Raw genomic sequence first — 65,244 nt, 5'->3', positions numbered from 1 at the left:
TCCGGATTAATTTTTACCCCCTGTGGTTCCTTAGCGTGCACCCAATGCAAGGCACACGACCGTTCTTACATTCCGCCCCCCATCGGAATGCGGCCGTTTTTGTAACTGGGGTCGAACCAACGCCACAACCATTGAGCTATACCGCGGCGGGTAACAACAATAACAACAAATAGTGAGTCGAGCCCGATAGCTCTTGCAACTCTCAATCTTCGTTTGAACGGATGGTGCATAAAATAAAGAAAAATAAATAAATAAAACCTACGAAACGCCGAACTGCTACGTGAAAGACTGCAGATAAGCAGGAGAGTATGCCATCATCCGTTCACTTTAGTTGAGCTGTGTTTATAAACACGACAGTGTTAATTATTTACGGCACATTGTTTCGCCGAAAGAAAAAGGAATCTGGCGTAAGGTGTTCGAAAACCAGTTAAATTTGAAGCAATTACAGAACAGACATTTCCCATTTCTCACATTCAGCAGCTCAACGTTGCTTTCACCGGCCAACGTAGCGGCAGGACCAAAGTAGGTCGCATCTAATCGATGAGAGCTGTCACGCAAGACTGACCGCGTAACAATCCCTTAAACATTTGGGCATTGCGTCCTGCACTTTGGCATGAGTGGCTGATGGAATATAACTCGCAGTGGAATTCATCTATAGGCTACCGCTACGGCACGCCATAGCGGTATATCCGAGATAAAGAATGACACGTTCGCTTGAAGAGAAGCCGAATATAATTTAATGAATCAAGGACAACACCATCGGACTTGGGATGTATCAGTATGTTTCACTAAACAGGAGAATCTCCCGAGAATAAATTAAGAGATGGGTGGCAGACGTGGAGACAGCGGAACTGTGTATTACTGAAGAAACCCGAAGCGTGTGTTCGGCGTGGACGATGGCAGTATACAACGGCGCAAGGAGGAGAAAACGGGAATTTCCAGGAAACATCACAAAATTTCCCGCATCTCTATTCCAGTCCTCGAAAGCTTGGCGCTCTAAAAACACTGTCACACGTAAATATATGTTAATAGGCAGGACGTGGCGGGAAGGTCGGCCCCCGATCCTTCATTAAATGTAAGTTGTCGTGCAAATTACCTGTGGCTGATGCGCTCTCGAATGACATCTCGTGCCTTAGTGCACAACGTCTACAAACTCGCGCGTCATTCGTGCGATCCGACGGCACAGAGAGAAGGATAGTTACGGATCAAAGAGTAGGTGCATTACATTGCGCAACCGTATCTCAAAGCTTGTGCCAAATTCATTAAAATTGTTCGATTTTGCATCTTTGTTTTCAGTGAAATCTATCAAACTATTATTTAAGTACGATTACAGTGCTAAAACGTAACTGAGACAAAAGATATGACAGTTCTTGCGCGAAAATGATGCATACAGGCCGCAGGACTTACGTAGTAAAGAAGCAACAGAAATTGCGAAAGAAAGAAAATGAAAGAAAAAAAAACGAAAGAGAGAAAGAAAGGAACAAACAGCATACGGCGTGCGGCGACAATGTTATCGGCCTTGGATTTTATACGGAACAGCACGGCGACGGCAGAAATGCGCCTGGAGTGTCAATATAGTTGCTATCGAAATAAAAATGAAAGAAAGAAAGAAAGAAAGAAAGAAGGAAGGAAAGTATCACACGCTCACCTCCGTGAAGGCCGCCGAGAATCCCAGCTCCGCCGCGTAGTAGTAGTAGTCGTAGTTCACCGACTGCTGGGCTGTTGAGGTACTTTGATTTTGGTCTAGTTGGTCATCTGGGACACAAGTCACGCCGACACACCTACTAGCACTCCGCTCGCTGTGAACGCCGCACTCGGACATTCACTGTACCCTCTGCATGTCTGTCAGGTAACCTCATTGCGTCTGTCTGCTTAATTAGTTATTTCTCGCACTTTCCTTGCCCACTGCTTGAGGAATGATCTTCCGAAAGTTTACGCTGCCAGATCGCTTACTTTCCTTTCCCAAATTTTCCCCTCCAATTTTACGATGCAGAGACGCACCTGAAGTAACAAGAAAGACTAACGCTAGATAACGTTTACACTTGCCGAAATGTTGGAGCATTACTTCCTTGTTGCTCTATAAGAGTGCGTCTACGGTGTGCCTCATAATCAAATCGTGGTTTTCGCACATAAAGTCCCATACTTTTTTTATAAGAGCACGGTGTTTAGAATGTTGATTGAGTAACATTCCTTAAAAAAATTACAGCGTTCCAGTGAAAGATAAAAGAACACAGGCGCTGTGTTGTTTTGTTTATCAGTGGTCCCGTTGCTGCGCTGTTTTTCTCGGAACGTTCCTTGTTACCGTCTTTTATTGTTTCCAGAGAGGACAGCAAGATGATTATTATTTTTTTTTCTGAGGGCTCATCAATTTGGCTCAGCAATTTACCGATTGATTTTTGAAAACCCGTCAAAGCATGGGTAAATAGCAAGTAGTGGCCGTTCTGATTCCAGTAGACATATAACTTAAATACATGACTGAAGGCAGAACATGCAATGACAAAAAAAAATACGAGCAAATAAGAATGCACGCCATGTTTAACGTTCGCGCTCAACATGCAGGCAACCGTGCACTGGTACAGCGAATGGCCGGCAGGCGTTCTGAGAACGGAGACACGTGACTAACCACTTTCTGTAGCAAATGCTCGCAGGCGCATTCAACGAAGGACAAGCCTTATTAGTAACAAGGCGCCGTGCGTATGTCGGCGTGACCTGCGTACATACAAGTCGCGCACATTCCATAAATGGCGCCAGACTCATTCAAGGGGCCTATAAGCCTACTAGCAACAACAAGACTCGAGGATGTCGGCGTGACTTGCTTACATAAAGGTCAAGGCAGCATGCAGCGGGGACCTTAAGCGCACTCAATTGGCTCTTATTAACGAAGTCAAGACACCAGACGCGAGGTGTACCGTACATGCACAGAAGCTCGTTTGTGCGCACAGTTTCCTTTGCGCCAGAGAGAGGCAGAGTTCTCGCATAAGTTTATTGGGGTTAAGTATTCCCAGAAGCACCACAATGGTAAAGTCAAGGGTTGCAGAAAGAAGGGAAACTGTAATACCTTGTCAAAACAATCCGTTAACTATCACGCGACGGGACGGAGGCATTCTTCACATTAACACGAATATTTCCCTCAATTTATCACCGTAAGCACATTCGTGCATTCTAAAATAGCTCAAGGTATTCTGTGCGGGCTTGTTCAATACCTTTGTCATGAGATTAGGCGCGTATTTTTGTTTTCATTGGGAGTTGTATGGTTGATAAACCACTGAGGAATGCATCGCTCAAGAATTATCACGCATATTATTTAAATTAACAAGTCCCTTTCTAATTCGTCCGCCATTTTTCTGCAGAGGGCTACCGAATCCAACACCTACCATCTACCACCTAAGACGGGCGTAGAGAAAATAATGAACAAATGTGAAGGGGACATGTTAAAATTTGTTACTGGAAAGTGAACAGAACCACGATGCACATCATGATGCACTATCACGAAAGGACCGGCACAGGCATCGGTAACGAACAAGTTGGCTCTGGTAAAAAAAAAAAAGTTAATCACAAAGGCAAGCGAAATGACGATGTGCATGCAGCCAGTACCAACAGGATTGACGAGAGCAAGCATGAAAAAAAAAATACTCACTTCTTTTGACTAGTGGGACCAGTTTCTTAGGCCGCCTAAGGTTTCGATCGAGCACGTAACAAGCGCCATTAGCTAGGTAGACTCCGTACCATCTCTGGTTTTTCCACAGGGGTGCACAGACCTGAACGGAAGATGGCATGTTCTTGAGTGCAAGTCCTGTGCATTCGTTACCCGTCACACGAACGAGCGTAACAGACCAAACTCTCCATGCAATTGAAACATGCTTTGATTTAACCCTTTGACGGTTTTTGCCGTACATGTACGGCGGCGGTTTTCTGTCCCGCAAGGTCTTTGCCGTACGGGTACGGTTTCGACCCTCCGTTTGAAATTTCGCGCCATAATGACGATGCACGCTTACTGGGAGGTGCTGCCACCTCTTAGGTCTTACAAGAAGCGTTTGAAATTTGTGCTACCTTCTTGGGGAGATAAACAGAACTGACTTCAAGCTTCAGCGCGTCGCGCAGACTGCGGCCACACCCCTTTCGCGGTTTCGGTTTCGCCGCGTGATCGCAACGGAGGCGCGCGAAACGTAATTTTTCTCTTTGTCGGCACTCTCTTGCAAATGCTGTGGAAGTTGATTTCTATCTTGATTGGCGCTGCTCTTAGCTTGTTTATAACCGCCGCTCGCGAGGTATTCTCGCTCTCAGCGGCAACGCGCTTTCGCGGTTTCGGTTCCGCCGCAACGGAGGCGCGCGAAACGTGATTTTTATCTTTGTCGGCACGCTATCGCGGGGGCGGCGGAAGTTGATTTCTATCTTGATTGGCACGGCTCTTAGCTCGTTTATCACCGCCGCTCATGAGGTATTCTCGCTCTCTGCGGCTGCGCGGAGACTCGTGTTTCAAGGAGTACCACACTCTAAAATACTATTGAACATATTGCAGTTCTGAGTGATGCCGACACCAAAATACTGTTCCCTAATTTTTTTTACTATTTATTCCCGACTTTATACATCTTGTACATTCAATATCCGCAATAAAATAATTTGACCACCCGGGAAAGTTTTCTTCAAAATAATTCGACCCTCAAAGGGTTAAAGTCTTTCATTTGCAACGGGAGTTTTGTGTATACGAAACGCGTGCGAAGAAGAAAAAGGCGTTTTCAATACGTATTTAGTTTTCGTGTTCTTCGTTTTATCATGTCCCCTAGCAGGTTACCCTTACAGATGTGATGCGTGATGTTCAATCGCATATCAACAAAAATTCAATTTGAAGAGAACAGAAAGCAAATAAGAGCACAAAAGCATCTTTATAATACTTTTTGTAAGGGAACAGGAAGCGCAAGAAGCTGCATTTTGTAGGTCGCAACACTGGATAATTGTGAGCAGCTTTTCGTTAGCGTTGTTTGGGCAACATCGCTGCTAGCGCCATGGATCGAAAGTTGTACGGTGTTCGAGACAATGCAATTTTTAATTTTCACTTGTGAAAGAAATGTGACATTAGAAGCACCCACAAACCGCGAATTCAAACCTAGGGCAAGTTGCATCCGGGAACAACAGTTTCTGGACCAGTAGTGCCACCAAAATTTTAAACTTCTCGGCTTACGGGCACAGCCTGAAACTGACGTTGACGGGCACACCGCGCAAGTCCGTGCCATTAAATTCTCTCCAAACGCGTCAAATCTTAGTTGCATGCAAGAGCATCAAGATGAGAGGGAACACTGAAGATCTGAGAAATATAAGCTTTCTTCGAGTCATCAGTGGCCCACAAACTTTTATCTTCAGGATCGCGCAGATTACGCTGGCTGTTGATGAGCGCGAGCAACCTTTAGTAAGTCCGGATCACCCAGTCACGTAGGCGCGCTGACGCGATGAATATGTCAGGAACATCCCGCCAGCCGACATCCCGGAGACCGCCCAGCCAACGTCAGCGGCTCAGACTTCTCTGTCACAAACGGCTTCACCAATTTCCCGCCACGATCACGCGACATCATACAGCTTCGCCTCAAACGTCATCTTCACGTAGAGGCTATTTATCATAGCTTTAAAGTAGCTATTACAGAAGTCGCCCGCGGTACCTAGTGTCATACTGATCTTGCAGAGATTTACCATATTATCATATTATTGCCAACAATATTAGTAATATATAATATAATAGTAAGTAATATAAGCAATATTACCATATTACTAGTGACTTACCAATTCTGCACCCTCGCCGCTAACACACCTCGGTCGCTGCCTCACCTACCTGCCTTACTCCCTCTCCCCTTTAGAAGAACCCTACCTATATATACTGTGCCGAGGAAAGCATGTGTCCCCTTTTTGAAAAAGACAAGTCCACCTGCCGAAACGTTGGCTCCCGCTTTTACCTTGTTCTCGTTTTGCTCATTACCATATTACAGGAGCTCATGGCTTCCGTGATAAATTTACACCTTCAGGTGTCAACAGCTGGTACGTTAATATGAAATCCAGAACCAATTTTACAAAGTGGAGTGGCACTGGAGGTTCAGGGTTCGACTCTAAACCTGCCATATATTCACTGAACTCGGTGAATTAGCGGTATAATTGAGTAAAATCAGGTAAGCATCCAAGTAATATTTGCACTTTTTCATGCAGCTTGTGCATGCTGGAAGCAATGATTCAGCCATAAAGAGTGAATCGTACAAAGCTTTACAGGCGATGTTTTGAAAGTCAGCCTAGAATAAAACAGACACGAAAGTTTTGTATGTATACGCCGTCGTATTCATGATACTGCGGGGTATACGTATTACATTTTGAAGTCCGTTGTAGAGCCGATAGTCACCATATGAATAACCACACTTCACAAAAGCTGTGCAGAGCGCAACAAAAGAAAAATCCTAAAATTTATCGTGTAATTTACTTCAGTGCATTGCAGTGACGCTTGGAGAGAGCTATGTTAAGAGAAGGGAGGGTTATAATCAAAGCATGCAAGTGCGACCTGTCTTTGATTTACTTGTTCGCACAGACATGCATTGTCATAAATATAAGCATATTGTATACGTGCAAGTATTACACATGTAGACAAACACGTGAATGCGTGTCTTCTACAAGTATGCATCCAACATGCCCATGTAACAGCCCGGAAGAGCTTACAGTATTGTAAATAAATAAATAAATAAATAAATAAATAAATAAATAAATAAATAAATAAATAAATAAATAAATAAGTAAATAAATAAATAAATAAATAACTCTTGGCAAACTCACGCATACTGTGACCAGCCGGCTAAACGTATGTACGTTCTCACAATGTAAATATCTACCTACGCAAAAAAAAAAAAGATCACAAAATGTGAACCTCAATATCTACACACTAAGCACACAAAATGTAGAGTTTATAAGCAAATGGCGGAAAGATCAATATAATGTTGTGCCATAAATTTATCCGCGCACGCTTCACTATTTAAATCTTGTAAATGGTGCACAGGCCAAGTGCAGGGCTTTCCCGGCAGTTCAACGCCTCAAAAGACCGGGAATACGTCTCGGCGGAACGAAGTACGTCGAAATCACAATCACTTATTACAATCTTGCTCGGGTTCAGGTGAAATTGAAAATATCGCCGCCAGAAACCTGCCTCCGGTCCGGGGATATTCCCCAGGCAACACGGCAATGAGCTCGCGAACATTCCCCCCCCCCCCCCCCCCCCGACTTCCCTTTTGTGCTTACGTTCATGGGCTTTCCGGTTTCTGCAGGATATCTCGTTGTTAAGGTCTCAGATAACGCACGGTTGTTGGAGCACAGTGGAGAGTCGAAAGGATGCACTGATTCCTGTTTGCTTACGTCGCACAGGACACGTGACGCAGTTCCGTTACTCGATGGGGGGGGTTGGAAATAAGTGTTTTGACCTTGAATAATGACGTTGTGCACTGTAACATCTCAATGCGTTTGAACCTGTCCGGTTGGATGTTGGTTCATCAATTTTGTTGACGGTGAAACGTGTTGCACAACTGAGAATCCTGCTTTAAACACTGCAGTTGTACACGATGCAAATAACAGTAAAATTTTCTAGAAGCAGTCTAGCAAAGGCACAATGCCGTGTGGAGATGTGACTATGCAAGGGGGAAGGAAAGTGACCTATATATGTAGGCTCTGTTCACAAACAGGGACACTCACACACATAACGTGTGAATGCACCTCGCTCCCGTTCTCTCATCCCCCCGTCAGCTGCGAGTCTGACTGGACCGCCTGACTCAGGTCCGGGGACGTCGACCGACAGCTCGAACTGGTGGACTGGGCGGAGAAGGACAAGCAGGCCCAGGGTCTTACTTGAGCCAGATCCCTCAGCCACCTGCCCCTTTCCCCTTCAAACTTTCAATAAAATTTACCACCACCACCACCACTACCACCATTAAGAACGAGTGCATTTGGTGTTCGAACAAAGATAGAAGGAAACTATAAGATTTGCGGGTACAGAGCTCCAACAAGAAACACAGAAAAAGAAAGACTGTAGGTAGATACGATCATGCGTTGCCATCAATAAACTTGACCAATTCACCCACCGCAGAGGCCGCGGTAGAAAAACAGCAAGGACCCAGTCGGGCAAGAGCTTCCCCGAATTTTCCGCGTAGCCCTCTCCCTCCTCAATTCTCGTTTTCGTCGCAGCGGTAGGTAAACGGGCGCGAGTAATGAAATAGTAAAGATCGCTCGGGCGGCAGGCTGACGGATCACCTCGACTTCGCCAGGCTCCTTGCATCGGAGATCGGAGCGCATGTAGCAGATGCTGCTGCTCAATCGCCGTCTCAGCTCTGGTAAATTTGGTTTCTCTGACCTTTTCTTTCGTTTTTCGTTAATGCCGAATTCCGAAAAAAAAAAACGTGTTTATATATATATATATATATATATATATATATATATATACATATATATATATATATACATACATGTGACTCCGCCTTCCTCTTGCCCTGCATAGCTGCCAAAGGCCGCTGTAAATCTGCCAAGGCGCCGAAAATCAATCACTGTCACAACTGTTCCTCTCGGTTTGATGTATGTAAGAACGACCGGGCACCCGGTCTGGTGTCTTCACTACCAGGGCCGAACTGCCATTTTTTTGTAAACCCTGATGAAGATCGGTCCACCGATCGAAACTGTCGAAATTAAATACTTGTTCTGTTTACCTTGTAGCACCACTCAAGTTCTATATATATATATATATATATATATACACACACCTTCTTCGGTTTCTTTCTGTCTAAACCGGTAACACACACCAAGGATTATAGCAGTCCCAACCCACCAGTAACAAAAAAAAGTGCTAACAACTTTAGGTTCCAAGCAAGGTAGGTCTGCATAAACACGCTCATACGTTTAAGCACAAACCTACGTAACAGGGTGGTGATAGGAAGCGTGCAGGACGGGAAGCAAACGAGGAACGTCGGCCCAGTGTTGTTCATACTTTTAGCCCTTGTGCCTTTCTATAAGCTCTCTCTCTCTGTGTGTGTGTGTGTGTGTGTGTGTGTGCGCGCGCGCGCGCGTTTGTGTGTGTGTGTGTGTGTGTGCGCGCGCGCGCGTGTGTGTGTGTCTGTGTGTGTGCGTGCGTGCGTGCGTGCGCGCGCGCGTGTGTGTGTGTACTGAACTTATCTGAACATACTGATCTGAACATGTTGAACTTATCAACATGATTGGAAGGTATCTGCGTTCTCTGAAAGGATACGGAAGCTGCAAAAACCGACAAGATGTGGCCTTTCTTCTTTTCACTTTAGAGGTTCTTTGCTGCAGTTTCTTAAGTCGACAGCGACTATTTGCCTTACTGACTGTATACGTAAAGGTCTTGCTTCCTTCCACTCGCCGCGGTTGCTTAGTGTCTGGGGCGTTGCGCTGCTATGAGCACGAAATCGCGGGATCAAGTCCCCGCCGCGGCGTCTGCATTTCGATGGGGCATAAATGCAAAAACGCGTGCAGTGAGTGCACGTTAAAGAACCCCAGGTGGTGAAAATTAATCCGGAGTCCCCCACTAAGGCGTGCCTCATAACTAGACCGTGGATTTGGCACGCAAAACCCCATAATCTAATCGTTCTTTTTTTTCCTTTTGTTACTACAAAGAAAACAGAGAAATAATCGTGAGAAATAATCACAAGGCCACAAACTCTTACGAGCGGCTTCCTTGCTGGCGCATGGTTCCAACCAATGCCCGGTTCCAATTCAACACATTTAGACTTCATTTGCGCTGATATATGCATTGTAACCCTGGAAACAGTGAAACGTAAAGGGACACTAAAGTGAAACACTATATCAGTGTAGATTGATAAAGTATTCCTAAAGCACTCGTTAAATTTCGTTGATTTCTAGGTAATAGGTTGATTATCAGAACATAAAATGACGGTCAAAGTATCATTAAAAAAAAATTTCGCCCCGAAGCAACCGGGCCGGTACGTCCATGTGACGTCACTGATTGCAATGTATTGTTTCACATTTCGGCCGAAGAGGTTTTAAAGTAGCGGAGACGGTAAGACTCAGGCAAGCATTCGTACGTTATAAGCAGAGTGACACATAGCCTCCCCGTTCAAAAACTAAATAAGGCCGAAACGACCAAAGTGAACGCCATCATCAGGGCAACGTATAACGCTGCCCTGGGACTACCAAAAAAACCCCGAGCACCGAGAGACTGGAGGCTCTTGGTATTTACAACACGTATGAAGAACACGTCACGGTGGTGGTCGTGGCACAGACAGAACGTCGAAATCCGACGGAACAAGGAAGGGCCATGCTGCAAAGAGTGAGATACCCCCTGAGAGCGCAGTGCGGGTGGGAAGAAGCAATTTTGCTACCCAAACAGACAAGAGAGAAAATTCTAGCTTCACCAGTCCCAATGAACATGAGCACTGAACACCACCAAAGAAGAAGAAAAGTACGATCAAAGGCCTTAAAAAAACAAATATGGAAGAAATCTAGACATATATTTACTACACGGACGCATGTAAAGTGGCAGAAAACAAATTCACAATAGTCGCACTAGATCGATACACAGCGATAACGGCCTCCGTTCGGACCCCTTCGGCCTGCACGGTGGAGGCAGCAGTCATAGAGCTGTCTCTTTGAGATGCAGAGCAAAAGGTCATGACGGACTCCCAAGGAGCGTATATACATTCGTACATGACGGGTACTGTCCCACACAAAGTCCACGTAATGCTAGGCACCACCCTAGAATATCACCATGCGATAACGTGGTGCCCTGCACACTCTGGACTCGAGGGAAACGAGAGGGCGAACCGAATTGCTCGAGGAATAAGCAACCGAGCCCCGGTAGGTCCTTTAGAGGAACCCCCGAACCCACCGCACGACATCCTGGGAAAACAAAGAAGAGAAACAAACATACAGCCGCCCACACCCCGACCTTACAGGGGAATAGGACAGGGACTGGCGCCGCATACAGACAAACACATATCCACAACTCCAAATACTTAGTAAGGCACACCCTGCACTCTACGGGAATATCTGTCCTAGGTGCAGGGAGCAGTCAATTCTTGCCGATGTAAAGTGGACGTGTAAACTACGCCCTCCGAATTCCAATGCGTCCCTTACGGTGCAAATGCCGGGTAACATGTAGTGGGATGTTTGGTTTGGTAGCGAAGATCTAGAGAGCCAGAGAGCTCTTTTCGATCAAGCCCAGGGAGCCGCAGAGATTAATGGAGCCCTGAAGTGAGCGACCAGCCCACCGCCCAAAACCCCCAAGAAAAATAAAGTTTATACTACTACTATTACTACTTCCATGTTCATGTTTTGGCTTTTTTAGAATGCAAATTGCAGTCCATATTTAACGCCTTGGCTAGAGGCACGGGCAGCCGGCATCAAAATTTGGGACGTCACGGCGAGATGGCGAGAGAATTTCAAGTAGACCTCACCAACCGTCTTTCGTTGTTGCGTCTCCTTCTGCTTACCAAACATATTCGCGCGATGGGAGTGACTTTTCTGGTATCATGGCAGGGTAAGTTATCAACACCACTCAGATAATTTTTTTTTCTTCAGGATGCATTTAAAGTGAAAATTGTGACGATGGCTGTCAAAGACACTTACCACAACGCTCCCGTCGGGTGAAACGTCAAGAGACATGCCAAGGGTCATATTGTCCTTCAGGTCTCTGTAGCGCATATTTTCAATTGCGTCTTCGTGGAACTCGTTGCCTGAAATGGTCCTTGAATTAATCATTTGACTACTGAATAAGGCCGCGGCGTGTACGTCCTCGGACGGTTGCGTAGCGAATAAGCGTGGCTGCACTGTTATCTGTTCATCATTCCGGAGTTGTAAGTGGTGCCACCGGAGAGAGAGAGAGAGAGAGAGCAAGGACAGGAAAGGCAGGGAGGTCAACCAGACGAGCATCCGGTTTGCTACCCTACACTGGGGGTGGGGGAAAGGGGAATAGAAAGAGGAAAACATGGAGAGTGCCACCGGAACTCCTCGTGAAGTGACAGATGTGCATTAAATATGAACTAACTCGGTATGCTGGGTAACACACGCAGATCACACGTGACGCGCGCACACAAACGACGCGCAAGCCGCAAGCTCCACTGTGACACCAAAGTGAAAATAAAGACAAAGAGTAGGGGGATAATAGAGATAGAGAAATGAGAGAAAAAAAGACTATTCATGTCTGGAGATAACCAAAAGGTTTCAGGTTAAACACAAAGGAAATAGCACACAAATCATGTGCATAGTTGTAGAACAGATGAACGGTACATTAGATAACATTTGATACTGCGGGAGAAAACATGCATATATTCTCGCATATTCCGTGGCATAGTTTGTTATGCTGCTTAAGGCGATATCTATAAATATTCGCATACGTCGATGTCCGTTAGCGGAGCAAAGGCATAGTAAGTAACAACCAAGAAAATTTCATGCTTTCGATAAATTGAAAAGTAGCGACGGTCGCGTTGAGTCGATGCTCCGTTATACGCGTGTCGCTTCGCATAAGTAAAAAATAAAGACCATGCACGAGACGATATCTCGTTAAACTGTGGCATTGGCGCTTTTGTGACATAAGAGAACGTTCCTAAAGGCGACAGCTTCCAAAATTACCAGACAAGGGGTACCAAAATGTCTTCCATACGCGTGCCAAGATCACGAACTCGGCAAACGTATATACATATACCGCTCACGCGCGCCGCGTGGTCTATATACGCAGACTGTTTTAGTTATTCTCACGTCACGCTTCAGAAAGATGTGACAAACGATCCAACAGTTTCGTTTCAGTCTTACTCAACGGTAGGTACCAAACGTGCTGTTTTGTATACACGATACGAGCAGTGAAGACTTGGGATCGGACATATACAGCGTATTTAAGTATTATGCGTATGTAGGTACCATCGCTCGAAAAAAACAACGACAAAACACACACACACACACACACACACACACACACACACACCGACATGTGCCACCGTCGACATGTCTGAAGAGCTCTACTACAGCATGCCACGTGTTCCTCACTGCTTTGTGCAATGTCTTCATTGCTTCATTAAGCTAGCCTTTATTACAGCGTTCAGAGCAGAAATTCAAGATGTTTTATGAAAGTAAACAGACGCGTTTAATGATCACCGGGCGTAACCTCTACTCGGTGCTATGTAGCTCAGCTACGGTGTGAAATTGGTTCGGCGCTGGCGAAACGCACTCACTCACCCGTAGCGTCGACGAGGAGCTCGACGCAGGGCCGGCCTTCCTCGAGTAGCGGACAGCGGTAAAGCACGCCAGGTTCGTGGATTCCGTGCCAGTTGCCGTGCGACGAGTTCGCCCGAATCGCACCTACGAGAGCCCTGCGCAGTCGCAGTGCAAAAAGAGCACCAGCCGGCTAAAGGACACAATCCACAAAGATGAAGCAAACGGCAGTATGATCATTCCCTGATTACTGTAAACTATTAAAGAAGTACGCAACACTTGTTCTTTGTTCAATAAAACTATAAAAATATTTGAGAGAGAGAGAGAGAGAGAGAGAACTGAAATGAAAAAGGCATGAAAGTTAACCGAAATAGAGTCTTTTGGTTTGCTACTGTATGCCGGGGGAGGGGTAAGGACGAAAAGAAAGACAGAGAGATTAGCGGAGAAAGCAAATAAACGCGTGCAAAAGATAGAGGAAGCTGAAACATCTCAAAGAGGCATAGTAATGGACTATGCCTCATATGCCTCAACGTAAAAACTTCCACAGCGTCTCAACCGACTTGTGGTGTGACGACCGTATATGCCAGCATTCCAGGCTGGTCGTCGAGACGAGCCAGCGTGGTCGCGAGTGACTGTGCAAGGACCTAGGCAAAACAATTATGCGGATCCCACGCACTGTGGGAATAGACGTAAGCGAAGCTTTCTGGGCTGTTTGCTTTGGTTGATGATAATTAGCGGTAATGTTGACGGTGAATGTCAACATTACCGCGTTCAGCGTTTAGTGCGATGCGAGAGTGGTGAAATGATGGTATATGTTACCTTGCGTGCACGACTGGCGTTTATCTGCGTAGTACACAGAACACACACAGCGAAACGTGTTTGCTTGAGGCGTGGTTGTGCGTCATTCTTCATAATCTCTGAGAGGGTTTAGCATTATCAGTGCCTCACGTGGTAGGCCACATTGTGGCAAAAGTGCTAAACCTTAATTGAATCATGGGGCTCTACGTGCCAAAACCACGATCGGATTATGAGGCACGCCGTACTGGTGGACTGCGGATTAATGTTGACCTCCTGGTGTTTTTTAACGTGTACCTCAATCTAAGTGCACAAGCGTTTCTTTATTTCGCCCCCGTCTAAATGCGGTTGCCGCGGTCGGGATTGAACCGGCGACCTCGAACCACAGCGCAAAGCTACCGCGGTGGGCATAGAAGTGTTGATTTGACTTGTGACCTCTTCCGTAGTGTAGCCTAGATCCTACGGTGCGCTTTAATGCGGCTGTGCTTCTGCACGCCCTGCGTAAGTTGTTCGCTTAAAAAAATTGCGGGGTGTTTATGCTTCAGAAATAGCAGAAACGTACCGTACCGTACCTTGAACTTAAATTATCCTGTTTGCCCGCAGCCGCTGTCGTGTGTACTAGTAGCGTTTCCTCGCCTTCTCAAGTCACCTTTTCCCTCTCCCGTCCTCCCCCCCCCCCCCCCGATCTATGGGAAAGCGAAGAGCGGCAAGGCTGTCATTCACTCGTTGCGTGGTTGCATTGGCTCCACCCATTCTCTAACATTGCACACGCGTTTTATATTACCGCCGCTTCCTCCGCACTCATCCCTAGCATCCCTGTTTCTTTACCGACGCCAGCCCATCTCCCCGCGGTTCCGTTGTCGTCGTACTTCACAGTTCCTAGCTGTAGTTCACAGCGAACTGCTTCCAACTACTCAACCTACGATAGCAGAGCTACATGCCCTGGCTGCAGCTTTCCATCACCTACATCCGAATTCTTTACAACCTCCGATCATATTTACTGATTCGATGGACGCTTGTCGCCTAAATTCTGCAAGGAACGCTTCCCGGACTATTTCCTCTATCATAAGGCATTGTTTATGCACACCGGCGGAGGTTGGGTGGTCCTGGTCTTGCGGGACTGTCGGGCAATGAACGGGATAACCAGCTCGCCTGTGAAGCTTTACGCCAGACTCCCGACATCCACGAACCAACTCCGCACACTTCGCGGTAGACACCGCACAGCCTAGAACTCTATCGTCTCCTAAGGCGCGTCTTCTCCCCTCCCCACCCGGCACTCCCGCGTACTCATGGCGTTCTACTGAGGCAGGCGCAGTCCAAATCTTTGCTCTCTCCTGCCCGCCTACACCTTCTCCGCACAATATAGGTAGTAGAGACACCTGGGAGACTCTGCTGCGCAGCTCGGACTCTGAGCTCCAGCTCAAGCTCGCCCAACTGGCTGAAGAGGCTACTGGGACCTAAGACCTCCCAGCCTGCATCTGAAGCGGCGGCACCTGCCCCCTGACCTGCGTGTCGGGGTATGTGGGTAGATCACATTATCCGTTGGACAATAAAGTTTATTCTATCTATCGCAGATGAACCTCCACCTGTGTTCTTATGGAGGTTACCCTAACTCCCAAAAATATTGTGGCACTGTCCCCCACCTGTATCTCCCCTTTCTTCTTCCGCGTCTCTCCACCCCTCTACCCCATCGGCTACGTGGCTTACACAAGTCACCTCCTTATTGGTACAAGAGTACCTGGTGAAATTCATCAACGCTGCTTTGAAAGATTGCATCAGCGAGGCCTTGGATTGAGGGCCTCCAACAGCTCTACTATTGATTTTAAATGAAGCATTTCTCTCTCTCTCTCTCTCTCTCTCTCACTCTCTCTCTCCACTGGACGGTTGCACGTTAGTAGAAAAAAAATTAAATTAAATTATGGGGTTTTACGTGCCAAAACCACTTTCTGATTATGAGGCACGCCATAGTGGAGGACTCCGGAAATTTCGACCACCTGGGGTTCTTTAACGTGCACCTAAATCTAAGCACACGGGTGTTTTCGCATTTCGCCCCCATCGAAACACGTTAGTAGAAAGGTAAGCGCTGCAGTTTCTGCAATGATTTTGCTGACGGTCACAGATAATTACAGTCGTCAAGAGGGTACTGTGGTTACGCCCAGGGAGCTCCAGAGGGCATTGTGCGCATGCGACGCGGTGCAAAGGTTCAAACGAGTTTCTCGCGTCACCCTTCCTCTCTACCACGTTCCTGCCATGTATGTGCACCCTCTGAACCACTTCTTGACGCGGCGTGCAAGACAGCTACATCAGCAGCAGTCGAAGAGGCAAAGAAAGCTTTAAGACATGTTCGATAACTTCCTCTCTGCCACAGTCGTCACAAGCAGCACTGTCCTTCCTTCCGATGCGGAAAGCAAATGATTTAGTGAAAGCGACGCCAAGCCACTGTCGGCAAAGTACTAGTGTCTCGGGCAGGGATAGTCCAGATGGAGGAAAAGAGGGGTCCAGTCGATGGAGACGTGTGTGTTGGAAACTTGTGTACCACAAGGATTGGTGTGGCATAATTCGCAAGTACTTGGTTTTGCTGCTGCATCTGCTCTTGACAGCGGGATAGTTTCTGGCGCGCCCTCTTCATGAGCAGATCGAACAGAGGAGAATCAGGGAAGAGAAAACGAAACGAACGAGGCGACATGATCTGTGCATTGCTGTAAAGTAGAGCGATAGGAGTACGGTGAGCCTTTCGTGACTTTCTCGCAGATACTGATCTCACACAGTTTCTATCTATCTATCTATCTATCTATCTATCTATCTATCTATCTATCTATCTATCTATCTATCTATCTATCTATCTATCTATCTATCTATCTATCTATCAATCAATCAATCAATCAATCAATCAATCAATCAATCAATCAATCAATCAATCAATCAATCAATCAATCAATCAATCAATTTCATCGGCAGATTACTTTCACGATTCATTTCCTCATACAAGGAGCCAAAAAGATATTTTGTTGCATTCCGTCGTGGATATTTTGAGACATTATTGTTACGACAATGGAGACACCACGAAAAAACGTGTTGTTACACCTGTCGTTTCATGGCTGTAACATGGCGAAGTTAAACCACAGCGACGTCACACCTGTCGCTGTAAAGCACAACACGGTTGCGTATGGCTGGCTGGCCGAGAATCGCAGAAGTTGCATGTACTGTTCCACCCGACAAGATCCTGTGTCACCTAAAGCAGGCTTTCACTGGCGACCATTAAGGGGGGAGCCTCAGAGAAACATAGACTGCCGCATATATCAACTAGTACGGTGTGTGATAACGTTTTTATTTGTCCATATAAGCTGCTTTGTACAGACAGGTTGCAGAAACGCGGTGCATTACCTACAGAATGTGTAAAGAAAAACAAAAAGCCATCCGGTAAGATAAACATTGTCCCAGGCTGGAACGCTTAGAAAACCAAGGTAAGGATGTCTGAGGCCGATCACGCTGTGAAACTATCGTGAAACATATTGTTTTCCGAACTTTGCACAGTGAATGATCCATGCATCTGCGGGGATATCTGCATAGTTCGCATATGTTTCCGATGATCAGACAATTCTTCCAAATAACAATTGAAAGCTACGGTTTCTGGAGCAAGACGTCTGCTGCTCCCTCAGCCGATTTTGCACCCTGTGGCGCGCGCTTCTCCTCATCGTCATCTGTGAAGTGCACACGCGGGGCGACCACCACATAGATTTACTAACGAGCCTTCCCCAGTGGGCCTGCAGTTAAGCGGTCGTCCGCGGTCTATGAATGACTTGGTTAACTTTGGCGTGGCACTATATATGCATGTCGAAATCATTCGCAGCGGACGAGTCGAAAACATCACACAGTGTTCTTTTTCCCACGACCAGTTTAAAACACATCCGCCGACACAACAAACCATGGATGTCGTAAGGGGAAGGGCGTGAGAGCAAAGTCGATATGTACAGTACACATGCGCCGTACAGAATAAATTCGCACTGCCACGGAAACCGACCGCGCGAAACGGGTATCCAAAAGCCGGGGTGGGAAATGGTGAAAAGCTCAGCTTTTTTTTTCTTGCCGGTGGTGTTGTGCGCAATCGCGTCACTCTCGTGGCGAGCAGCGCGGCTGTGGAAATCGCTTGTCCCGATTCGGAACGGAGGAGGAGGCGCAATGCACTTTCGGGCGCGTTCTTTGCGAAGTGCGCATGCATGACTGACTACCTCACTGGGCCGCGTTATCCTTGCGGCTGAACCTAGGGCAGTTCTATGCGTTCTGGGTGCGCCTGGCCACTCTGACTTTATTTACTCCGTGCGCGGCTTGGTTTCCTGCCCCAGAATGGAAAGCGTCATCGCTCCCCTCCTTTTCGTACGCCAGTGCACGCCCGCGGGGCCAGTCGGTGCGGGCCAACGCAAATTTATGTCTTTATTCATTTTTGAGTGGGAACGTTTGCGAAAGCTTAACTGTGTAACAACCGGCACCTAACCCCATCAGCGTTCTATTTAGGTGTGCACGAATGGAAAAGCCTTTACGCAGCAAAAGTGCGCGGACGGCGACTCCTTTGTTTTCAAGAAATTTAAGGCTCGTCTTAGAGGATAATGCAGTTGCACTTGAAAGACTTTCGCGTTCCCATTAATTATGCGGTGATACAACTGTGCTGACACCAGTATGCTGATGCATAATAATTTGGCACAAGTGGAGCATAGGGCAAGTCATGTAATGCGTTAACAGAGTGCGTGCTAAGGAAAAGGAACAACAGTCGAATACGGCACAGAATGAGGTGGCACGGTGAGACTAGAGACAGTGTAATATATCGATTCCTTCCAGTCGATTCCTTCCTCTATTTCGTCCACCGTTCATTATACCGTTTATAACGCGGGTGGAGCTCCGCTCTGACCACTGACAAATAGCAAAAAGGAATGGAATTGGCCTAGACTTATTACATTATCCCGACCTAGAATGGTTGCAGGCGTAGGATAAGTCGACTGACGTAATACACCGCTTACGCCTGCAGGTTGCTTGCACACCATATACTTATACTCTGTACAAGAGGAAATCATCTGAGAGAGAGAGAGAGAGAGAGAGATTATTTGATTGGTGCTGCACGGAGATGTTTGCTGGCCATACGCCTGGCATGCCACTCCAGGTGCGATTTACGATGCACGATACCATCCGAGCGACACGAACTGTGGCACCGGGGAACGTTCTGGCGAGCACTTCCTGCCTGAGAGCCCACAACATGATCAGCGGCAAGAGATCCTTCGAGGTCGCCTCAAAGCTTTATATACAGTGTGTCCCAGTTATTGTGCCCCAATATTTAAAATTATGCAAATGCCACGTAGCTGGACAGAACTAAGATAATGTTGTTTGCCGCCGCTTGGAGATACTCAGATTATCTTTTCTTTTGCATTCCACATAATTACATAATTACTCTTAGTTAATGTATTTGTCAAATATTATCTTGCGCAAATATTACGCAAAATTGCCACGCGCGTGGCAATTTCGCGAGTATTCGTGGCATCCTTTCACGCTCGGACAAACACTCTTATGTAACACGTATTGAGCAACAGAACGCTGTATCGGGAGTTTTTCACGTTGCGCTACAATTTTCTCATTGACGCTTTTAGTCTACCGTAATTGCAATATTTGAGAAGTTGATTAATTAATTGCGACTAATTATGCAATTAGGCGGAATGCAAAAAAGAAATAATCCGAGTATCTCCAAGTGACGGCAAATCACATTACCTTAGTTCTGTCCAGCCACGTGGTATCTGCATATCTTTAAATCTTGGTGCATGATAATTGGGACACCATCCTGTACAGGCGCCCTTCTTCCACCGTGAAGACAATACTCGGACCCATGGTCATCTCAGTAATCCTCGAAGAAGAAAGAAACAGAGATCAGCTCGTGGAGTAACTTGATCAATTCTTTCTGAAAAAGTATTTTATGTGCATTTTCTTTCTGATCTCTCTTTCTGTCTTCACATGATTAGTTCACGTTTGTGTGGCCTTTACATTCATTCAACCTTTCTTTCTCTCTCTCTTTCTCTCTTTTTTATTTTTTCGTGATCATCAGGCTTGTTTCGGTAGCGTCTTGTTATTTTGTTACCTATTCTTTCTCTTTTTATATTGTCGTTGTAGTTGTTGTTTTTGTTTACAGCAGGCCTTCTCAGTGTCCGTATACCTGTGGTATAGCTGTGGTGAGTTCCTCTTGTGAGCACGGGGTCGTGATCTCGATTATCGATCGCGGCGGCCGCGTTTCTACAGGCCCGTAATGCAAAAGCATTCGTGTGCCATGCTTTCGGCGCACGTTAATTAACCCTAGGCGGTCAAAATTATTTCGTAGCCTTCCACCACCTTTCAATAGACCAGTGATGAATTGATACACATTCGCGTATGGACATACGGACGTTACGTAACTTCAGAAGGGCGGTTTTCTGAGCGAGTCCGCCGTCCACCTTAGTTCGCGCTGCCTCAGTCAAGGTTATATAACTTTGTGCTAGTCTGCAACAGGCTGAATAGAGCACGTGTCGTGCATCCGTAAGGACAGTACACGGTGTGTGCACCGCACATTGCGGGGACTGATCACTAGCATTCACTGTAGCATCGCGTCACCTCATCTTTCACTCTTCCTTTCCCTGTCTCTCGCTAACCCTTCACTCGATTGTGGAGTATAGCACGCTAGAGACAAGCTTCTCCGGACGAATTCTACACCTTTCTTATCATGAAACTCTCTCTCTCTCGCTCGCTCGCTCTCTCTAGGACATTAAACCCCCATGAACCCCCATTCAAGGCACGGAATTTGGTGTACAAGTTAGCCAGAGTTCAGTTATCAACTTACTGTGATTGCTATCGCGAGGAAGCATATACAACGACCGCGAGGCCGTGAGTTTGCATTTTGTCTGCGCCGACAGCCGCCGACCCACAACAACCGTATACATTGCTGCAATGGCCGATGGCGGATGTTCAGGCGGGCTGGAAAGCGCTCTTCCGCTCCGAAATCCGGTGAAGAGGGCCAGAATAAGGCACAGAAAACGGGCGCCGGGCAACTCCCCCGCACTCCGAGGTGCACTCCCCCTCCGGTGGTGTGTCGCTGTAGCTTGCACATCATTTGGAAATCGCGGCCGAGGGTGGGGCGCTTCCTTTCCGTGCTCGCTGCGCGTGTGATACACACGACGCACAGCAGGGCGTCGCGATTCAGACAGCAGGACGACCACGACGACTAAACGGCTCGGGCGCGCTAACGCTTGCGTGGGGCCTCGCTCCTCCGCTTCTGCAGGGTGGGCCCGTGCAGCACCCAGTACGCTGGTATCAAGCGAAGACGACACCCCCCCCCCCCCCCCCCGACAAACACACAAGCTCTCTTTTCCTTTTTCCGCGGCGCATTTCTTTCGCTACAGCTCCTTATCAGGCCAGCGCAGAGTAAACGTATACTGAAAGAGCGGCCTGCCGCTGCTCACACACAGGGATGTATCTCGAGCTGTCATTAGGTCAAAACTCGCGTCCTGTGTTCGGAAGATGTAACTCAGCTTTCAGTCAACGCCCGTTAGTACAACACGGCCGAGACCCCCCCTGCTCCTCCCCCCCCCCCCTCCCGCTCTCTCCCTTCCCTGTAGTACTGACGCGTGGTGCGGTTCTGCAAGAAAAGTTAAGGGATCATATACGCACCCGTACGGCAGACGAATGCAGTCAACTTCGTTTTGTTTATTTACTTGCACATTATTTGTTACAGGTGAACACTCTTTCCGTCTTCCATCATAGTAAACGCGGTAAATCGTATTGCTGTTGTGTCATTAATTGTAGCCTGTGTGAGTTGCCCTTCTTAACTTGTTAGTATTTATTCGTAGTCCACTTGAAAAAGTGGCAGCCGCCTCACCATCAACGTTCATAAAATGGCACCAGCTGCAATAACGTAGAGATTTATACGATGTGCATTGCAGCCCCCCCCCCTTTTTTTTTGGGGGGGGGAAAGGGAATTTCAATTTATTGTTCAAACCACGTATACCATAGCAACGCAATTATTGTTGCATGTCGGAGACTTTGACTCTGGAACGCTTGCTTTACAGTAAAATTAGGCACCTAATGAATCAATGAGATTCTGATAAGCAAACGGTGCTGATACGAGCCGGAGTCCTTCAGACACCGCAGTCAGTTCTTTAAGAGCATATATACCCGCTATTCGGTGCGCGATTTCATGTAGCCCCAAGGTCTGCCGTCAATGGCGTGAAACGACCGGATGTGATACGCTGAGTAAATGTCAAGCTCCACCTGCAGCTGAGCGAAGCTGCTGCTGGTGAGAAGACACGCGCATCGGACGGTCCATATTAGCTGTAGTATATTATGTTTTCTTGTTGATTCAGGCTAGGCGCATGCTAATATACCGAAAGATACAGGAGATCTCGCACGAAATAAACTGAACAAACGTCCATTCTCATCGGTGGAGTGGAAGTAACTTGTTCTAAACTGGCGAGCGGAATTCACCAATACTTCGTGCTTAACGCTGAAGTCAGGATTAAATTTTTTTTCACACTTTACACTTGGCATCTGTAACGCAAAAGAACAGATTCGCCCAGGTAATCATAGGGTTAAGCCGTAGTTTCTTTACACGCAGAGCATATATACTTCCAATGTTGTAAAAAAGGTTTAAAGAAAGAATACAACAAGAATCGGTTATAACTATACGATTTTCTAGTCATTACAGCGACTCTTTATGGCCGAATATTGTTATAAGCGGACTGTATTGGCTGCATTCTTGAGTAACCTCTCACTTAGCTTTGGTTGCAATCTGAAATATTTTTTGTTTGACATACGCTTATCACTGATTAAAAGAATCGATTCGCGTATTCACAAGAAAGTACTTAGGCTATAGGACTGTTCGTAAGAGAAGGTGCCAGCCAATGGTCCCGGTGGAGATAATATAAGCGAAGGCCGGCTGGACCGTGATGAACGCTTCTCACGAAACCAATCGGCGCCATGTAATCGGCCTCATATAATCAGGCGTTCTCTCTTTCTCTCTCTGGGATGGCTGCAAATGAAGAGCCTCCATTACTAGCTTTGAAAGGATGAAACTTTGCACCGAATTCCCCCATTCATATTTATCTCATCTTCCAGCATTCGTTTTGGTTTTTTACGCACAGTACAGCAGTCCTAAACAGTAGGTACAACCGAAAAGCACGAAGGGTGGAGCGCACTAAACTTCACTGCGCGATATTCTTTCGCCAAAAACCAAAATCCGACTTCGTCAAAAGTGACTGCTGCTTTCTACGAACAAAATGGCATGGCAGCTACCTTTACGCAGCCGACGCTGTCTCTGGAAACAATGCAAGCGTGATGATGCACACAGCCCGACCGCCTGTTCACGTAGTACACAGGACCGCTTCTGAAGAAGACAGCCCTGCGCAAGGCTTGTATAACGCCTCACAGCGCTATAGTATAGCAACATTAACCAACACTCCTCACAAACTTTTGATAATGCCTATAGCCCTCAAGTAACGCACCCCCAGCTAACAAATCGAATAAGTAATTTCGGACATGGAATGCGATAAAATAAATAGCAGCATATTTTCACTCTCCTTTACTGAAGAATTTGGACGTGCCACCTGCCTTGTTTTCAACAAATATTGGATCGCCTATCCCATTTTTTTACACTAACTGCTGCCGGCATTCCACCTGAGAATCCAAACTTTGACTCTCGTTCACAGGTCGACATTACGAACGAGAAACTATTAAATAACCTGAAGCATATTTCACCAGTACATTTCTTATGTAATACCATTTGCGGTCAATTTACACAGGTTGCATGCAGAAGGTGCTCCCTTCCCTCGAATATACGGTAACAAAAAACTCGTCACTTAACTGACCGATCTCCTTGAGAGCAAGCTTTAGCTCTCGCGTATCGTATTCAGGTGCACTTCAGAAGCGCAAATCTTCTCATTTGGCTGTTTTCAAAATCAGTCGAACGAAATTTACTACATTCAAACGACAAAAGTCAAATTTTAGCGACTGCTGGGAACAATTTCTTGACTTACGCTTTCAATCACTTTAGTAAAACAGTCGAAAATACTAAAATAATATAAAAATATACTGACAGGAGAAGACGAAACGATAAATGAAAGGCGGGGAGGTTAACCAGGATTAAGCTCGGTGGCCACCCTGATATGGGGTAAGGGGAAGAACAGATTAAGCAAAGGAGACAAATTCAAGAGTTGATGTGCGAGGGAGTCATCGACACATAAACTTTCCTTTGTGAGCCGTAATAAGAACAGATGACATTTCCGCAGACTGACTCTATTATAGCGTCTGGAGCGGACAATGTCGCACTAAAGATTCTCAATAATTTGTAAATAGGAATGTTGGAAGGCTCACGTCCCGAAGGCAACGATTTCACGCAATCTGCAAAATTAATTTTAGAAGTTAATCTATCGTAGACGACGCAATAGATACAATTTACTGAATTGGGATATGTTTTCCTGATAAGGAGCTGTTCGATCAGGACTTGCACATATTCGGTGCTTCCGACTTCTTGGGATTCAATAATTTATGGCAATGTTTGTTAAAATCTTGAGGGCACATTTAAACATATTTGCTCCAAACGGTCTGCAGAAGGTAACTTTTTCTTCGAAATGCGGCAAATTTCATTCGCATCGTTGCAGCGGTTGCATAAATAAAGCACTTCGCCGTTTCGCGCGCATTTGAGCAGGGAAATTGGAATTAGCATCTGGTTATAGCCTTCTCGTAACCAGCATACCTTGTTAGCACTCAGGACACGTCATTTGCTCTCATATATATGCGATCTTTCTTGACTCTCTTCTTGCAGCCTCCCCAGCCTTCCCAACTTTCGCACACTTCAAATTTCGTACCCATCTGCCAGCGTAGGTTTCATAAGCGCGTCTCTAGGAGCCCGTCCGCCCCTTGTGTATGTCCTTCAACTGAAGTTCACGGCACCCTACTGAGAGACGCCTCTCTTTCAACAGACCCTCCTCCACCACCGTCGGCTACCCCCACCTTTATTTTTTCAGTTCAATTTATTTCCCTAAAGACCCGTTTGCAAGGGGACTAAATACATTCTTCGGAGTATTATATTATTTACTTGGCTGGCTGAGTGAGTGAGTGAGCTTGGCCTGGCGGAGCCGTCGATGCTGCCCCAAGTCGTGCCTGGTGTGCGTGCCACCGGTCATTAAAGTAACAGCAAAAGTTTTCGATCAAACCAGTCGCCAATGTATATGCTGCTAAAACCGTCAGACTTAATCGTTCGCGATCGGCCTTCATAAATTACCAGGGCCCGTATTCACAGAAAGTTCTTACGCAATCGAATTGTTAGTAAGAGCGAATTCCAGCCGATTCTGATTCTGGAAATTCGATTAGTGAAGGTGACCAGCCAATGACCAAGAGGACACTCACGAGCGAAGAGCTTCGTGAATTTGGCCCCAGTTGTAATCAACCCTTTACCAATCAATCATGGTCGCGAATTAAACTCTCTGCCTCTTGCTCAACAACAGAACGCCATATAGTTCAGAAGGGTAGTTCAATTCTGTTCCTTTATCTGGCTGGCTCGGCTTGTTTCTTTCATTGTATGTTGCGCTGTACCAGTTCTAGAATCAGAAGGGTGGCTCGTCGGGCGAGTGGCGTCTTCCTTGCATTCGTACTACGTCTTCTTTCAGGCCGTTCGCTTCAAGAGCGCCATACTAAACCACCACGGCTGGCCGAGTTCATTCACTCCCCATATTCACACGACATCAGTGTTCAGTCCTTGAAATCAAAGCCTGCCTTATCACCTCTTCCTCCTCGTCACCGCGAAGAAGCTCTATGTTTTTTTAAATAAAATGCCCCATCCTGAGCTTAATCGCACGCCTTCCATCATCCTGCGGGACCTGCATATCTCAACGCACCGGCCACGCATGCTTCAAGTTTGTCGACCCCGTGATCTTGCTGGCTTTCTTCCCCAGAGCAATAAAAGAGTAGGTCGGCCATCACATCGATGTCTTCACGTTACAGTCCTGCGCTCACAAAACGTCTCGTAAAGTGCCGTCCGCGATGGGCAATTTGCCGCAGCGTTCATCTTGCTGCGATGGTCGCAAAAGTGAGTGGCGGGCGTCTTGTGAATACTGCGGGCCCTGATCAGTCTTGCGCACAGAGTATCATATCATATTCATTGTTCAATTAATGTCGAAATCACACCGCTTTTAATTTGAAATTAAATACTTGTGTGATATCTCTCGAGGAGTCTTGAGGGAAATGAAGTGAAATGAAATAAAACGTGGACATCGAGCTTCCGTCCTGCACGCTGTAAGGAAGCGGTTTCGGTCGTGGTTAATTGCGTGAATCTTTTCTTTTGTATCATGTTATCTTGCGCTACATTGCTCTTCACAATGCCTTACCAAATAAATCAGCAGTCAAATTTTTCGATCAGGTGTGTAGAATTTGAGTTTGAGCACGCGGGAGGTCAATACTGATAAGCAATGATATAGCGTGTTCGTTGTGGGGGGGGGAATAAAGAAAAAGAAAGGAAATTGATGCCAGGTGGGCACGGAGAATCTAAAGTCCTGTGATTAAAAGATGGCACAATGGCCAAGTTAGAGCACATGCTGTCGCTGAACGGTTTGGGACTGCCAGGTCAAACTTTCTCGCTGTTGTTTCCGATCTCTGCCTCCCACTGGCATGGCGTGCGTTTTGGGACAGACAGAAACAGAACTGCTGGGAGATTTTTGAATTCGGACACATCAGCACAATAAGACGCTGGCTTGTAAGTACTTCCACAATTTCTGAAGCGATGTTTTCTAAAGTTCTTTACAGTGAAGCCCAAATCTGCGCATCTCGCGCCTGTAAAATATGAACTCCGAAACAATACAACAGTCGCCGGACTTTCTATGTGCTGCCGTGAATTTCTTCGCTTTTTCCGAAAACTAAAAACTACGACTGTCGTAGTTTGAAAGCAGTGTCATTCTCAAAGTAATTCTTTTTGTACCAACACAGAAGCATGACTATAACGAACGTGTGGATGCAGAAGTTGCAAATTGAGAAATTGATTCTGGCCACTTCATTATACTGAAAAATACTTCTGGACGACGATGTGTTCAATGTTCGTCTAAAGCTGATTCTCCTGACAAGTGGTTCCGGCTGGTAACAATAAAAGAAAGAGCACTATCATGCTTTCTGTACGGATAACTAAACTAAAGCCAGAAAGCATGAAAATAACCTCAACGAAAAAGCCTGCACCGGTAAGCTTCTGCATCGAAGTTAGCCACGGAAAAGTGACAGTAACTAAAGTGATCCCGGCTCGTTCTTCGGGTATACACCAATAAGACTTGTGCGCAGCACTATTTAGTCAACGATTACGAGCTTGCTGACGCTCCCCTGTCAACGATTCATCAGCTTACAGAACTGCGAGGAAGCACATAGGCCATGCGCTTACAACAGTCGAAAGCATGCGAAAGTGCACTTTGCTGGCGCGCGCGTACTCACTGCATTCCGAGCTGGCCGCCCGCATGCAAAGCCACTGAGTATCCAAAGTGACTTCCAGCAGCTCCGCGAAGTACCACAGGAAACTGAGTGTCCAGATTGAACGCGGACGTCAGCGAAGTGGTCATCCAGAGGAAAATCAGGAACAACGGAAGCAGAGCGGGTTGCGCAGGAGATGCCTCCACGGTCGGAGTCGCTGGTCGTTTCTTCGAGTGGGCCATTGGTGCCAGTTCCGGCGGTTGAACCGCGTTTGCTCCAGACACGACGCGCCGCTCTTGACGACGGACCACCTCGGCGGCGTGCGGCGGCAGCCCCCCGCTGTTACTCGGCTGCCGATCGCTTGGCGAATAAAAGAAACAAAGGGAGCGATAATAAAGCGCGCTTCCTTGGGGCAAACATCCGTCGCTCGCCGGCATCCGGCGACGGAGTGGTGGTGGCGGCGGCGGTATGTCCCCTTCCCCTGCGCTAGTCGCGCACGTGCGCACCACTCGGGGCGCCTCGGAAAAGAGCGCGCCGCAAAGCGCGTCGCCGACGCACAGTGTGTGACAGCCGCAACACCAGCGACGACGCCCCGCACGCGTCGCAGCTCCCTTCCTCCCTCCGTTAAAACACTGCGCGATCGGTGCAAACTGCAAAGCGCGGTGGGACCGGCGGCTCTGGCGATGATGTGGTGGGAAAGGAGTCGGCCGTCTCAAGCGCGGCTCGCTTGACAATTCTTCTTTCGCACCGCTCGCGTTTCTGGCGCGCTGCAGCCACGCACGCGTCTCAATTGTGCCGCCGCGTACCACGGAATCGGGTGGCTTGAGTCAACTTCCCGGTGACGACGCCGTGGGCCGTGCCGGCGGACGACCGGTGTCCTTGGGGGAGGGTTGCGCCTTCCGAGGAGGCGAAAGCCACCGCCGGTGATTCAAACAGGTGCGAGCAAGCGCGAAGCCGTGCCGGTCCGTGTGCGTATTGGCTGCTCAATGAGCAAGCCCCGTTTGCGGGGCGAGTCTGTACTACTTACACCTGTGAGCGCGCGCGCCTAGAGCAAGAGTGTTTACTCCGCCGGCTCGTGGTACACCGACTCTCCCCACGTTTTAAGACGGGCTTTCCCGGCGGCCGGCAGTAAAGTGTGCCCCAACGGCGCCCCGTCTGATCCGACGTGACGTCATCCAAAGCGCCCACACGGCAGTTAATCAGGAGCCTATCGGGGCGGCTGCGTGATTGAAAATGCGTTGTTCGCGACTCCTCCCGTAGGAGTGAATGAGCTGGGCTCTTCTCTCCTTGTTGCGCAACTGTGCCGAGCAGCGATGAGTGGCTCGTGCAATTGCTTCCAGCGTTGATATCTTATGCCCGAGGAGTCGTGTTTTTCTTATACTTAAACAGGTGTTACACGAGCTGGTTTAGCGAGTGCGGAGGTGTCTAATGAACGGTGTGCGTGGCCGTGCGAGGCCGTTGCATGTGCATTGCGAAAGCGAATCGATTGCTTTCGCTTTCAGTCTTAGCCACGCTGGCTGACGCACGTTTGCCGGATTACGTGTTACAGACTTACGAGTTGCCCGAGGAGAAAATTAAAAATGGGCGTCGGAATTACGATACAATTATGAACCTTGCCAACCCATGCACAGCAAATCCAACGCGATCATATCGTTGTCATTAGTCAAGCTGTGACGTGCACTGTGGGGACAGCGTGGCATCTTTTGACGAGTATGAAGTTGACAAAATTCCCAGTAAGCAGATTCCCAGTAAGAGGACTATCTGATTTTGCTGTCCTGCTTTCCCTCCGACTGTGACATCTGCTTGTTTGTAAAATTATTAATTACTTTATGTGTATGTGTCAATCAAAGTGCTGGCTGGCTATAGACCAGCACGACTATCTCTATTATGTTGTCGAAGTGTGGTGTGCTTATTCAACGAATCACAGTGGCGTTCCCTAATAGGTCACTTATGCAGGCAATGCACGGAGCAGAGAGAGATCTTGTTTACACACGTTCACCACGAATAGTTCCAGTAATGGTCCCGTGTCCCGTGCATTGAGGGGCCGTTAACGTTTCCCTAGTGGTCAAAATTAATCCGGAGTCCCCCACTACGGCGTGCCACATAATCAAATGGTTGTTTCGGCATGTAAAGCCCCAGAATTCCCAGTAATCTTACTAATTGCCTAAATTCCCACCGTCTGACTACAAGTAAAACACTGAGCAACGTACGTGCTTGTGCGCCGTAATGTTGTTCAGGGGGAGCTCAGTATCGGAAGAGCATTGTTGGGAACCCGTCGGAGTGAGGTCGTTGTGAAACAGTTCTGCAAGCTCTTCAAAAAAAAAAGAGAGAAACAAGACGGCGGCGTCCGAGGGAATGCGAAGGACGGACTTGTTGCTGAACAAAACAGCAGGTCCCGTCAGCAATACGGAAACGGCAAGATGCTTGAAAGCCTTCATCAGTCCATTGTCGTCATGTGACACGAATGTGCTTTTTACGTCAAAGTTTTCCAGGTCACTGCTCACGTGAAGGGGACTGACTCAGAATCGCGCCGCGATGCTTGACAAGCTGCATATGTGAGTAGTAATGGGAGCGCTGCTACGCATAGAGCAAAAGAAAAAGAAAGAGAGAGAAAAAGAAAGAAGTAGAAAAAGAGGCAAAGGTTTGACAATGTGGATGATATTAGATTAAATGTGTCGATGATGTGTGCAAGTCAGAGAGAAACGAAGAGTGATAATATTTTAATGAAGTACAATTTCTGCGAGCCCCAAATATACTAGGCGAACACGGATAATTCGATAGGCACTTAGTGAGATTAAAGAGCTGCAGCCACAAGAAATTAATAATATGCTCAAGGTAGAGGTGATAGGAAGGTTGAAGATTGGTGAAGACGGGTGAAAGCATAGATCAGCCAGGGCGCGAAGAAAACGTGGGTCACATCAGTTCCTCTTCATCGCAAGCTGACTCTATTAAACGAATGTTAAAATAGCATACATTTACTATTTATAGTTCATACAAAAAGGTGGGAGAAAATACTTTAAAAAATATTAAATACGGCTATATTAAACGAAAGGGTAGAAAAGTTGTGCCGATATTCAGAAAACACTTCACGCTAATCCTGTTCGTCAGAGCAGATTCGAGTCAATCCTAATGCTGTATTGACTCGAATTGGCCGGCCAGCGAAAGTGGCCGGCCAATGACAACTTAAGCACGTACAAATGAAAAGTTCACAGAGCTTTTCGCATGTGTAAAGGCAGGTCGTCATTTTGAAAAGCTTCGTGAGCTTTTCATTTGTACATGTTCAAGTACAAAACTGCACATGTACACGCATGATCATCCCTTTCTACGCGTGCGTGTACAATGGTTCCAGGCCATCAAGGATTTTGAGGAAATTTAAGAGCACGCCAGCTCTCCCGTGTAGAAAATTCGGGACCTCCTATCCTTTGGCCTGTCGAAGACACTTACAACCTACCAGAAAAGAGCGGAAGACACAGCGCAACGAAAGAGTACATATTTTGAAGTCTCACAAGGAAGCATCAACACTCCTCAACACACCATCCTATACACATTCGAGAGAGGACGCCTCAATCATACCAAAATCACACACACATTACTCATACCACACTATACGCATTATATTAACAGAGACCCAGGCTACCCCGCTTAGAAACAGTGTGGGGCCTATCCATCATATAAACGCACCTCTTGAGAGTGTCCTGCCAACCCCATCTTCGGAAAGACGATACTTTCTAAATGACCACTCAACCAACGACCCGGCAGCTGGGAGGAGTGGACCATTCCTTTGATGGAAGTTTGAAAAGCTATGGTGGCCGCTTCTGGTGCAGCATATCAAGAAAGTGCTAGGCCAGGAGGCATGAGCCTACCACGAGGCCCGGACTTGGGTTTTAGTCACTTTGGTACTAATAAATGTTATTTCTCTCCCTCTCTCTCTTTCTCTCTCTCTTTCTCACACACACAAACACACACACACACAAACACACACACACACACACGCACACACACACACACACGTGCGCGCGCTAAGCTTTTCTTTCGTAAGTGTCCTTTTCCGTCGGCTGGCAGCTTTTGCTAAAACTCGCGAACCATTCTAGCCTCAGGTTTCTTGTGAATAAGGGCTGAAAAAGAAAGAAACGTGCGTAATTAATCAGATTGGGGACCGAATTCCCAAAGCTTATTGTTCGCAAGTGTAGTTTGTCATTGGCCAGTACTGCCTTCGTTAACGATATATCTAGCATCAGAATTGACTAAGGTTTACTCTTATTAACCGTTCCAGTGTCGTAAGAACTTTTTTTGTGAATACAAGGCCAGGGGCCAAATTAAAAAAAGAAGAATTACGCAGGAATTATTCGTGAGAGAAAACTCCAGCCAATCCTGCAGGCTGGATATATTATTAGCGAAGACAGGCAGCCAATCGCAAACATCATTTACAAAGAAAAATAGTTATGAATTCGGCAGCTCGTTCGTAAGTGTTTTTCGCCACTGATCATTCACCTTCGCTAACAGTATGCCCAGCGTCAGGATTGGCCTGGCAAGTGCTCATGCGCTATAACCGGTCACAGAGAAAATCCCAGCAAATCCTTAGTCCGTGTCCACAGAGGTATTCATTCGTAAGTACTCTTTGCCATTGGTCGTCCGCCTTCGCTAATGATATGTCCAGCATCAAGATTGGCTAGAATATTCTCTTACGAGCAATTATAGCGTAAAAGTTTTTTTTTTTAATATGGGCCATGGTGCTGGACATATCATCAGCGAAGGCTAATGGTTATCCAATGGTAAATAGCACTTCCGATCGACAAGCTTTGTGAATTCGGCCCCAAATTAATGACGATGCGTGATGTTCAGTGTCCTACTGAAGTTAATGAACACGCGCGCCTCGTGCGAAACCAGAGAACAGCTGCTTCTAATTAGGATACCCGATGCTCGTTCGCACGATCCAGTGTATTTATTCTCTGTAGGTCGGACGCAATGATGAGCCGCACTTTCAACGTATTTAGCCTAACAAATAGACGCAAGGAATAAGCAGTGACCCCTTATAGCTCGCATGCCATCGACGGAGACAGCCTCTCTCCGCTGCTTTACAATTCTGAGTGGCCCGTACCGAATTTGCATTTTTGCCCACGGAAGCTTCTGCGGTTGCCGGTAGCGCTGGGTACGTCCGCGCTATGTATGCAGCGCCGATTCTGCTGCTCTTTTGTCTCTCTTGGAAAAAGCTTAACAAAATTTCTGCTCCTCGGCGCAGCTCCGAGATAAAGTTATGTAAATTGCAAACAACCATGGTTTCCAACTACTAAACGCAAATTCGTTATGTGGGTGCGTTTCGCTGAGAACGTATCGTAAACACAAATAAAAGCAAATACAAATGAGGACAAGCGTGGAGCGTTATTTGTGAATATGCGATCCGCAGTTTAGGAGTCGTAACTGAGCTCACACACTTCCTTTTCCTGGTCTCTTCAGTATAGCAGAGCTTGTTTTTTTATTTTTTTTTTTTATTTTCTGTGTGCAGTTTTACTGTACAGCATGGGTTGGGTTGGAGCAGAACCGAGGTAGAAAGATACTTCTGGGAGGTGCCTTTGTTTTTTAGTACACTCAGGCTGCTGCCACTTATTATGAACAGAACTCCATTCTAAGTAGCTATAGTTTCAGTGTCCATAGAGTACGCAAGTTTTCGTGTTATGTCTTTTATTACATAAGCGCATGAGTATTTGTCCCATTTTTCTTTCTGTGTGTGTATAGCGTGCGGTGCACCATTGAATCGCTCTAGGTGAATACTTTTCAAACTTTTCTAGTGTGTGACTTCTTTTAGCAGCATCAAACCTACCATGACGCGCCCTTCCCCTCCGCCTTAATAGTAAGAACAAGCCTTCCGAATATTTAGCATTTAGTTGTTGTTTTTTTCAGTGACGCAGACACATTTACGTTTTCAGTTCATACATTGCTTATCGATCTGCACTAACCATTACATTTTAAAAAAAAATGTGTTTGTCATCGTTCCCTAGTCTTTGTTGTGAATACATCAGCAGCGACATTGAAAACTTGCTCGAGGAGGAAAAAGAGAAGGAAAGACAGGAAGGTTAGCCAGTTCGCTCAATGTGCGCGTTGAGGGGTAGAACGGTGTTGCTGTTGAGCGCAATATTGTGGTTACTTCGCACCTGTGCCCTCTACGAAGCGCAGCGCTTCATCCTTGTTGGGACTTAGAGTAGACGCTCCCCGTTGGGCGAATGAAAAGCTGAAAAAGAATGGTCCGTCCTGGCATCTACGTCGTAAGTGACCTTCGCTATCGAGAAGTGCCAACATCTATTCTATCCATCGGCCAACAACCGGCGGAGTCCGTCAGGATGCGCAAACAAATACTGGGCCCCCTGGTTTAGCTCCCGCCAAATTCAAGTTCTTAAGTTTGCGTCGCTTGTTACAGCTTGTCTCGTCAGTAAAGTAACCGGTTACGTGCAATTCGTTACTGAAAATATATTTGAATTACAGTGAGCTTTACCGAGTAAACAAAGTAATCGTTAAATTACAAAACTGCAAGAAAAAGTGATCGATCACGAGTACATTATTAGATGTCATTCGTTACGTATAAGTCTGATTGAGACTCAGCCAAAGGATTGAGTGCATGACTATTTTTGAATATCTTTGTTACGCGCGGAGAGTACTAAAGTAATTTCAGAAAAGAGTAATCTGATCCTTAACAGAATTGCCTATCATTTTCGAAATCATTACCTTAAATTTTGCTGTAATTTTGTAAATTATACCATATTATAGCTGGAGTTGCTTTTTTAATGAAAATCCTAGCTTGAGTGCAGATGTGGTGGCCTTACGCCCATCGATCTCAACATCATCAGGTCTATCGTAGAAATATAAAGATTACCCGCCCCTACAGCTTAATATCGCACTATATATAGTATATACTGTTCCCTTATATACAGTCCCATTTGCAATATTGCCTCCTTGTATATTTTTTTTTATTCAGGTACCCTAAAGGCCCTTATGGGCATTACATAGGGGGGGGGGGGGGGTTAACAACAGGAAATTTCAAACACAAATATAGAACACCGTGGTAAAGATCACCGAATACAACAAGAAAATATAAAAAGAAAAAAAAGGAAAGAGAATTGCATACATGATGAAAACAACAACAACAACAACACTCCGTACAAAGCATGTAGATACACTTACAATGCGTCAAAGGCATAAAATTCTGCTTTTACCCAACATGCGTAAAACTGCGCTTCAAATTACTAACAAATGAGTCATGATCACGTATAGAAGCAATTTCTTTTGGCAGCTTATTCCAGTGATGAATAGCTAGAAAGAGAGGTATTGTTTTACCTCACAACGTAATCTTCATCTATTACATAGGCTGCAGAAACGTGGAAATCGAAGTAATTATAGGGGCTGCGAAGACCTGATCGCACTGTGCCATAATGTATTAGAGCTAAATTATTGTCCCTAATTGATTGATCTTGTACATGTTAAACTTGCATTAACTGTTCATAAACAAGTGCGTTATGACTCTGTCGCATTTTAAAGCTGTAACAAGACGTTTACAGCTTTCGAACTTCACATTTTTGTTACTCCTCATATTAGATCGTAGTTATGAATCTTCTAGCTGATAACAGCTGACACAGTATGTCATCGCGGTGTTTCTGAACACGATACCGTTTATTTTTCTCTTAGCACATGATGTCAAGACAGTCCAAGTGTTTAAAAACGAAAATATGCTTACTATTATGTATGTAAACTGACCAATGTTTTGTGGTGGTGTCTTTTTCTTATGCTCACATTTATGTACATTTGCCTCTGTTTCTGCGTGAAACGGCAAGAACATATTGCTCCCTTGTATAGCTGCGCCATTGCTGTTTATGTCACAGTTGATCTATGTCACTTTGACTGTTATTATAGTTACATTTGTCACCGCAGCCTTTGCCTGTACACTTAGATACTCTTAGCAAAAAACGTGTTGTGGGGATGTCTTTTGCATTGAAAATTTATTGATCTGTATCACACGAGCGTCGACAGGTGCCAGGGACCACGTCAGGCAGGTATGATGCCTTTAGTGCCAAGCTCTTGGACAGTGGCGGTGCGAAAAAAAAATTGAATTGAATATCAGGCTTTTTATAGTTAGTTTGTTTCAACATTACTCACATAATTTTCACGTCACCCTGTCTTACCCTATCTGAACTTTTTTATCTCTCCTGCCCTTGAGCATGGGTTTATATATAGGGTCGCTGTTTTAGTTTACTCCTCTCCTAGGCCACGGACGCTTGCCTGGATTTTTTCATGTAGGTCATGGAGGCCACCAGAGGCCTGAAGGCCAATATTTCAATCGTAAATGAAGACGCTCACTCCTGCCGTCATCATGTTCCTTCACCCATTCGTAATTGCCGGCTTAGCTTCTCGCACAATAACAATTTTTAGATTTTATGTCTTTATACTTCTTGTCTAGTTCCCCTCTCTGAACATTGTTTTCAAACGGAATAATTAATTAATCAATCAACGGTGTTCATCAAAGTGGCAGGGACAACCTCAAGGGTCTTGGTGCTGGCGCACACGGCAAAACAATGCACAGGAAGAACAATGCAAGCTCACACACACATACACACGCGTGCATACATAAAAGAGAATAATAATTTCGCGAATACAAATTTTAACCGAGCATAAAATGTGTACTACGAAGAGAATACAAAGCAAAAGTGGAGAAACGGAAGAAGGGATTACAGAATGACGGAACACACAACACATATGAGAGCTTTTGTTCAGTTATTGAAATACCTCTACAACTCCTGTCAGGAAAATATTAAAATTAGGCATGAAGATATCCAGGCCCTCTGAATGGGCGTTATATGTCGCCTGCACTCTAGATAGAGGGTCACAAAAATCTGAAGGCTGAAAGGCGCGCTGTTTCCGTGTGCCTTTCAGCGGAACCTAAAAGCGCACATCAGAAAGCAAGTGCGAGCAGCAGATTTTTCCATGTGTTAATTTGTGAAGAAAAAGAACATCCGATTTATCGCGTCTACAGGTGAGGGTATTGTTGCGTACTCCAGGGAAGCGTATCGTACTGCTACCGAGAAATAGCGACGCCTGCCTATCGAAGCTCGACCGACGTTACTTATTGGGTAGCGTGGCGTTGTCGGCGCGCTGCAGGCATCCGGTAGACCATGGCGACCAAGCAAGGGCGAGACAATTTCTAGTGCGAAACTTGCACGGTTTATTCAAGGGGAGATGAAAGAAAATGAGAAGAGCATGAAGTGATCAAAAGTACATTTCGGAGCCCCTTAAATAGGCTCTCTACAATCGTGGGCGGGATCTTGCTTCCGTCGACGTCACGTGACCAGCACAGAAAGAGGGCCCCTCCTCCTCTGGTTATATCGAGCCTGCTGAAAGGAAGAGGTCGTCCCGCCTCCTGGAATTGTAGACGCCTGTCCGCCTCTTCTGCGCGCTGCGGGTTCGTGGAAGTTCTCCCCTAGGTCCAATTCGAGAAAAGGGTCTCTCTAAACTCGCACACCCACATTCACATAAACACACAAAAGAGGCCTGTACACTGCGGGGATTCCGGCAGAAAGGCAGACACTCGAAATGGTGATGGCGAATTAGAAAGTCACGCTTCATTTCGACGAGGCCTGGTGGAAGAAGGTCGGGTGAGAGAAAGTTCTTTCTGCACGTGGAGCAGGGCGCCAACAATAGCAGGCGAAATCACGCCTCATTTCGACGAGGCAGGGTGAGATGGTCGGTTCTAATTCCTTGCAACACGTGGTGCCAGACGCCAACCCTAACAGTAGGTAACGTGAGTGTCTGTGTTAGCTCTATGGAGATGGAAGGCTTTTGACAGAATCGATGTTTAAATATAGACGTGAACTTCCTTTTGCACAATTTCGAGAAGTTCCCAATTTTACCTACAAGTGCCGCTCCAAACCACGGAGGCGTACTCAAGAACTGGAAGGCATACGCTCTTATATAAAGTTGCAAATGGCCCAGATTGTTTGAAGCCCCTCGTCACCCGACGTACTGTGCCGAGCGTTCCAAGTGCACGCTGCCTCATCAGTTGAGCGTGGGAACTCAGAGAGCTATCGAAGAACACTCCAAAGTCCTTCGTTCCCCGAGCTCTTGACAGGAGAACATCTTTAACGCTATAGGGAAATAAAGTCCTGTTAGTTTTCCGCGTAAAGCTTACAACTTTCGTTTTTGACGCATTTATGACCAGCTTGTCTTCGGCGCACCATGACGCAAAATTTGCAATGTCCTTCTGAAGAGCGGCGCAATCATTAACAATTTTTACCGCTTTGAAAAGTTTCGCGTCATCAGCATATGACAAAATTGAAGAGTTTTGAGTGACTGTCGAAACGTCGTTAATAAACAGCGAAAGAAATAAGAGGGCCCAGGACAGGCCCTTGAGGAACTCCGCTTGTAACCGCGTAAAGTTCTGACGACTAACCATTTACGCTAACGTAGCAGCTAACCGGTCGCATAGGTAGCTTCTTATCAGCGCTGTGACAGGGTGGTGCAGATCAAGTTCTGTCAACTTTTGAAGGAGTATTTTGTGGCGTACGACATCAAACGCCTTACTGAGGTGAAAATAAATGACATCAAGCTGTCATTTCTTATACTCTGCTTGAGAGGCATGCATCATGAAGCTAACGAGATTGGTAGTTGTGGAGCGTCCCGATATGAATCCACGCTGCTGAAGAATGATAGCATCTTCAATAGAAGATGAAATTATTGAGTGCAGAGTTGACTCGAATAATTTAGATGCTGCGCATACAAGGGAAATAGGCTCGTGGTTACTCGCAGCAGCCGTTTCCCCTGTCTTAAAGGCAGGAACCACCCGTGCTGTTTTTCCAAGCCTTTGGGAATGTGTTCGTCTTTAAAGCAGAATTAAAGATACAGCAGCTGGAACAAGCAAGGCCCCGTGCGTCTTAACCAAAACAGGTGGAATGTCATCAGGACGACACGAAAAAGACGGTTTTAAGCGTTTGATGCTCTTTAAGACAACTTCCTCTGAGAACGATAAACTTGAATCCAGGGAAGGGTGATTGGAAAGCGCACTAACTCCGTCACTGTACTATTCAACGCACACAGACCCGAAGTGTAGGACGAAGGCATCCGCGACATCTGGAACAGGTTGGCTGTCGCCTCTAAGTAGAGATATATCGTGTTTCGTATTGTTGGATGACTGTTCACGAACGTGTCTCTAGAAATATTTAGAATTTTAGAAGAACTAGCTTCCAGATGTGCTATATGGATTGAATCATCACGCTTGTAAAGACGTTTAGAGAGTGCCCTGCACATTTTAAAATCTATATGCCAGTGCTCCTGATTTTTACCCTGTGCCTTCCTGTCAGCATGGTCTTTAAGCTTAAACTTTGTTGTCAGCTAAACAGAAAATTAGTCAGGAAATTTAGTGCGTTTATCTCTTTTTAGTGGTATAGAGTCTTCATTCCATCGCGAATAACATTCGTGAATGCCTTGACTTGGTACATTAACATCTCTTAGTTCTACTACTGAAGACCAGTCCGCATTATTAAGATAGTGGTAAAGACCCACGTAATCTCCTCTTGAGAAATTAAGACTAAGGTGTTGCTGATTCCTTTAATCTCCTGCTACTAGGTATCACGAATTGTAATGGAATATGAAGTGGGGGATGATATTTATCTGGCTTAACTAAGGGAAAATCGCCACAGGACGCATTCGGAGCTTTTGCGTTACTAAGGCACTGCTCCAGAACATTGCCACAAGAGTTCAGTATAGTGTTAAATCGGCTCAGAGATGTAAAAGATCTAAAGTCAAGTAACGGGTTGCACTTGGCAGATATGTAAAAAGAGTGGGTTGAAATATCACCAGTTTGTCAGGAAATACTAGGCGTATTAAAAAAGCAATTATGAGTATTTTATGGTTAGCATGGGCCAACATAACATTTTCAATAGTGGCTAGAATATTTATGAACATCTCAATATTCATATCAGGCGCAACATAGAAGTTCCCTAATAATAGCCTATTACTACCAGCACCAAAAATCTCCGCCCAGACACATTCCGTTGCGCATTCTAAATCAGGGTGCCGAACGGATCTGAGTGATTGATTGATAGCAATCAGGACCCCACCGCCCTTTGATTTCGATGAATAAGGATCGCGGCCTCGTCGGAAAACTTGATAAGTGTGCGGTAAGTATGAACTAGATGGTATTTCAGGGCACAACCAGGTCTCTGTTAAAGCAATGATAGGAAAGCAAGATGAAATGACGTTGGAGAAAAATTCGTTCATCTCGGTGCGTAATCCACGAACATGCTGATCGAAGACTGTCACATCACTGATCCTTCTTTTCATCTCGCTGAACATTTTTCAGTATCATTGTATCGTAAAGTTCTCCTCTAAAGGGCTTGTATAAGCATAAACGCGGCCACAGTGAAGGATCCCTTAGACGCTGATAGCAGTCCTCATTAATAGACACATGAAAAGACGCGTAGGAATCGTACTTGGTTTTTAGTCGAGTGCAGGACAGGGGCTTTGAACCAACTGCTTATAGGTGGGCGGAGAGTTGTAAGGGATGGGTGTCAGGCGCAAGCTTTGTCACAAAGATAGCCCGAGAGCGCACAGAGCAAGAAGTAGCAACAATCCCAGCGGTGTAAGTGCAGCTAGCATTCAGTGCTGACTTTCGCTTGAACGTTGGCTGACTGTCAGGTGACAAGTCCACTGAAGCAGGTAGGCAGAGCAACGGGTCAGCATCGGGAGCCTTCGACGAAGCAGGCCAATCCAGTGCAGGACGTAAGCGCGGCAGATGGTCAGCGGTCTTCGGTGAAGCCGTCCGCGCAGCATACGTCGTTGCCGTGGACGGCTGTGCCGGCGAAGCAGTAGCAGAAGTGGGCGATGACGGCTTGCCCTCTTTGGCAAGCTTGTCTCGTAGAAAGTGCACCTCGACTCGAAGAACGCCCATAGGCTCGGCTTGCTATGCGGATGGCAGCGCGCTTTCCCTGCGCAACCGTGCGTTATTATTCCGCAGCTGCGCCACTACATCGGTGAGGTATGATATTCCCTCAAGTGCCTGAAGGAGAAGGCCACGAAGGGTGGTCAGGTCAACAACCACCTCGGAGCCGCGGAGGGCGGTCAGGTCAACGACGGCATAAGAATCTGTCAAGTCGGGAGACGCGGCCACTGATGGGGAGGCTATCGTTTTGACACCGCTAAGCCTAACCTCAGAAACGTCGGCTTTCTGGCGCAAGTTACAGATGAATGCCATACTCACCCGACTTCAGCAGCTCGAGGTCGTTGTCCGGCCACGTAATACACTTCGTCTGTGCACGTTTTCCCTAAGAAATACAGCGAGGGAATAGCTGTTTGCCTAAAAGAGGTCGGGAGCACAAAACACAGGGGTCCTTACTCGGCGCCATCTACAACCATCTCACACAGTCCGAAACGAAGCAGGCCGATACGCTCTGGAGGATGGCTTTCAAGACTGCTCTTCGCCTGCCGATGAGTACATCGACTGAAAAATTATTGGCGCTAGGGTCACACAACCCCGTCAGCGAACTGACAGAAGCCATTTACGTCTCGCGACAGAGACTTGCGCGGATTCGCACGGGCCGGCAGGTCCTACAAACGTTGGGCTTCCAAGCTATAACAACACGAACCCAAGAAAGCTGCTCGATACTCCGTCAAGTCCGGTATCCCGTTGCCCTGATACCACGCAACATGGACCATAACCTACACTCCGGCAGGAGCAGAGCAAGGGGCCAGTACATGGAGAAAACATTCAGGTTCCATATACCACGGCCTGTTTTACGGACGCCGCCATGTATGGGACGAAGAACAGGGGCGCAATGGCAGTGGTATGCGACTGCCGAGGCCACGTTACCTCCGCTGCATCGACACGCCCCTGCACGATCACGGAAGCCGAAGAGCTGGTCATCGCGTTAGCCATCCGCGAAATCCAACACGCAAACAAACTATTGACGATGCTCACGGATTCCCATCAGGCCTGCCGCAACTTCCTACAGGGAAGGATCGGAAGACCTGCTGCACAAGTCCTATCCCAAATACTCAGGGAGGATCCTGAGGAAATCACCACCCAAATCATCATCTAGATACCGGTCCACACTGGCATCACGGGTAACCTGCAGGCCGACAAAGCAGCTCGAGGATTCATGCATAACCGAGCACTCATCACGCCGGCTGCAGAACACCCGGACCCTGTCAACCTAGAGTATTCAGCCATCCTGAACCACCACAGAGGGAGTCGTTTGCAATATCCACCACCCCATCGAAATCTAAAGACAGAGGATGCCGATGCCTGGCGTCTGCTCCAGACAGGCACTTACACGAATCTACACATATTACATCGCATACATACCCCACAGCCTACAGGGACGAATGCCCGTGGTGTGGGGCCACACCAACCCTATACCACACTGCGTGGGAGTGCGCGCTACGCAAGATAGAACACCACGACGCGAACACCACGAGGGAGCAATGGAAGGCACTGCTGTCCAGCTCGGCCCTCGGCGACCAGCTCAAGCTGATCCAGAGAGCTGAGAAGATGGCAAGAGCTAGCGGAGCCCTGGACTAGGGGCCCCGACCGTTAGCGATTATTCTGAATATTGTCACGTGGTGGTGACGTTGAAGAAAGAACACAGTAGCAATACTGTGAACAAGAAAACTAACTTTTATTGGGCGAACCTGTGCCCACAAAACAGGCTACACTTATAGCGCAACGATAGCGGCGAACACGCTCGGCGATCGTCGAAAATCTGATCAGCGGGTCAAGCGCGTCGGCTTTTATAGATCAGTCGTCGAATGTTCCAGATTAACTGATGGGACCCGCGTGTCTTCCACAAAGTTCTACACCATTCGTGTCACGCTATGAAATCTGATAACACAAGGTTCGGCGACAACAGACACGCGGATAGAAGCGTCGATAACTTTCCAGAAACGTCGGATACATACAGGCGCGTCCCTCGCTGTGCGATTACAGTTGTTAAGCGGCGAAACGTGGTTGCCCGATAAAGATAAGTACACGTGTCATTACCCCCCTCTTAAAAAGCATCGACCCGATGCAGCTAACAAACGAAAGTAACAAAGAAAAGCACTCGTAGCAAAGAAAACAACAAACTAAGGAAGTTCATCAGCGTCCGTAAAATGGCTTAAGGCGCACCACGTGGACCACTTCAGATCGTGCGCGGCGCCGCTGCGAGTGCGAAATGCCGTCTGGCACGACCTCATAGTCGAGTGCGCCAATACGTCGGATGACCTTGTAGGGTCCGAAATAGCGTCGCAGCAGCTTCTCACTGAGTCCTCGCCGGCGTATCGGGGTCCAAACCCAAACACGGTCACCGGGCTGGTACTCGACAAAGCGTCGTCGGAGGTTGTAGTGTCGGCTGTCGGTCCTCTGTTGGTTTTTGATCCGCAGGCGGGCGAGCTGTCGGGCTTCTTCGGCGCGCTGGAGATAGCTAGCGACGTCAACATTCTCTTCGTCAGTGACGTGGGGCAGCATGGCGTCGAGCGTCGTCGTCGGGTTCCTGCCGTAAACCAGCTTAAACGGCGTGATCTGTGTTGTTTCTTGCACCGCCGTGTTGTAAGCGAAGGTTACATACGGCAGGACCGCGTCCCACGTCTTGTGCTCGACGTCGACGTACATTGCTAGCATGTCGGCGAGGGTCTTGTTGAGGCGCTCCGTGAGACCATTCGTCTGCGGATGGTAGGCAGTTGTCCTCCTGTGGCTTGTCTGGCTGTACTGCAGAATGGCCTGGGTGAGCTCTGCTGTAAAAGCCGTTCCCCTGTCGGTGATGAGGACTTCTGGAGCACCATGTCGCAGCAGGATGTTCTCGACGAAAAATTTCGCCACTTCGACTGCGCTGCCTTTTGGTAGAGCTTTAGTTTCAGCAAAGCGGGTGAGATAGTCCGTCGCCACGACGATCCACTTATTCCCGGATGTTGACATCGGCAACGGCCCCAACAAATCCATCCCAATCTGCTGGAATGGTCGGCGAGGAGGTTCGATCGGCTGTAGTAATCCTGCTGGCCTTGTCGGTGGTGTCTTGCGTCGTTGACAGTCTCGGCATGTCTTGACGTAACGGGCGACGTCGGCGGTCAGACGCGGCCAGTAATACCTTTCCTGTATTCTCGACAGCGTCCGGGAGAATCCGAGGTGCCCAGCGGTTGGATCGTCGTGTAGGGCGTGCAGTATCTCTGGACGCAGCGCTGACGGTACAACAAGAAGGTAGCTGGCGCGGACTGGTGAGAAGTTCTTCTTCACGAGTAGGTTGTTTTGAAGCGTGAACGAAGATAATCCACGCTTAAATGCCCTAGGGACAACATCGGTGTGCCCTTCCAAATACTCGACTAGGCCTTTTAGCTCCGGGTCCCCTCGTTGTTGTTCGGCGAAGTCTTCCGCGCTTATTATGCCAAGGAAGGCGTCGTCATCCTCGTCATCTTGCGGCGGTGGGTCAATGGGGGCGCGTGATAGGCAATCGGCATCTGAGTGTTTTCTTCCGGACTTGTATGTTACAGTGATGTCGTATTCTTGTAGTCTGAGGCTCCACCGCGCCAGCCGTCCTGAAGGGTCCTTTAAGTTAGCTAGCCAACACAACGCGTGGTGGTCGCTGACGACTTTGAATGGCCTGCCATAGAGGTAAGGGCGGAATTTAGCTGTAGCCCAAATGATGGCGAGGCATTCCTTTTCAGTCGTAGAATAATTGCTTTCCGCTTTTGACAGCGACCGGCTAGCATACGATATCACCCGTTCAAGTCCTTCTTTCCTCTGGACTAGGACGGCACCGAGGCCTAGGCTACTGGCGTCAGTGTGGATTTCGGTATCGGCGTCCTCGTCGAAGTGTGCAAGTACCGGCGGCGACTGCATGCGTCGTTTGAGTTCTTGAAATGCCTTGGCCTGCGGCGTTTCCCACTTGAACTCGACATCACATTTGGTTAGATGTGTTAGCGGCTCCGCGATGCGTGAAAAGTCCTTGACAAAGCGCCTATAGTAGGCACACATGCCAAGGAATCTGCGCACTGCCTTCTTGTCGGTTGGCTGCGGGAACTTTGCGATGGCAGCTGTCTTCTGTGGGTCGGGGCGTACTCCTGATTTGCTGATGACGTGGCCTAGGAACAAAAGCTCATCGTAAGCGAATCGACACTTTTCCGGCTTCAGAGTGAGCCCTGATGACTTGATGGCCTCTAGTACTGTCGCAAGCCGCCTCAGGTGATCGTCGAAATTTCCGGCGAAGACGACGACGTCATCCAAGTAAACGAGACAGGTCTGCCACTTCAATCCTGCTAAAACTGTGTCCATCACGCGCTGGAACGTTGCAGGTGCGGAGCACAGTCCGAATGGCATAACCTTGAACTCGTAGAGGCCGTCTGGGGTGACGAAGGCCGTCTTTTCGCGATCTCTTTCATCGACTTCTATTTGCCAATAGCCAGACTTGAGGTCCATTGACGAGAAGTATTTAGCGTTGCAGAGCCGATCCAGTGCGTCGTCTATCCGTGGGAGGGGGTATACGTCCTTCTTGGTGATCTTGTTCAGACGACGATAATCGACGCAGAAACGCAGGGTTCCGTCCTTTTTTTTCACCAAGACTACAGGAGATGCCCACGGGCTTTTGGACGGCTGGATGATGTCGTCGCGCAGCATTTCGTCGACTTGGTGCCTTATAGCTTCACGTTCTCGCGTCGAAACTCGGTATGGGCTCTGGCGGAGAGGTCGAGCGCCCTCTTCGGTTATTATGCGATGCTTTGCGACTGGGGTTTGTCGAATCCTTGATGACGTCGAAAAGCACTCTTTGTATCGTCGAAGTAGACTTCTGAGCTGTTGTTGCTTAATCGTGGGGAGACTTGGATTTATGTCGAAGTCTGGCTCGGGGACTACGGTCGTCGGGGTAGATGCGGCAGAATCCGAGAGGACAAACGCATTGCTGTTTTCCAGAATTTCCTCGATGTATGCGATCGTCGTGCCCTTGTTGATGTGCTTGAACTCCTGGCTGAAGTTTGTCAGCAACACTTTCGTGTGTCCTCCGTGCAGTCGAGCGATCCCTCTTGCGACGCAAATTTCACGGTCTAGCAGTAGACGTTGGTCGCCTTCGATGACGCCTTCTACGTCAGTGGGTGTTTCGGTGCTGACCGAAATAAAAATGCTGTAGCGAGGCGGGATGCTCACTTGATGTTCGAGCACACTCAAGGCGTGGTGACTACGAGGGCGCTCCGGCGGTATCGCATTATCTTCCGACAGCGTTATTGACTTCGACTTCAGGTCGATGACTGCGCCGTGTTGGTTGAGGAAGTCCATGCCGAGAATGACGTCTCGTGAACACTGTTGGAGGATAACGAAGGTGACAGGGTAAGTCCGGTCGTGGATGGTAATTCTTGCCGTGCACATTCCTGTCGGCGTAATCAGGTGTCCTCCAGCGGTCCGCATTTGAGGGCCTTCCCATGCAGTCTTAACCTTCTTCAACTGGACGGCGATGTGTCCACTCATGACGGAGTAATCGGCTCCTGTGTCTACTAAGGCGGTGACTGCGTGGCCGTCGAGAAGCACGTCGAGGTCGGTGGTTCTCTGTCTTGCGTTACAGTTAGGTCTTGGCGTCGGATCACGGCTGCGTCGTGTTGAACTGAAGTTGGAACGTCGCGTCGTCAAGTCTTCTTTCATCGGTGTAGTCTTGGCTTCCTGATTTCGTCGGGACGGCGGCGTGTCGTTATGTCGTCGAGGTAGTTTCGTCGGTGTCTTCGTCGGCGGCGGAGGATCTTCGTCAGTTCGACGAACAGCAACCGCACCTCCATCGGTTGCTGCTTTTAGTTTTCCGGATATGGGCTCGCTGACCGGCCCCGGGCTGGGCCAGTGTATGGTCGGCGCTGCGGCGACAGGTAGCGGCCTGGTGATGGCGAACGCGACGGTCGTCGAGAGCTCCACTGAGTAGCGGCGAGGTAGTCGGCGATATCGCGAGGTCTTTCGCCAATCTGTGGTCGCGGCGCGTTAACGGCGAACCCTCGGAGTCCCATCTCCCGGTATGGGCATCGGCGGTAGATGTGCCCTGCTTCACCGCAGTGGTAGCAGAGCGGGCGGTGGTCGGGGGCTCGCCAAATGTCCGTCTTCCTCGCGTAGGTGCGCTGGGCGACGGGTGGTCGTGCTGGCGCTGGCGGCGGCGGACGACGGAACTGCGGCGTGACAGGGCCCTGGCGCGGTCGCGTAGGGGGACCTTGACGGCGTGCGACGGCGGCGTAGGTCATCGCTTGCGGCTCAGGCTGCGGCGATACAGGGGCTACTCCAAGTTGTTGCTGGAGCTCCTCACGGACGGCGTCGGCAATCGAAGCCACTTGAGGCTGTGATGGTGGGAATAGCTTTTGTAGCTCCTCCCGCACGACCGCTCGGATAGTCTCGCGCAGGTCGTCGGTGGCCGGTGATTGAACTCCGGCGTAGTTTGTCGAGTTTGTGCGGCGGTCGAATTGCCGGTTTCGCATCTCGAGTGTCTTCTCGATGCTGATGGCCTCGCGAAGAAACTCGTCGACGGTCTTCGGTGGACTTCGTACCATTCCGGCAAAAAGTTCCTCCTTCACACCACGCATCAGCAGGCGGACTTTCTTCTCCTCGGGCATGTCAGGGTCGGCGTGGCGGAAGAGACGGCTCATTTCTTCCGTGTAGATTGCGGTCGTCTCATTAGGGAGCTGCACCCGGGTTTCTAATAGCGCTTGGGCTCGTTCTCGGCGTACGACGCTTGCGAATGTCTGCAGGAAGCCGCTTCGGAAGAGTTCCCAGGTCGTTAAGGTGGCTTCTCGGTTCTCGAACCACGTCCTGGCCGCGTCTTCCAAAGCGAAGAAGACATATCGCAGTTTGTCCTCGTTTGCCCAGCTGTTAAATTTAGCGACCCTCTCATACGTTTCCAGCCAGCTTTCCGGGTCCTCAAATGTGGAACCGCGGAACGTCGGTGGTTCCCTGGGCTGCTGCAGCACGATGGGGGACGCTGGGGCTGCCATTGGAGTTGCCTTGGGCACAATCTTCTTGGTCTCAGGTAACAGTCCGTGCTCCGGGGGCAGCTGTTGAAGACGGCGGCTTGCTCGATGTTCCGGGACGGCGCTGGTGTTGTCTTTGCGGTCCGGGCTTGAGTTACGGCTTGTCGGGGGCGTCCGGTACATGAAGGTAAAGCACCTCCACCAGATGTCACGTGGTGGTGACGTTGAAGAAAGAACACAGTAGCAATACTGTGAACAAGAAAACTAACTTTTATTGGGCGAACCTGTGCCCACAAAACAGGCTACACTTATAGCGCAACGATAGCGGCGAACACGCTCGGCGATCGTCGAAAATCTGATCAGCGGGTCAAGCGCGTCGGCTTTTATAGATCAGTCGTCGAATGTTCCAGATTAACTGATGGGACCCGCGTGTCTTCCACAAAGTTCTACACCATTCGTGTCACGCTATGAAATCTGATAACACAAGGTTCGGCGACAACAGACACGCGGATAGAAGCGTCGATAACTTTCCAGAAACGTCGGATACATACAGGCGCGTCCCTCGCTGTGCGATTACAGTTGTTAAGCGGCGAAACGTGGTTGCCCGATAAAGATAAGTACACGTGTCAATATTCTTTAAATAAAGATTATCTATCTATCTATCTATCTATCTATCTATCTACCTATCTATCTATCTATCTATCTATCTATCTATCTATCTATCTATCTATCTATCTATCTATCTGTCTGTCTGTCTGTCTGTCTGTCTGTCTGTCTGTCTGTCTGTCTGTCTGTCTGTCTGTCTGTCTGTCTGTCTGTCTGTCTATCTATCTATCTATCTATCTATTAATAATAATAATAATAGTAATAATAATAATAATAACCACGATAATCATAACGATAATATCAAAGGACGCCTCAAGCACAGTCAATAAAGAAAGAAAAAAAATGTCAGCGCGCGCCCACTCACAGCCACGTGCCGCTTCCATAGTAGAAGACGACTACAAGAAGGATGGAAGCGCGAACCAGGAGCCCCAAGTCGGGTCTTAAGTCTAGGTCCCACACCCCGAAATCGAAGGGTGAATTAGTGACCCGAAGTGACGACACGAGCGAGGGAACCAAGTCCAAGGAGCCTCGCAGAACCGGCTCCCGTAAGAAGACGTCGCAGCAGACCAACAGGCAACCGACTTCCAAGAGGCTGGCCAAAGCAAGCGCAGCTGAAGGCTCGGGTTCTGGTGAGCGGATCATTCTTTCATTGATTTTCGTTGAACCGTACAGACGTAAGCTTTTATCAAGTTACGCAGAAGCGACAAAAAAATAAAGATAAAGTTATGAATTGCAGCTAGACGCACGAACCAGCGTGTATTAATAGCTTAATCACTCACAAGTTTTCGAGATAGTTAACGCTATTCGAGAACATTTTGTCATCATCGACGTTTAGAAATGCCACCGTAGTACAGGCAAGCAGGGGCGTAGCCAGGGGGGGGGAGGCTTATGGGGCTTCAGCCACCCCCCCCCCCCGAAATTTTTTCGTGCTGTCAATGCAACGCCGACCAAAGCAACCCCTGGCGCCGGAAATCATTCTGGATTTTGTCTAGAATGTCTTTTTCATGCTCGAAAATCGAAAAGACATTTCACCGCGAAAATTCCAAACTCGGGCTGGATTTCGTGGCAACGCCCATGCACCGGGAGTCACATAACGCAAGCAGCCCCTCCGAGCACAAAGTTTCAATGGCGTTTTGATGACAAGCGGGCTCACCGCGGCATCTCGCGGAGGCCGCGGTATCTACGGAGCGCATGGATATCAATTCCGAAACTTTATGGGTATAAATCTCATAAACTTTTGATGTGAAAGGTGCATTGACATTTCCAAAGTAGTGCTTTAGATTTTCAATTGCGGAACTTTGTGGGTCTAATGCTGTTATAAACATTTGACGCCAAAGGTGCATTGACTTTTCTAAAGTCTTGCATTGGAACATACAACGGGGCAAGCCAAATCAACACACTATTTGACAAGTTGACAAAGGACGCAGCGAGGTCCGACGGGACAAAGCGTTGTGGTGGTTCATTTGTGCCGTCATGTCACATAAAAAAATATCAAAATTTTTTTTCACCTACGCCGAAGCATCCATGTTAAGACACTAAAGCCAGCCGATGTAACTATGTTCTTATTTATTTTTCCTACTTTGACTTTCATTCGCGAGGACACATTGAGCGTCTTCAATTTTTTTTTTGTCTTGCTACCCTACCCGCGGGCTGCCAGAGCCAGCCAGAGCGCATACGTTTTTCTCGTGTTGCCCCGACCAGCGCGCGGCGCACTTCGGTGCGTGTTCGGTTTTCTCTGGCCCAATGGATTTTCACCTGGCAGAGTTTTAAACGCTTTCTGGCTAGCAAACGAGAAAAAGAAACAATGGTCGCTCACCGCCATCACTGTGGGGACTCAACGGATTGCACCGCGTTCGCCTGAGGGCGACCTCTCCAGAAAGTCTTGGCTGGCCGGTGTAGGTTACCGAGCAGTATGCGTATGGCTCTCTGAGGACCAAGCGTCTCACGTTTTTTTTTTTTTAATATTCATTCGGTAGCCACATTAGTGCGCAAAGTAGGCATTCAATTGTGGCCAACATATTTTCCTTGGTTTTTTTTTTTATTTTGGTGCCCCCGCCCCAAAAAAGGAAAAAAAAAAACATTGTTGCGGCGCAGCGAATTGTTGCATGGTGAAAGTTCGATTTTGTTACTTCTTCCTTTGCGGAAAGTAATGGGCCACGGGAGGCTTCAGTTGCCGGATACTCTTATTATATTATTGCGATAGCAATTATATTGACACTCCGGGCGCATTCCTGCCGTCACCGTCGCCCTCATGTTTCGTATAAAGTCCAAGGGCGATAACATCGTCACCGAGCGCCGCATGCTGTATGTGCGAGTGAAAGCGTACGGGAAGGGGGGGGGGGGGCTGGAATGGGTGAGCCAACGATGGTGACTCAGTCTCGTGTGCGCAAAGGAGAAAAGCGGACAGCAAGCTAGCCATCTTTCATCGCGCGCGATACATCGGGGGGAGTAGATGGAGTGGGGGCGGTATCTAGGATTCTGTGAATCTGTGATTGAGCAACATGTTTATTTGCTTCGTTTGACGCATTATACACCGTGACTTTTTCTTAGATACGTACATTTATTGGAAACTTATACGTATATTTAAATATCTTGTTTGGAGATTATGTGCATACGTGCAGTGAACTTTGTTTCCAGTGACACTTTTTTGCCCTTTATCAAGCTCTATCTTCGCATTTGTACATCCCATTCTATCTTCGCATTTCTAATGTACGAGGGCGAGTCAAATGAAAGTGAGCCTACCCACTCCGCGCAATAATGGTTCGGTTCATTATCTGCGAGGCATGTGCGTAGAAGAGAGGGATGTCTTATTTACAAAAGTGGCACGCAGGTGTAAGGATAAAGGTTCTGTAATGCTCTCATACATTCGGTTGAACATGGTTGCGTGACATATTGGAAACTCCAAAAGTTGAACAGCGTGGTGTCGTGAAGTTTTTGACTGCTGAAGGTATTTCTTAAAAAGAAATTAGTCGCCGTATGGCTGCCGTGTACGTTGAACATCGCATTTCATTGGCCACTGTGAAGCGTTGGAGCAAACGGTTCAAAGGAGGACGCGAAAGTTGCAAAGACGATCCAAGACGGGACTAAAACCATCGTGAAATTACTCTTAACAAAATTGCAAAAGTTGATGAGGTGATGAGACAAGAACGGAGGATAAGCATCGATGAACTGGCAGAGCGTCTGAACATCAGTCACGATTCGGTTCACGCCATAATTCATGAACATCTCTGTCATCGGCTTTTGTGTGCGCAATGGATGCCCAAGATTTTGAACCACCGCCAGAAGACGGAGAATATCGGCGCTGCCTTGACTGAGCTGATCCGGTAAGACAATGAGGATGACGACTTCTTGTCTGCAATTGTGATCGGGGACAAATCACGATGCCACTACTACGAGCCTGAAACACGACGGCAAAGCTTACAATGGAAACATTCGAATTCTCCACCCCCAAAGAAAGCAAAGGCCATCATTCTCGCCGAAAAGGTGTTGTTGACTTTTTTTTTTCGATCGTCAGGGACCATTACGGATAGAATTTGCTAAGTCTTGAGCGAATATCAATTGTTTCCGATAGTGTGAAACGCCGGAACGGCTGCGTGTTGCAATCAAGAAGAAACGATGTGGAAAATTGGCATCTTGTTCCACGACAATGCCCGTCCCCAAATCGCTGATGTATTTAATACAAAACTGGCAACGTTCAAGTGGGAAACGCTGCAACATCCGCCACACAGCCCATACCTGTCGCCTTGCGACATCCACATTTTGGGGCAACCGAAAAGAAAAAAAAAAAAAAGAAAACGGCTCAAGGGAATCACATTCGTGTTGGACGATGACGTGAAAGAGTCAGTAGCAGACTTTTTGAAGCAGGAACCCAAGGAATTTTATGAGACCGGAATCACGCGACTCCTTAGTCAATGGGATAAACGTCTAAATGCTCATAGAGATTACTTTTAAATAAAGGACCCCGTTTGTCATATATTCTCATTGGCTCACTTTCATTTGACTCGCCCTCGTATATTTTGCAGAACTCCTGCTTTTTGTACGTGCTCTTTGTTGCGACTATAATTTCGGTGCAATTACAACACACGCCCAGTGACAGCTGCTCCTGCGTAATACATTGGAACAAATGCCAGCGTCATTGATATTTTGAACTGTCCGTTGCATACGCACACGAATGTAAACACGGTTCTTGAATGACAGTTTCATTCACATATTTGTCCTCAACTTGTTCATTTCATGGCCTTTACATTTTTCATATCAGCGGCATGCACTGCTTTGCTGGTTTCGAACTGATATAGTTCTAAAGTTCGTGTGATATTTTCTTTACTTATTAAATAGGCAAATAACATGGAAGCATTGATATCAGTTATTTTGGACACAATTTTTGGCACATACGAGTATATTCTTTTATGAAGAATTATATATCTTACTTTTTTTACGGTTTTGTAATTCGTTTTCAGCATCTTTGGCAATGGCAATGCAATTATTATTCATGTATTTGATCCCTCGACAAATTGTTTAAGAGGAATCTTTAGCTCGGGCCCTACTCCGACGCGGCATATTCAAATACATGTAAAACGTAGAAACGCTTTTCTGAGATAACCTCTGGATCACTTTTAATAAAATTCGTTGCATTTGAGAGAGAAAGTTAAATTGTAGTGTCTGTTGGAAGCGGAATTTCGATTTAGGGCCTCAATTTTGGTTAAAATATTTCGAAAATTTTGAAAGTTCGAAAGAAATAGAAGCACGACGTTTACAAACTGACAGCTCTGCATCAAGAACAGATATAGCGGTTCTGTCAACGGCATCTATTCTAACAGTCAAAGTGGACAAATTTGGTATGTCAATTTGTATCTTACGTGAATTGGTTACGTTGTGTACAAGGGTTCTGCAAAAGCCGTGTTTCCATAATACTAAATTTTTTAGATTCATGTGTAACACATCAATTTTGTCCGCTGTATATGTGCTATTAGATGAAATTCACAGAATTGTGACATCATTTTTCATTGTTGAGTTACAGAGTTTTAAACTTGATAGTTTCGTTTTCTGAAAATTTGCGATTTCGGCCAATTTTTAATAAAACATTGACGACCTAAATGAAAAATTCGAAACCAGCAGTCACTAGAACACCCCCTCCCCGCCCCCAAGTTTTTCTTTTAAATGCAACAAACTTCGTCAAATTTGGTGCAGTGTTTGCCGAGAAAAACAAATTCCCGTTCTACATGTATTTAGATAGGAGTACCCGAGCTGACGCTTCCTCTTTAGGAGGAAGACAAGCCGCTCAGTGTAGGCAATGTTATTCGTTTTTCAAGCAAACAAAAGTGACCTCCTACGAACGAGGAAAGCGTTTGATTGGTCTGTTCAAACAACCCTGCGGGTGACCGCCCGATATGCTTGCGTCGGCGGTTACGCAAATTTGACGTCAGGAGATTGGAATAAAAACATAATTGGAATAGTTTTACGTTATAGGGCCCCAGAATGCATCGAGAACAGAACAAACCGCCGCACAATAAACTCTCAAGTAGGTTTCAAGATGAACAGCAAGCGGTTTTTAACTGCAGAAGGAATCTTGAGGAAACAATCACCTCGTGCGCTTCCAGGAACGGACTATTGTACGCGCCTAAATGTTTCGTTCCAGCAAATAATGAGAGGGACAACTTGGGATGAATTTTAAAGCTGACCAGTTTCGAGGTAAGCGCCGTCAAATTGGCGGCAAAGCGCACTTTTGTTCCACATACCTCTTGAACGAAATGACTCTCCATCCCGGCCCTGCGAAAGTGGATGTCCAGCGAAGCTCTGGAAGGGCATGAGTTGTGAAGGGCATTATATGGGCGCGTGTCAAACAATGTTAATAAGCGTTTTTTATACGTGACAGTCTTCACGCAAGAAATAAGAAAATGTTCGGTTTTCAGTTCGATATTCGAAGGCCGCGTTTCTCAATTATTTTTATTCGATATGTTCTGTTTGGAAATTTCACTATCCGAACTCCACTAAAATAATAAAGAATTGTGCAGCCATGGGCGCGGCTATCATTGTCGCGCTCTCTGTGAAGCCGCCCCCATCGCCTTTTCTCTCTCAAAAAGTCGGCCCAACACGTGAGTCGGCGCTCGGCGAACTCAGCCAAGTGTGCTTGGTGGCCGGTATAGCTATAGCTAAACGACTCGCACTTGTTCGGATGCTTTTTCAACCACTGCATGCACATTTTATCCCCATATTTGAGAAACTTCGGTCGTTTATTGCAACGTAAACATTTATCGTCTTCGTTGTATCATGCGAGTGCGGCAGCTGCACGTTGCTATTGCGCCCGTTGTATTTTCGGAAGAGCATTCGTTAAGCGCGGCGGTAAAAGAGTATAGCTTACCGCGACATGATCGCGTACGCGTTGGGCCGACTTTCCTTGGCTTCACGTTTTTTTTTTTTTTGTTACGTTATACTCCTTCATAGTTATTTACATGCTCCGTGATTAAATGGCTGTTGGGTCGTACGGGCGCCCAAACCCTTCTCACAATTATGTATTGCACGCACAGGAGGAAAGATGGCAGCCAACTTTGGGTCCAACCAGGCCCGACCACGAGCTCCAGGCACAACTCGACCTGTCACAACTCTCCGGTCGGTAACCAAGCCGTCTTTCACAGGCGGCTCGCAAGCATTCCGTGACGTCAATGGCAGCACCCCGCTCGGAAGATGTGGAAGGCTGGGCTTGAATGCAACGCAGAGCAATGGTTTGACGGCGACGCCACCCAACGAATTGTCTTCGCACCTATCTCAACGACTACCCACCCTGAGCGTAACGAAGGTTTGTTCGCAACAAAGGGATGTTGAACTCATTATAGTTTAATGGTATGTTGACATACACGCAAGCATCCGGGGAACCGAACCTGTATAACTTTCCTCTGTTAATCCACTCCTGCTATAGCGCTTATTGCGCTGCAGTATGTACAAATAAATAAAATAAATAACAGAGCTGGTATAGCACTGACGGATCCGGAGGGAGGCCTCGCTGATTGGCTAAGCCAGACGTCCGACGCTCCAGCGAGGCGTCATCCTGGGTGCCGCGTCACGCAAGTGAAAGCATTGCCGAAAGTGATCAGCCGAGAATACAGCCCGTATGTCTTCGTCGTTGGCATGCTGATGCCTTCAGGAGGGCAGATAAAGCGCAGCCGCTCATTGCCTATACGTGACCTGCACACATCTGCTAAGATGCTCGTTTGCGAGACGTACTCGTCATTGGAAGTCGCCTTGGCTAAACCTTCGTAGTAACTATTAGGCGGCGCCTGTTCATACAAGTAATTTTCGTATTAACTGTTTTTTTATACATGCCGCGAATATGAAGAGGCCGCCGCGAGACCGCGTGATATTTGGCGAGCAGATACGATACCTGGGACAATGCAATACTGCATCGACGCCATTTTTATTGTGCTTCCAATGTCGAGAGAACACCGAATTCACAAGGCTTATACTCACAAAAACGTTATTGCGCTAAAACTGTTCGTAAACGCATATTATACCCAATTGTGATGTCGGACATATCATTAGTGAAGGCGGCCGACCAATGGCAAAGAGCACTTATTGGTTGCGATAGCAAATTATTAGATAACTAGTAGTTAACTAGTTAGTAGTTTTAGCAGCTGGAAAACTGCTGTATCAATTCGCTTACTAACTTAACAACACACTGTGCCACGCGCACACAGACAAATATGAACACACCTCACCCGATGACCGCGGACACCTGCTGTAAGAACTCTCGCGTGATGAAGAGCGGAAAGCAAATTCCGCTTCGATCACGCCACGGCGAGCGAATTCCCCTTCATGCAACTGCTTCAACGCGAAACTAGGCGCGCCAGAACACAGAGCACAAGGAGCCATCATCTATCTCGGGTTGGTTAACCGTTGAGCCCACCACAGATTGCATCCAAGATAGGGCGCACTCGGCCGCGCTCAGCGGCGCCATGTGCAGCCATGGCCGGGGTAGAAGCGGACACACGCGCTACCTTGCCCCTCTGCCAGCCTCCCCCCATTGCGCGCGCGAAAAGTCAGCGTGTACCCTTCCTGGTTTCCGCCCTTACGCGCGCGAGAAGACGCCGACGCACCGAGCCCCCACCTTTCCCGGATCACCCTCGCATGCTTTCCCTCACACCTACATAAAGCCCCTTAAATTTCGTAAAGTAGCCACACTCTCCTCCTCCGCCTTCACTCCTCCTCGTTTCTCCTCACTTTCACGCTCCCTCCTCGACCGTGGGGCCGCCTACACTGCTCGAGCGTAGCAACGGCGTCAACATGAGCTCCTCGCCACTCCGTAGACGCCTCTCGAGCAAAAATGGCGCTGATGCACGGTGCGAGGGCCCGCATGATGCTATTAGGCGGCGTCGGCCTCGGCCAGAACGCGCGAGGAGGAGGCGGCATTCTTCAAAGCGTGGCACTACTTTACGAAGTTTAGGGGGTTTTACACCTACAGCATACGGCGCGCTGCCGCGATTTTATCGCACTTGGACTATATATGCTGAGCATCACGGCGCCGCCGAAGGCTACGGCTGAAATTCGCCTGGGCTGTCCATATAATTTTTATCGCAATAAAAAATTTGGATTGTAAGTGTTGTAAGTTTGTTTGTAAGTGTTCTTTTGAATTGACCGGCCTTCTTCGCTAATAAAATACCCATCATTCCGATTGGCTGACAGTTGCTCATACTCTAGGATAGCTCCAGAATAGGAGCTTTTTTTGTGTGTGAATCTATGGACCAAGTTTCCAAGTAGCCGTTGAAATTCCGTCTTTCACGTTTGACCTATAAGCCGATGTCGGGCGTCGCAGGATTCCTTGCTGCTGGAGAGCCGACGCGGCGTTCGAAGACGGAGTAAGGCCAAATGCAAGCGGGTCGCAGCCGAAGCTGCAGCAATCATGGCGGTGATGTGCGCGCTTCTCATCTACCTGATGCAGCGCCCTACGATCACGAGGGCATTCAGAGGCAGCAAATTATGCGCCACGCCGGGTTGCCGCTACCAAGCTGAGATCATCGCCGGCTGGGTAAACGTCAGCGTCGATCCGTGCGATGACTTCGAGGCGTACGCCTGTTCACGCTGGACTCCAAACATCGAAGGCCACGGGACTGGCTCAGCTATGATGAGTCATGCCGATTACTACTGGATTCGCTATTTTCGTCAGCGACTCGAGGAAGCCTCGAGCAGGTTGCGCATCGCAAAACGAATAGCGGCACTTTTCGACTCTTGCAAAGAGAAGCGGACCGCGGAAGAAACCAGAAAAGGAATTTACGAGATTAAAGAATTCATGCGGGACCTTAAGATTCGATGGCCAGAACCACCTTTGCCAGGAGTCGAACCGCTGGGCGTCATCCTCGATCTGGTGTTCAACTGGGGCACCGATATCTGGTTCCGAGCTGACTTGTCGCTACACACCACTGACATTGGCGGCAGAAGAAACCTGCTCCTGCAGCCGGCAGTAGTTCTCAGTGCGCGATGGAGTAACGTGGCTGGCATCTTATTCACGGACAAGTTCATAGAGTATTGGCTGGGTTTCTACCAAGCTTTCGCTCCCGGTGAAGAGATGAGGCCCCTTGATGCCATTCTGGACATCAGGAGTATGCAAACGACGATTTACGCAGACTTCGTTCAAGTTGAAAACAGCGAGTTAAAGCATCCAAGGCACACTCGACTTGGAGACATCCAACGTTATACACCTCATATTTCTGCCCGTCGGTGGATTGACGCTCTCAACGACAACTTGGTCGGCCACGGACAGTTCATCTCTTCGGATGGCGTGACGACCGCGGACACAGAGCTTCTCATGGTCGTGGACAGGCTGTTCGCCAATTTCAGCCGCGAGCAACTGCTGGACCACATATCGTGGGAATTCGTACAGCTAATCGCTCCGCTCGCGGGCTCGAAATTGCTTCTGGCCAAGTACGGAACTGAGACACGTGCTGAGATGCAAGGGGACAACTTCTGCTCCACACAAATCGAAAGAGCATACCGCTGGCTTGTCACAGCAGCACTATTGCTCCCGCAGTTTGACCCCAAGGCGAGAGCATTTCTGGACCAGCAGCTGGCAAACATCACTGAAGCTGCCATTATGAAAGTGTCCAGCGTCTTGTGGGCCGACAACGGATCAGTGGAATTGGTTGCAAACCAGCTGCGGAATCAGAGAACCGTCATCTGGCCGCCGTATGAGCCGCTTAGCGACAACGCGCTCAACAAGGCTTTCCACTCCTGGTTCTACGAGAACGCTAGCTTTACGCAACACTGGATTCGATCGGTGACAAGGTGGCGGCAGCTGCGCAAGAGTCCGATCTACAGGCGCAGCGACGACTCTCCGCGATCGTACGCCTTGCCGCACTTTGAGTACGACCCCTTCTCGAACGCGGTTCGTGTGTCAGCGGCGACTCTGTTCATTCCTTGGTACCAAGCCGCGGGCAGTAAAGCCGCTTTATATGGCGGCATCGGCTTCACGTTCGCGCGAGAAGTGGTCAAGTCTTTCGACGGCGTCACGCCAGCGTTCGACCGACGCGGCGAGTTCCTCGACACGTGGCCTACAAACATATGGAAGGAAGCCTCGGCAAACAAGGCGTCATGTCTGCGGCCCGAGTTCGATACGGTATTCCCCGAGATTCCCGCTCTGGAGATTGCGTACGCGGCATTCCTGGCGTCGTCCGCCAAAGACGCGGATCGCTCGCTGCCGATTGCCAAGGAATGGAGCCCAGAACGAGTGTTCTTCGTCACCGCCTGCTTCACGATGTGCAACATGCCGAACACGCTGAGACGCTTTCGCGTGGACTGTAACAAAGCGGCCAGGAATTTCGCTCCCTTCGCGGCGGCCTTCAATTGCCCGGCGCATTCAAGGATGAACCCTCGAGAAAAGTGCTCCTACTTTTATTAATCCATATGCGTGTTGCTGCATGTCATTGAGTACATCTCCGCGCTGAGACAAACGTGTTGTCACCCATTAAAACTGCCATATCATGGATATGTTATCTGTTGCCACTTTTAATTTGTAGTGTAGCATTTACGAAAGCATACATGGGTAGATTATTGCTTTAATAAATTATTTTGGGCTAGCGAAGTTGTTTTACAGTGGCGATAATTTTTTTTTTGCAGACAAATGATGCAGTGAACGGTAAACCGAAATATATTATCAAGCACTCCCTCAGTATGTTGGCGCTCCTCCTAAATTTTTCTACGTGTACAGTTAGACAACACCGAGGTGCAAATGTGACAATATTTCAAAGACAAGAAAAATGACAACGCCCGGGGTCGCAAAATGCACCTGACGATCATGACGATGACCCCGAAACGTACGCCGTATATATGTGCTGCTTTGTTCTGCTGTTGCCCTGATGGTGACGGGGCTACCTTCTCCGCTCGAAATCCTATAGACAAATATCCCGCATCCAACTTGGGAGAAGCGACCATGTCAACATGGGAGATCTGAACACGCTTGTAGCATTCCGTGACGTTTCTTACAACGATCTGTCTTGGTCTGTGACTAGAAAGATGTACAGAGACACGGTATAGGTATTTCCCGAGATTCCCTCTCTGGAGATTGCGTACGCGGCATTCCTGGCGTCGTCTGCCAAAGACGCGGATCACTCGCTGCCGATTGCGGTACTCGACTGTGGCATTGGTATCAGGACAATAATCTCTTATGTCAAAATTCAGGTCATCCTACTTTTGTTAGAGGTTTAGCTACTTCTGCTCTAGATTTGGCTTTCTCAGGTTCACGTCTTTGCGTATCCTGTTGGTCGACTGTTGAATGTGCCACAAATAGTGATCACATTACGGTGACTTTTGAGATTGTGTCCGGTAACATTATCAGTGCCTCATGCGCGAACATACATAAATTACAGTAAATTCCAAAGTAGTTTGCGATCATTATTGGCTACTCTATCTGAAGCGAATTCTAAATTATTAAGTATTAATTTGTTCACTCATAGAGGACTCCCGTAGGAAAGCTGAATCTGAGGTTCACTCAGTTAAAGACAAATCCTCTTCGCGCTGGTGGAATGATGACTGCTCACGGGACTATAGAAGAAGAAAAGCCGCCTGGAAGAAATTGTTACATAACCAATGCCCGAAAAATTGGTCAGACTATAAATTTGCTGCAGCTTGTGGGGATGCGCGACTCTCACGCATCCCCTGATATGCTGTTTTCCCGCACGGCTCGCGTAGCCTGGCGCCCGCGGCGCTCGGAGTGGTACAAGCGCGGTGCGAGAGATGGCGCGACCGTCGCGCCGCGGCGGGGTTACTCGGGCGCCGAGGGACAAGGCGCTGTCTCTTTCCCGGCGGGCCGGCGAACAGCGTGGACATTCCGCGCGCGCTGCGACCATGCTTCTGCGAGACCGCCTCGCGTGGCCGCCTTGGACACCGTTGGCGTGACTGTACACGCGCACTACCAGGCGTTGGGATCCAGCATGGGGCGAACATATTCGCTCGCAATGCGGTCGCGGTAAGTCGGACTTCTAGATTTGTCGCGCGCCCATCGGCATGTTTTGGGGATAGCAACTCGGCTAGCAGGCATTGATCTATGAAAGGTGCAATAAATGCCCTTGTGATTGTTTGCACTACTGTGTTGTCGTTCCTTTGTCCCAAGAGTACGGAGGAGAACCCCGTATCTCCCACATCTGGCTGCCCAACGTGGAGCTCTTGGGGCATCGGACGATAATTTTAACAGTTTTGCTTCGTTCGAGACCTTTGAACCGAAGCGTAGGCCTAGCGTGAATTTTGATCGCTAGCATCGGCGGCGCGCTTTCTTGAGCGAGGCGACGGAGGCTGTAGTGTGTTTGAACATGTCAACATGCTAAGCCTTTTCGCAAGTGTTTTTTTAATGACATTCGTCAGTACGAGAGCCACGTGGTCTGCATCCTGGGAGAGCGAGGCTGAGCGCCCGCGGAGCAGTGGCAAGCCTGAAGCGAGTGAGTACGGAAGCCTCGTGGGTGGTCCGAATTTCTTATGTAAATAGCTTCTTCTATCTCTTTGACTCGGATGAAGTCGCGGCTCTGGGAGCCGGATGGCCGCGGGCCACGGGTGCCACGACGGGCTGACTGGTATTGCGGCCTGGCACCGAGCGCTCCGACACCGTCTGGGACGGTGGGCGCCGTCAACTCGGATGCTGTGTGCACCGAGCGGAGTAGGACCACCTCACAGAGCTAACGTCTCCTCGCGGCTGCCTGTTTTGCGCCCATTTTGGGTGTTGTTTTTGGATGCCGGTTGTTGTCAGGGTAGCGACGATTTAGGCCTAAGGCTTTACGAAGCTGCCTGTCGCACGTGGAGGGACACAACCTGGTGGACCGTGGCGTTGAGGCGTTGCAATTTGCTTCCCTCATTCTATTTAGCCTCGCACGAATTGAAATTACTCGTTCGACTCAAGAAAGCGAGCTTCGTTCACGTGAACTTAGCATCTGAGTAGCTGCCCGATCTTTTGCTAGCCGAGTTGAACATCGTACCACGTGGGCGATGCGCATGCAGAATTCATCTCCCTTGCACTACCTTAGTGTTTGCCGAGTGTTTTGAGTGTACGCAGCGTGATTGGAGTCACCCCTGGCTGGCTGTCACCTGCACATCGTCTGCGCGGCTGCCCCGGACTACGATCGAGTCACCCCGAGCGATGGTGATGCTGTGGCCAGTTCGGCGCAGCGACTTCGGCGGCCTCCTGCATCCAGCTCACAACCCTCGGCGGCGGACAAAGGAGCCAGCGGTCACCGACAGCTACGGCGGCTCTTGCCAGCTGGGCGCGTCGGCGCGAGCGACGCTTGCTCGTACCGACTACTGCGTCGTCGTCTCCGGAGTTCTGGCCTGGGATCGTGCCGTCGAGTCGCAAAGCTGCTGCGGTGACCGGCGGACGCCAGCGGTGTACCCCAAGGACAGTCGGCTCGCATGTTATGGACAGCGTGTGGACATTTCCCCGGCGCGGCCACTGTTGCATGTACCACATTGTTCGCGAAGCACGTGTTGATGTTAGACTGTGTGAAATGTTTCGCCGGAATATGTAGTGATTTAAGGTTGGGGGGATGTGGGGATGCGCGACTCTCACGCATCCATGATATGCTGTTTTCCCGCACGGCTCGCGTGGCCTGGCGCCCGCGGCGCTCGGAGTGGTACAAGCGCGGTGCGAGAGATGGCGCGACCGTCGCGCCGCGGCGGGGTTACTCGGGCGCCGAGGGACAAGGCGCTGTCTCTTTCCCGGCGGGCCGGCGAACAGCGTGGACATTCCGCGCGCGCTGCGACCATGCTTCTGCGAGACCGCCTCGCGTGGCCGCCTTCGAACGCACGACCGTTGGCGTGACCGAACACGCGAACGACCAGGCGTTGGGATCCAGCATGGGGCGAACATATTCGCTTGCAATGCGGTCGCGGTAAGTCGGACTTCTAGATTTGTCGCGCGCCCATCGGCATGTTTTGGGATAGCAACTCGGCTAGCAGGCATTGATCTATGAAAGGTGCAATAAATGCCCTTGTGATTGTTTGCATAACTGTGTTGTCGTTCCTTTGTCCCCAAGAGTACGGAGGAGAACCCGCATATCTCCCACAAGCTATACATTTAGACGTACTTTGTCAAAAGCAAAAGATGAATACGACATAAAGAATTTGGTTTTCTTGCCAAACCCACTAACAAACGAGTGCTATTCGGCTTTCTTAGAGACAAGAAAATATTCCGTTGCCGGTAAACGTCGGATCTAGAGTTTTATGCCCACATGACATGATATAGTCATTGGAAGTTCTTGCTGAAGGGTCGGAGCATCGCTTTTCTCGTAGTGTTAATCCCCCTACATTGATTTCCCAGATTGATGAGGATTTTAAAAGGATATCTGTGGATGAATTGTCATATGTCTTAGAGAAAATTCCGACTGCGGCTCCAGGCTCTGATGGAGTCACCTCGACCATGTTAAAAATTTTAGATAAAGAGTCGCAACACGATCTACTAAACATGATAAATTATTCACTCAGAGGAGCTTGGATTCCACCAGAATGGAAGATTGCAAAGATTATGTACCGCTACCTAAACAACCGGCACAAAGTTCTACCTGATAAAACATTAAGTCAATTGCCCTAACATCACATTTTCTACAGTTGATAGAGAGAGCCCTACATGTTCGCGTTATGAATATTATTAATACAACAAAACTTCTTAGTCCATGTCAAATTGGATTCAGGCCGGGGTGCTCCATATGGCAGGCGCATATTGACGTTGACAGTCGAATACAACTTGCACGGCGCCAAGGTCGGTATACGGCATTGGCTACGCTTGATATCTCCAAGGCATACGATAGCGTCGAACACGAGATATTGGTAAGCCGGCTGCGAGAACTTAAGTTCCCCAAATATGTACAAGCATGGATTACGCAATATTTAAGTGGCAGAAAAGTTTATTGCTTCCAAAACGGCTTTTCATCGAGTACCTAAAGACAAGCAAAAGGAGTTCCACACAGGCCTCACTGCTACCTCCCGTTTTATTCAATATTTTACTGAGTTCCATTCCATCCCAACAGGACGTGTATGCGGATGACATTGCATTCTTCTCATCGCCAAGGGATATTCAGACACTTCACGAAAACCTGCAACGGTATTTATCTGTTCTAGAAGCTTGGCTAAATTCCATTCGTCTGGCTCTAAACGTGAACAAGTGCTCATTGCTCGTATTTCCTCTAAAGGACACAGTACATATATCTCTGTCGTACCAGCTCGATTTTATTCCACAAGTAGATGCTGTTAAGTATCTTGATGTTATATACGACAGCACTCTTTCATGGCTTGCGCACATAGATTTTATTGCAACTAAGGGCGTTCGAGCGGTGGGTTTCTTACGTTGACTGACCAACAGTCGATCAGGGATGCGCAGGGCCACCTTGTTATCTATCTATACCGTATGTATGTATGCCCTGTACTGGAATGCGGCTGTTCACTATACTCTGGGGCGCCCGCATATAAGATTCCCCCCCCTTGTTCTTCTAGAAAAGCAGGCATTAAGGCTACGATCAGGACTGCCTAAATTTGTAGCAAATACTATTTTGTATTTAGAAGCAAGAATCCCTTCTCTTGCAACGGTTTCGTGTGCTTGCGGCACAAACATTTCAAGGGCGTACGAATCACCAATAAGACGTTGCCAAACAGTGCTCACTTCTCAGCCTAGTATGTTTTTCGATGCACATTGGTCTCGATTCCACACTTCTCAAGTCAATTTTGCACAAACCCTTCTCGATCGTTGAAAGTTAGGATCAGAGATGTAAAGCCCATTTCTGACGAGGAAAATTTTCTTAGCATACAATCTGACTATATTTTTCCAAGCAACGTAAAGCACCTACCTTACCGAATGTTAAGTGCTATTTTACAGTATTATTTAATAAAATCACAAACAAGTGTAGTCATATATCGACTGATGTCACGCAGAACCAAGAAAAATGTGGTTGGTATATTCAGCCCCCTATTCTAGATTGGTTATTTTTCCTTGCAGCTTCTACACTTTGTACCAATATTTCTTGCAGAATTTTTAGCGGCAGTATTGGCCCTTCGTAAATTAAGCCCAACAATAGGTTATGTAATCATTGTTAGTGATTCTTTGTCCTCGTGTGCTCCCCTCACAGCACCTAATGAATCTCGGGTTCTGCGAGTGATTAAATCCTTAGTACCTCAACACTTAACTAATATCCATTTAGTCTGGGTACCTGGGCATACAGGCCTAGTTCTAAATGAAACGGCTGATTCATTGGCGAAAGCATCGCTAGCTGGCCCAGCCATTCAAATTCTCCCCACATCAGCCTTGATCATAGGTGCAAGATTTCGGAGGCAAATGATGATGCGAGAATTCTGTGTCATCTATAACAAATTCCTCGGATTTTAAACACTTATTGTACCCCTGGGAAAGCACGCTTTTCCAATTTAGAAAAATTGAAGTAACTATTAGTAGGCTTCGCTGTCGCATACCTTCTTTAAATTTTTATTTATACAGGGCTGGTCTAGCACCCTCAGTGATTTGTCATGTGTCTAGGGAAGATGAAACCATAGAACATTTTTTAATTTCTTGTCGACGATTTATTAGCTTAAGAAAACGAACCCTAGAAACACCACTCCGCCTTCTTGGATTAGATTTAACTGTTCAAAAATATGCTTTCTTTCGGTGCCTCTACCATGGGCATAGCGACGGGAAGGTTAGCGCTGCCATCTAAAATTTTCTCTTAGGATCAATGACACTTAAACTCTGCCTACAAAAAATTTTTAGCTTCATTTTCTTTCACCAAAAGGGAACTTGAATTTTTACTTTGTGGTCATGGTAGAATTTTCAGTTTCATAAGA

At 47.8% G+C, this 65,244-nt stretch overlaps 2 protein-coding genes across 2 annotated transcripts in view; one reads left to right on the top strand and one right to left on the bottom strand.

Annotated features, from left to right (window-relative positions):
- The window catches only part of LOC126542022 (integrin alpha-9-like), a 72,352-nt gene extending 44,140 nt beyond the window's left edge, over positions 1-28,212 (bottom strand). Inside the window, exons 1-5 of the mRNA XM_050188988.3 lie at positions 27,448-28,212; positions 13,210-13,343; positions 11,608-11,714; positions 3,638-3,758; positions 1,649-1,719 (exon numbers count right to left, since the gene is read on the bottom strand). Of these exons, the coding sequence (XP_050044945.1) occupies positions 1,649-1,719; positions 3,638-3,758; positions 11,608-11,714; positions 13,210-13,343; positions 27,448-27,860 (846 nt within the window). The 5' untranslated portion in view covers positions 27,861-28,212. The remainder of the gene's footprint in view (positions 1-1,648; positions 1,720-3,637; positions 3,759-11,607; positions 11,715-13,209; positions 13,344-27,447) is intronic.
- Positions 28,213-56,845: 28,633 nt separating this feature from the next.
- Positions 56,846-58,837, top strand: LOC126541977 (endothelin-converting enzyme 1-like). Its single transcript, XM_050188946.1, has one exon. It carries the CDS (start codon positions 56,846-56,848, stop codon positions 58,835-58,837), a length of 1,992 nt encoding a protein of 663 aa, XP_050044903.1.
- Positions 58,838-65,244: the final 6,407 nt, after the last annotated feature.

This window comes from Dermacentor andersoni, chromosome 2 (assembly GCF_023375885.2).
Source record: "Dermacentor andersoni chromosome 2, qqDerAnde1_hic_scaffold, whole genome shotgun sequence".
Taxonomy (NCBI): domain Eukaryota; kingdom Metazoa; phylum Arthropoda; class Arachnida; order Ixodida; family Ixodidae; genus Dermacentor; species Dermacentor andersoni.
The sequence above is the reverse complement of the archived record's forward strand: the minus strand, read 5'-3'. Positions and strand labels throughout refer to the sequence as shown.

What these genes read in the sequence shown, in the direction of transcription:
- LOC126541977 (XM_050188946.1), top strand. Translation starts at nt 56,846, where the DNA reads ATGGCGGTGATGTGCGCGCTTCTCATCTACCTGATGCAGCGCCCTACG.